The sequence below is a fragment of the Lytechinus pictus genome, chromosome 14 (assembly GCF_037042905.1).
Source record: "Lytechinus pictus isolate F3 Inbred chromosome 14, Lp3.0, whole genome shotgun sequence".
NCBI classification, from domain to species: Eukaryota; Metazoa; Echinodermata; class Echinoidea; order Temnopleuroida; family Toxopneustidae; genus Lytechinus; species Lytechinus pictus.
This window is the reverse complement of record NC_087258.1, coordinates 8064075-8136163: the sequence shown is the minus strand read 5'-3', so window position 1 is coordinate 8136163 and position 72089 is coordinate 8064075. Positions and strand designations below refer to the sequence as shown.

The 72089-nt window shown below is 36.0% G+C and overlaps 4 protein-coding genes across 5 annotated transcripts; 3 read left to right on the top strand and 1 right to left on the bottom strand.

Moving 5' to 3' along the window:
- Positions 1–185: 185 nt before the first annotated feature.
- LOC129275948 (uncharacterized) lies at positions 186–16601 on the top strand. Its single transcript, XM_064109646.1, has 4 exons — positions 186–262; positions 8034–8194; positions 13319–13438; positions 14726–16601. The coding sequence occupies exons 1-4, from the start codon at positions 256–258 to the stop codon at positions 14879–14881; spliced, it is 444 nt and encodes a 147-aa protein (XP_063965716.1). The 5' UTR covers positions 186–255; the 3' UTR covers positions 14882–16601.
- On the top strand, positions 13445–13975 carry LOC135156697 (prostatic spermine-binding protein-like; the record flags this gene model as incomplete). The annotated part of the gene is made up of 1 exon (XM_064109696.1): positions 13445–13975. A coding segment is annotated over one exon (531 nt), but the record flags the coding sequence as incomplete, so codon positions are not given.
- A 4687-nt stretch (positions 16602–21288) lies between the features above and the next one.
- LOC129276298 (sialin-like) lies at positions 21289–41179 on the top strand. 2 transcript variants are annotated; one of them, XM_054912692.2, is made up of 10 exons: positions 21289–21654; positions 31379–31590; positions 32268–32510; positions 33669–33756; positions 34475–34570; positions 34836–34960; positions 35531–35689; positions 37005–37137; positions 37614–37855; positions 38714–41179. In XM_054912692.2, exons 1-10 carry the CDS (start codon positions 21543–21545, stop codon positions 38945–38947), a joined length of 1644 nt encoding a protein of 547 aa, XP_054768667.2. In that variant the 5' UTR covers positions 21289–21542; the 3' UTR covers positions 38948–41179. The 2 variants fall into 2 exon arrangements, with proteins under 2 accessions (XP_054768667.2, XP_063965369.1); XM_064109299.1 differs by lacking the exon at positions 34475–34570.
- LOC129276690 (sialin-like) lies at positions 40377–52214 on the bottom strand. The gene is made up of 10 exons (XM_054913088.2): positions 51288–52214; positions 49029–49237; positions 48629–48871; positions 47222–47309; positions 46568–46663; positions 45999–46123; positions 45156–45308; positions 44489–44621; positions 43739–43980; positions 40377–41909 (listed from the first exon to the last, which is right to left on the bottom strand). Exons 1-10 carry the CDS (start codon positions 51379–51381, stop codon positions 41610–41612), a joined length of 1683 nt encoding a protein of 560 aa, XP_054769063.2. The 5' UTR covers positions 51382–52214; the 3' UTR covers positions 40377–41609.
- Positions 52215–72089: the final 19875 nt, after the last annotated feature.

Genomic DNA, 72089 nt, shown 5'->3' with positions numbered 1-72089 from the left:
TGAAATTGTGCCAGGTTACCCGGGAAGTTAGGAATGGATTTTTATTTTATTTTACTTTCGATGTTCGATATAAGTATTCATGACGACATGAAACCAGGGAAGAATAGTATTACGTAGATGAGGCAAGTGATAGAAATGAACACAAAAATCTATAAATCAGAATGTCTTCAAAATATTTTGATTCACTTTAGAAGATCAATCCGAGAGTGCAGGTGTTCCTTTAGGCAGTTAAAAAAAGATTGTTACATTTTCAGAATGTCCAGTAAGTAGATTCCTTTGAATTCCTAGTTGTCGCTGTTAATCCAAAAGACATAGAATCTAGCGATATTAATTCTGGATCTATATACAGTATTGGTCGTTTTACAGAACCATCATTCTGATAGCTTACTCCTGTTGATATAAATAAGAAGGTTGATATTTTGGAAGGAATTGATTTATGACGATTATTTTTAATATAATTTTTTGAAGGGTTTGTAAAAAAAAGTAATATGATAAACCATTGAGATAATGACCCGTATTCCGAAGTCGGGTTTAACTTAGGCCATGGACATGGTCTAACTCTGTATCAAAATTATGGGAAGCCAAACATGTCATTTTTTGTACATTGTATGCTTGTTTTATTCTTATATTATGATCGATGTGACGTAGACCTTTCAACTTTACCTCTTGGGTTATATAGGTTTTCCCGTCCAATTTCATATAGGAGTGACTTGAATTCATTAGTGTGCATTCAAATTCACGCGGTATCGTTTTCCCGGAGATATCGGTCATTCAAATTTTAAAATCAGACAATGGGATCAAGTTAAGACACTATAATTCATTTATAACCATTCAAATAAATTCAGTTCAGTTCAGTTAAATATAATTTTTTTATTTTCTCAGCATAAAAAGAAATGATATATATATACAATATGTACAGGAATGACAAATAATATCAGAGAAAATGGGAAACTACAGAAAAGTTAATAAAAACTTGTGAGTAGTAGTTCCCAGTACATTGAATGATAATAACATTTATGATCAAGACTATTTCAAATTTGATAATTTCAATATTTGTCATGTGCTTTTGATTTCGTTCTAGGGCAAAGATGTTTGTTAATGGTCTTACAAATTAACGAATGTACTTTTTAATTCTAAATTGTGGGCAATGAAATTTAGGAATCGTGCATTCAATTTCATCAGTGACCGATAGGAGTGCTTGAGCAACCAATTTCGTTTCTGAGAGTTCAAACTAATGATGTGTAACTCGTGTGTGGCATCTGTATGTACATATGTATGAATGTATAAGTGTATGATAAGTGAATGTATAAACATATTTATAATAAAATTAGAATTGTTATGCATTGTGGCTAAATTAGATATTTGTTTAGCTCAAATTTGAATTTCCACATTGTCCTTAGGTTTCATCACAAAAAAATTAATCAGGGACCCGTTGCATAAAACATTTGCCATAACAAAATTCTGGGATTTTGTTTTGCCACAGTTTTTTAATGTGTACATTTCAGTGGCATCAGTTTGTTAGCTAGAGTTTTTATGGCATTTTTTAATGCACCGGGTCCCATGTATGATTTACATTGCGTCTTTTGCAAAGGGTTTTGCGTTTTGTTTACAAAGGTGTTCAGGACAATTCTATATTCTTCCTTTTCAGCTGACAGTGCCGTGTGGGCATTTTCATTACTGTTTAACTTTTTTGTTCTTTTCAACTTTATTACATGTCCCAGGGGCGGATCCAGGACTTCCACTACCCCCCCATTTTTTTAGCCTCTCAAAAGTGGATCCGCCACTGACATGTCCCTTTTTATACATATTTTCAAATTTATTCAATTTCATGGGTCATACTCTGTATGTAAACCATGGTGGATTCGCACTGTAAGAACTGTGGTGTTAAAACTGACACCAGTGGGTTTTAATAGAGGACCACACCCTCTGGTGTTAAAATTACACCCTAGAGATTGAATATAACACCAAAGAGTGTACATGTAACAACCAAAGGTGTTGCAATAACACCTATAGGTGCTAAACTAACACTGTCAATTTAACACCGGTGTAAAATAACTGGTGTGGTCCTCTATGTACACCGGTTAACACCGCAGTTTTCGCTGTGTGGAAGGGTGGCTCCATACCACCAACCAGTGCCTTTATTAAAAACAAAATATTATTCTACATGTAGTACATTTATAACATTATTTCAAATACTACTAACAGGTAAAGTATACCTTTACATGAAATAGAATCGCCGAATAACCAACATATTTTTTAGTGAGTTGCTGCTTAATATCTTAAATTAATTCACTTATCTAAAAAAAAAACTGCTTGCCTGTACGAAAATTCGTTTGACTAATCAGCTGCCACGCCATGCAATATCTGATTTTGAATGCCCATTTTCTAATTTCCATGTACCTACTTAACACATAAATAACATATTTGAAAAAAATGTTGCTAGTATAATGAACTCACATATGGAATAAATTACTTTGAATGCCCATTCCTTAAATTTAATGCTTTTTATTAAAAAAAAATCAGGTTATTCATTTGAAGAATGTTTTGCAGAAATAATGAACCTACATGCGGATAAATGGTTATGCTTGCAAATTTATTGAATTGAATGCCGTTTATCTGAATTCTAGTGACTTGTTTGATAATTATTTTGTGCAGGAAATACATTAAAGTGACAAATATTGAATAGATGACACACAACCAAGGCGATCATGGCTATCGCGAAATTAAAGATGAAGATATGAAATGGAAACAGTACTTTAATTTTGCCACTAAACATTTGGGTGGAGATTTGATATTTTCATGTGACTATATACCAGGTTTATTGAAAGTAACAGCTTCCAAATTTTACATGGACTTATTAGAAGAGTGGGTAAATATAAGACATATTAGAAGTACAGAGTTTGGGAAAGTGGTGATTTTTAATAATAAGCTTATTCGATATAAAGGTAGTTGTATATTTGATAAGATTCTATACGATAAAGAGGTTTATAAATTGCATCATATTTTGGATAATAATGGTAAACTAAAATGTGATACACATTTTCTTAATTTGAATTTAGATGCAAATGATGTTAAAAAGATCAAGCATATATATGCCTGTTTACCCGTTAGTTGGAAGAACAATATCGAAATAAATGCAAAGCATAACTCTGGAATCGATTTAAATTTGGGTAAGAAAACAACTAATTTATTCCTTTAAAATCAAAAGAAATATACGAACAGCTGTTGAATAAAAATGACATTAAACCTTCTATTCTCGACAAAATTAGAACGAATTATGATCTTACCAATAAGGAAGTAGAAAGTATATTTTTAAGACTAAGATATTGCACACTGAATAGTCGATTAAGGGAGTTTCAGTATAAACTTTTGCATAATATTATATACACTAATCACCACCTTTTCCGTTTTGGTCTTGTTTCGACCAATTTATGCTCATTTTGTGAAAAGGAAGAAGAAACGTATGAACATCTATTTTATACTTGTGAATTTTCAAAATCACTTTGGGATATGTGTGCAAGAAGTTTAAATTTTGAAATAAATAAATTTAGTTGGCAGGAAATTCTTTTCGGGAAGCAGGAGAAAAGTAAAGGTAAATATCAGTTAATTAATCATGTTTTGATTTTAGTTAAATATCTTATTTACAAAAACCGAGAATTAAAAAAACCTCCTTCATTGAATGAAATAAAAAATAGTATTAGGGGGGATCAAAGAGAAGAAAAGAATTTAGCAACAAAGAGGGGGACTCTTACAATCCATTTCTCTAAATGGGAAAACTTAACTATTAGACCATTTATTGGAGCCCAGAGCCAGCTCTCCACCGGATAGGGGATGGGGGTGTTTTAGGGAGGGTCGGGGGGATGGGGGTAGGGTCCAGGGCTGGGTTTGTTGTTGAGATTGATTTTATTTGAGTGAAGAGGCCGAGGCAATGGGTTTTTTTTTAAAATATGCTGATGGCTTCAATTCGTTAGGTTTTATTAATGATTTATTTTTGTGTATTTGACACTGAAAAAAAAATTTCAATATGTTGAATTTATTGTAGAAGTTTATTCTTAATCATATTATTATTATCAATGTTATTTATAATTATGTTTTAGAAGATGTCTGATATGATTGTGTTTTATTGTAACATTCAAGAAAAAAAATGATGTTAAATTCATAAGTTGTCAAGGTATTTATCAATTTGTAAAGACATCAAACTTCTATTTGTTATATATATTTTATTTTGTATATGAATTGAAGTTGTCAATAAAAACTACTTAATACAAAAAAAAATGGTCATAACATTAAATTAAATGATTTAAATGTGAAGTTGAGCTGGAAAACCGATATGTAATAACTTAAACTTATAACTTATCTGTACCCTGCTCTGTAAGAATTGTATTACGCTGAAAGTCTTGATAAACACTGTTTTCAGTACCATTGCCAATTTAAGTCCTACCTCGGTCCTACACATCCTGCTTGTCTCTGTTTAAAAACACCTTTATCACCTAAATATTCTTTTAGGTATTTAAGTATTATTTTTTTGACGATTTGTTTTAACCTCGTGTTGCAATATTGAAACCGAGCGCCTTTCTCTCATCTTATTTATAAATCATGCATTCGGAATGTGCCGATTATGAAGTGCTTTAAAATATGATTTATTTTTTAACATGGAGTAACGATTCTTTACTTGATTACAAACAGATCACAGTTGGGGAGCTTGGAAATGGACTGCATGATCGCAATTAACTAGTCAACGAGAAACTATAATCGTCTGATGAAAATTGTAATAGATACAAACACATACATACATGCAAATAAAATTAACGCCGCAATCTTATGTGTCAGAACTTTTACTTCATTAACCTCAATAGATATTATAAAGGTTTAAGTTTATTAACTGACTCAGAGGATTACTTCTTTGAGTGCTACATTTGACGCATATATATATATATATATACAGAGTTAGTCTCATTTTATTCTTTAGAAGGCTAGAATTTTAAGTGCGAGATGGAGCGTCTTAGGTTTTCTCTCGGCACCCTGGCATGCCTGGTAATTACGAGAATACCTGCACTATTTTTTTTAAGTGAGACCTACTATTTCGCATATTGGGTTATCAAAAAGTCTCCTGATTAATTTTAATATCACTACAACTATCATTCATATTACGATATATAATTGTGGCTGTTAATAAAATAAAAATTATGTATTTATTCAGTATTCCACTAGTTAATAATATGCATTTTAGTACTCAATCTTGTGATTTTTTTTGTCCCCATTAACATTGTACATAATAGGGGGATTGGTGGCATTTTGAATATCAAAATACATCAATTATCATATACATGACATAACAAATGATACATTTCGTTAGCAATCATGTTTTCATTTATTACTTCACTCTAAGAATTACTTGCATTTTAGTGCTCAATTTTGTAAAAATGAGTCCATTCATATTGTACATAATAGAGTTAACAAGCGTCTATGGCGGCCATTTTGAATATAAAAAAATTGTCACAAATCATTTTTTACGAGATTATTTCACTCCTGCACCACAATTTTATAGACAATGCACGGGCAATTTTATGATTTTCATGGGTAATTTGCATATTTTGGCGGCCATATTGGATTTTGCCAATTTGCGGAAAATGCTCAAGGTTACACGAGTGGCATCATTCAGATTCGTAATCAGCACCCTCGAATAGACGAGAACCGTCCAAAGAAAAAAAAAGGAAAAAAAAAGAAGATTTAGCCACTTTTCTATGGGGCCTATCCTGGACTGATTGCACTTTTCTTTTACAAAGTGCCTTTTGACGAAAAGCGTGTGAAATAGAATCGAAAGCCTTTTCAAAATCGATTGCTAATAAATAACCTGATTTATTTACATTTGAGGTATGAAATATCATGTCATTAATCAATCTTACAATAACCTACATGGTCAACTGAAACAATGTTACTCAAAATCTCCTTATATTCTTTTAGAAAGTATCTTAGTGAGAATTTTATAATCTACATTGAGAAGTGAAATGGGTCTCTAGTTGCTAATGACTATTGGGTCTTTATCTCCCTGAAGTGTTAGTGTAATTACTGCTTGCCCATGAGAGGGAGATAATTCTTTATCATGTTAATATAGCATACTAACAATAGGCGCATTAATAACCAAATCGCCTACAACATGCCAAAATGTAATGTAAAACTCGACGCTCAGTCCATCATTCCCCGGGGATTTATTAAGTTGCATTTCTCTAAAAATTTCAATACAATCACCTTGGTTTATTTTTCCTTCACAGTGATTGCTTCGATTTTTTGTTAGTTCGGGTAAGCTATTGGGGAAAAAACATAAAATTTATTGTTGCATAATCCTGCCTCTGATTTAGCGTATAACGATGAATAAAACCTTCGAATTTCATTTAAAATACTATTTTCATCACTGATTATATTTTAATTTACCTTAAGTTTTTAATTACACATTTTTTCCCATTAATTAGAATCTGTCAATTGTTAAAAATATGCAGCTTCCTTTTCCCCACTTTCAAACCACGGCGCTCGAGATCTGATTTTTTTTACCGTCATTAACATAATAGTATATATTGTTTTTAATTCATTTCTTTTTCTTGTTAAGATGTCAATTGAACCCCTATTCTTATTACCTGGTCTTTGTTGTAGTTATTCTAATTTACAATTTCTTTTTCTAACCTTGTAATCTTTTCTTTTCTTTCTTTTGCTTTTTTCTTTGAGTACTTCCTAGTAAAACTTCGAATTTCCACTTTGTTATTTGTTATCCGATTTTGATGAAATTTTCAGCATTTTGCTCTGTGAATTTTACTCTATTTATTTAGACATATATATTTTCAGCCCGGACCATCCCTTTAAGTTCAAGATCTTACTACTCTCATTTTAGTGTGTTCGACAAAATGGCTCCATCTTATCGGTCTGAGTTACTTGTAAAATATGAATCTGTTCAAAATCTTAGATCACTTCATAAGGATTTATGTAGCGTACCTGTTGTTAAGACAAAGTTTTATGGCGAACGGGGGTATGCGCACGCAGCGCCGGAACTCTGGAATAGTATCACACTAAATTTAAGGCAAATTGATAGAATTGGGCAATTTAAATCTGCATTGAAAACATATTTATTTAACTGAAAATAATATCATCAAAGCATTTTCAGCAGTTTCCCCTCACCTTTTCTTCTTTTCCTAACGCGCATTGAGACCTTAGAAAGGTGTAATACGCTATACAAAAACTGTTCTATTATTATTACTATTATTATTATTTTACAATTCAACACTTTCTCTTCTAAAATATCTTAAACCACCCAGTAATCCAATTTATTTTGCATAAACGGATTTCCCTGATGATAGGTATATTGCTTCTTGAATATTCATATAACAATAGCGAATGGGCGAGTAGCGTTTAGTGATAGCTCGGCGAGAGACATCGTACCGTTCTGTCATTGGTCAATTCTGAGCTGAATGCCCTCGCACACTCGCATTTTGCTCGACCCATAGAAGTACGTGTATTACTACACACAACCGCTATATCACGCGTGTTTTATGGGGGAAATATTGATTCTGCTCGCGGCAATATCCGAAATCAACTCTTTAAAAGACTGATGCAAAAATACAACTGATGCAAAAATACAACTAAAAAATGTCTATGTTAACCACAATTTTTTATATGATCAAACGAATTGTGGATTCCTTGCCAGTACAACAACGTGAAAAAAAATATGAAGTTGATTTTCTGGCTGTAAATTGGTTAAACATAACAAATTATTGGGCAACTATAGCTGCCAATTGTACGACAGGGAAGCACTTGCTAAAAATCGAGTCTTAGATTTTGATTTAGATTTATCATTTAGATTTTAGTACTTTCAGAACTTTGATTAATATAATGTAGTTCGTAGTTGTGTCTTGTTATTCACCCTATATCTTTAAATTGTTTCCATATTCTTGTTTGTATTCTGTTCAACAAGTGCAATCATTTGGTCTCACATTTCAATGTTTGCAATAATAGTGAAGCATTTTGCAATTTGTCATATTTTACAGCCACGGAAGTAAACATGACAAATGACAGGAAAATGCCCATTACCGGTAATGGATACCCAGTTTCTTCTGGCTACCCTCCACGAAAGAATTACGTCACAACCGGAGTCCCGCCTTCTAATCAATCAGTTGATACCGATAATACCGCACAGCTAGTGGATCACGTGAGTTGGAATATCTTATAATTCCAATCGTCATACATTCCTTAATCTCACTGGTATTAAGGTATTAAGTCATGTTAATGGAATTGCTTGCTATAAGTCACTCAGAAAGGATTTTCTATTCAATGTATCATGTATTCAATGAAAGAGTTCAATATAGCTCTATGAATATACTGTTGCCAAACTGCATAAAATACCCCATATAAAATAATATCTATTGTTTGTCTCTGACGGGATTTCGTGAACAGAGAGGGGCCACTAATAGCAGACCTATTTCATTAATCAAATTCTTCGAATTTTTTCTTCGTTTTTTCACGTATCGGAAAACATGATGATAATGATAATTCCATGGCTTCGACAAGAACTTTATATAAGCGATGAGGATAATGCAAAGGCATGTAGCTGGGAATTTCCAGGATGATACTTGTAGTGACTCAAGATTTCTATTTATATCTAAGTAGCTGTTTGTAATGAACGTGTATATAATATTTGTTATCTAAAGGAACTGTTGCTGGCCTAGCGCCATGAGCGTCTCTGGACGGTGTGCGCGCTAAATGAAATATCACTATTATTATTATTATTATTATTATTATTATTAAGTAATCATTTACATAAATGTGGTACCGTTTGCAACAACACAGAACTCTGTATTCATAATGATCCCCTCCTTCTATCTCATCGTAAGCAAAAGTGATATCAAAATAATTTTCTTTTTATATTCATTTTCGATACATTCCTATGTAATATTCCTTTTGACTTTTTTTTAATTACAATGTTATTTTGATGTATTAGTCCTTTAATAATGATATATTATTGCAGGGCGGATCCAGCCCCAGCCAATAGGGGGGGGGGGGCGAATTTGTTTCACCCATATTTTCCCCGATCGGCCGCTCAATGTTGATTTTTGTTTGTTTCTTTGAAGGGGTTGTCTCAGTGGCGTAATGAGCCAAAAATTTTGAGGGGGTTTGATCACAAAAATCAAAGTTTATGATAGATTTTCACATAACATTTGACAATTTATAGGCATATATTTCACTTATCCCTTTCCTTTTCCCTCCATTTTTTTTTTTTTTTTTGGGGGGGGGGGCAAAACGCCGATGTCCTAACGGTCATTTCTTAGCTTTATTCTTATAAAACAACATAAACAAGTGTAATAATCTCATTATAAGCCCTATTTGAATAGTGCAAGCGCAAAGCGCGAGCTGAAATTTTTTGGAATTTCATGTATTTTGTCCTGAAAATTGAATATTCTGGGCAATGTTTGTGAACCTGAACAAGATGCGTATGTAACTAGATAATCCCGACCTTTCGTTGGAAGAACGCGAACGCTTATTTACGACGTTAGTTGATTTTAGAAGAGACTTTTGGGCCCGTCGTCATGGTCTTAAAACTCTGTCCTGCAATGCAAATTGTGTGACATGATATTTTTTTTCGTTTCGCATCTGGAACGGAAACATTCAATTTGCGTTTCGTGTGCAAAATTCGGGTTGCTACTATGGTAACAGCGATGTATCCGATTTAGGACGACTTTCCAAATCCACATTTGGTTCCTCCCAGAGCTCGAGAGGCCGCCCGGGGCCCCACTTTCATTGAAGAGTGGATACCAGGCGCAACAACGCGTAAAAAGGGAAAGAGTGGGTAAGTACGTTACGTATAGGCCTATGTAACGTTATAAAGGTGTCAAAAACGATGATTAAAATACTGAAAAAAGGAAATATTTCCAATACTTGTAGGGTTTCACAAGCCAAATAATTGTTAAAAGATGCATTTTCATAATCGGGAAAAGACTTGCTTCCCTTGTTTAGGGTACTTTTCGAAACCCCATGGTCGTGCCTGGTATCCACTCATCAATGGAAGTGGTCCCCCCGGAATTTGAATCTAACCCCCATTTCTGGGGAAAGTAAAACATAATACCCTTTACATCGTGTGCTAGAGGCGTATCGTTTGTGTAGAAGGAGTGAACAAAAGAAACAAAAGAAACCCGCATGCAAACGTATTGCATACGCTGTGTACATATGCGAAATGGTTCGGCTAGAGAGGTAATCTGACCCATGGAATCAATTGCCAGAGATCCACCAATAATCCACATTAAATGCAATATCGATTCGATGGACTGTAATGATCTATATCTAAGCCTTAATTTAGAAAGTTTTTCCTCACTCAATATGTACTCGATTTGTTTGAAAAACCACTTTCTTATCCATCTCATATTCTATTTTAGGTCCTGCATTTCGAATATCTCCAGCCATCAGTCGTAATACATGCATGTATGGCGCGCGGGTGTCGCGGGAAAGAATTTTGCAAACGAAAAGCAGATCTGTAGGGCCTGTAACCCCCCTGTAACACAAATCTTAGCATTGAATGTAGAGCAGCTTTCTACGTTTGATTCTATTGACTATCATGTACAATCAATCTTAAAAATCAAGTGTATGATTAAGCGTCAACATTTGTGTTAGGGGACCCTAATATTAGCGTCCGTGATGATTGCGAAAGGTGGCAAATTACTGCGAGCGCGAACCGCGAGCAGAAATTTTTAATATTGGTTCTGGCTTGATCGAGAAAGGACATGTTAAGACCGATTTGCAGTTAGCCATTAAGACGATACATATTTCAACTTTTAGATAATGCGAGCGCGAAGCGCGAGCTGAAAATGTTTTGACATTCCGACCTAAAAAAATTGGCATTCTAAGCACTCTTTGAAATAAGCGGTATAGGTGTAAATGTAAACAATTGATGCGAGCGCGAAGGACAAGCGGAAAAATTGAGATTTCAGACCTAAAAATGGGACACTATTCATTTTTTTTCTAAATCATGTAAAAAGAACTTCCTACATTAATGATGCAAGCGCAAACTGGATAATTTTAGCACGTTTTGAATAAAGATCAAGCTGCATATATCAATAAACATGTGTGCGCGTGTTTTAGAGTTAGATTTAATCTTGGCATTCAGAATACATTTCATTTTTATTGAAATTGAAATGGTTTATTAAGAAAACTTCATCGCAGCCGAAGGCTGAATTGCGAAATTCTGTACAAGGTAAAATATATACAATAATATCATGAAAATCAATAATGCAAGCGCGAAGCGCGAGCGGAAAATATTTGATATTCCGGTATAAAAGGGTGAATTCAAGCACTATCTAAAGCACTGTGTAGGGAAATTGTGAAGTGTATGTGGATAACACTTAATAAATGATGCGAGTGCGAAGCACTAGCTGATAACTTTTATTATTCTGACCTAGGACCTGGACATTCTAGGCCTAAGGACATTTTGTCATCATATGAAAATGATGAATATCTTCCTATTCCTCTCCCTAAACGCGATATGAAACTTTCTGAAAAAATGGACAATTTAGTTATTAGGAATTCATTAAAATTTTATCATCATATTTATAAATTTAATAAGCCTAATTAGTGAGTAAAAATTTGTTGACATTTATGGCCTGAAGACTGGATATTTAAAGCACTTTTGTAATCACGAATAAGATTTATGAGTTGATATATTTTTAGAGGTCAAGTCCACCCCAGCAAAATGTTGATTTGAATAAATAGAGGAAAATCAAACTAGCATAACACTGAAAATTCCATCAAAATCGGATGTAAAATAAGAAAGTTATGGCATTTTAAAGTTTCGCTTATTTCTCACAAAATAGTGATCTGTACAACTCAGTATAATGCAAATGAGTCAGTCGATGATGTTTATCACTCACTATTTCTTTTGTTTTTTTATTGTTTGAATTATACAATATTCCATCTTTTACAGATTTGACAATAGGGACCGGCTCGTCTGAACCATGTAGTATTAAACAATGCTAATTCTACATGTTCAGGGAGGAATTAATCACTGTTTCACTTCTCAATGAAGAGAAAATTAGCATATCATATTTCATATAATAAAATACAAAAGAAATAGTAAGTGGATGACGTCATCAGTCTCCTCATTTGCATACCAACCAGGATGTGCATATAAATGTTTTGTGAAATTAAGCGAAACTTTAAAATGTCATAACTTTCTTATTTTACATCCGATTTTGATGAAATTTTCAGTGTTATGCTTGTTGAATTTTTCTCTTTTTATTCAAATCGTTTTTTGTTGAGGTCGACTTGTCCTTTAACTATTAATGCGAGCGCAAAGCGCGAGACGATTTTTTTTTAAACTGTCGTAAAAGGGCGATTTTAAGTAGTTTGTTATAGAATTAACATATAAAGAATCTTATGGAATAAACAAAGTCAATATGTAGGCCGACTTGGCAAAGCAAATAATGCAAGCACAAAGCGCAAAAAGCTGCAAATGATAATTACACCATAAAACGGACATTTTACAGAGCACTTTAAAAAATTAATTTGTAAATCAATCAAAATAATAAGAGCTCGTTGTCCGAGCTGAAATATGCATTGACTTCAAAACTTGGTATTTTAGCTACATATCAGCCTATTGAGCAAGATATGTATCTTATCGAACAGGCTATGCGAGTGCGAAGCGCGAGCGAAAATTTTATAAAGTGACATGAAATGTATATTTTCAAATCATTTTCCAAGTCTTCCCCTGACCTTATTTTATTCACTCGTCTCCCTCCTCTTATTTTCCTCTTCTTTTGTCCTCCTTCCTTTCCCCTTCTTTTTATTTTTTTCTTTCTTTCCCCTTTTTTCTTTTTTTGTTGCTCCGCCAATAGGGGGGGGGGGGAGGGGCCTGGGGCCCTCGGGCCGCCCCTTGATCCGCCCATGTAATTGTTTGTTGCAACTGTTACCGTAAGTACATTATGTTAACTGAATTCATTTCAATTTCTCTGTGTGATCAATTAGCTAGAGCTTGCTGATATGTGGAATTCACATCATAAATGTGTAGTACACGCTAAAAGAAAGCCATCGTTGCTTAAAAATTCCTGCTATAAAAAATGCCAAAAGTTATTTAAAACCTCAAATTTTCACGGTATTTACCATGATAATGCCATGATTGCCAAAATTGTAACTTTCGTTTACGAAACGGGATCCTATTTTGCTCACCAAATTTTATTTTAAAAAGATTTTTCCATTGCAAAAGAAGAGAAAGAAGTGGTTTTTATGAATGCCAAAACTTATTGCTCCATCATATTTCCCCCATCCCATTTAAAATGTTCCACATAACCAGGGAATGGTCAGACAGGCTCCCTCGCAGCAACCTATTCGAGATTATACTGGATTTGCTGTCATCGTCACAATGATGTTCTGCCTACCATTGGGCATTGTGGGGCTCGTCAAAGCATCTCAGGTAAGTGCTATCAAGGATGATGGTGGTGATGATGAGGAGGAGGAACAAGATTATGACGATGATACTTATGATGAAAAAGATGATGATGATGTTAATAATAATGATGGTGATGATGATGTTGATAATGATGATAATGATGTTGATGATGATGATAATGATGACGATGATGACGATTTTGATGATGATGATAATGATGATGGTGATGACGATGGTGATGTTGATGATAATAATGATGATGGTAATAATAATAATAATGATGTTGATAATGATGACGACGATGATGACGATGTTGATGATGATGATAATGATGATGGTGGTGATGATGATGAAGATGATGCTGATGATGAAGATGATGTTGGTGATGATAATGATGTCGATGATGATGATGGCTATGATGATGATAATAAGGATTATGATGACGATGATGATGATGGTGATGATTATGATGATAATAATAATAATGAGTTCGACAATGATAATAATGACGACGATGATGGTGATGACGACGACGATGATGTCGATGTAGATGATGATGATGATGATGGTGGTGATGGTGGTGATGATGATGATGGTGGTGATGATAATTATGGTGGTGATGGAAATAATGATAATGTATATTAATGATAAATCTAGTAGTAATATAATGGTAATACAAATGACAAAAAAGTACAAATAATAATAGAGGTACATGATGATGATGATTTTAACAGAAATGATAATAGTAGATGTTCATGAATTCATATTTTTTCTCCTTTTATTCAGTCGTTTGTTTCTTTCTTCCTTCATTCCTTCCTTCTTCGTTTTTTCTTTTTTTCCTTTCTTTCTTTCCTTTTTTTTTCTTTCTTTCTTTCTTTCTTTCTTTCTTTCTTTCTTTCTTTCTTTCTTTCTTTCTTTCTTTCTTTCTTTCTTTCTTTCTTTCGTTCGTTCTTTCTTTCATTTTTTTATTTCTTCCTTCCTTCCTTCCTTCTTTTACCGTGTTTCTTCCCTCTTTCCTTGTATCCGGTCTTTATGTTTCTTTGTCTGTCTTTCTATCAGTCTCTTTCGGCGTTTCTTTCATTATTTCTCCCCCCCTTCTTTCTCCCCTCCTTCCTCTCTTATTTATCTGTCTCATCCTTTTTTCCTTCCTCCCCCTTTCCAGGCCTGTCACGATTCATTCATATACATGTCATTTACCGATTACTAAATTCATTCGTGTATCATGAAAAAATCAACTAAATTCATTGATTGATTTATTCAGTATCTTACGTTTGTATTCACTCATTCGTTTATCAAATCACATTACTCTAGGCGAGAAACAAGCTCAGACTAGGAGACAATGAGGGCGCCAGAGAGGCTGCTCAGAGTGCATTCAGATGGTCCTTAAGCGGTCTCATTATTGGATCTATTATTCTGGTGATTGTCATAGTTTCTTATTCAGTTTTGGTCTCAAAATATAGTTTCTAAATATGTTTCATATTAAGATGGCCTCATCTGTCACTCATGTACCTGCTGATATTTGTTTCGCAACCGGTAGGTAAACAATTTTAAAATCAAGGAAATCTTATGTGTTTCATGATATGGACCATGTTTGGATGCCATTGTCTTATACACACCACGGTATAGCCATTCCATTACTGTGAAATAGACATCATTATCTTAAAATCTTTATTGCACACTAAATTATTTTCTCAAGTTTATCATGTTTATAGTGCTTCGGGTTGGCCTTAATTTTCTCCCAGAATTCATTTGAGAGCAAACCAATGAATAATTCCACACTTTATTTTGTTTTGTTCTTCCTAAAATAATAGACAAGTATGAGTGAAAAAGCTTGCCAGCAAAACATTAAGTTAGCTTCAGATTAATATTCATTTTGTTTAGGCCACAACATATTATTTTACAAGTTGCCTCATTTACACATAATTTTATCCATATGAAGCATAAGGATAGTTACACTTACAATTTAACGTTTTCTTTGGGCAACCGACGAGATAATTTTCACAAATGAAGTATAAATTTAAACAAGTTCTTCTTGCTGCTTTCTGTAAGAAATCAATTTAATTTATTTCATTAGATTTGTTCATAATTTATTATGTCTTGGTTAACAGCAGTAAAGTTATAACACAGTCATCTAGATTACTAGAAGGGCAATTACATCATACATCATTATGTCAAATAACTTAGGCCTAGGTTGTTTTTTGTTTTAAGTACCGTTTTTAAAAGAGGAAGTGCCTTTTTTTCCCTGTGCCCCACACACTCAAATTTATACGCACCTCATGGGATAGAATTGGGTGTAGGAAAAAAATGTTCTCATACTGTGACTTGTTCAATTCTGTATTTTTCATTGTTTTACAAATAATTATGGTTTTCCAAGAAGGGAAAATGTCTGTCTGATTTGCAGCTTTGTGTCGACTAGACTGAAAAGCTTACAACATTTTGTAATTTTATGCTAACCGATGTTTGCATAAAACTAATGAATAAAATAAAATAAATAAAGAATGGTAATACGATTCAGGCACGTCTCATAGCAAATTTACATTCAAGGTTTAATATTCAAGGAAAACAATGATTTTATGAGAGAATAAATATTGGTATGTAATAGTTAAATTATAATATTTTGACTTGTTCTTATTGGTGAGTGTTCTTGCATGCATCAGTCGTTTTATATTTTAGCGTTGTGTTGTGTTCTTCAAAAGAACGTTATGACCCATTGTGTGTTCATTAATTGTAGAAGTGCAATCTTCAAATGAAAAAAAAGAGGAAAAAAGAGAAAAAATAGATTTTATTAGGAAATAAATCAGTGCGGTAGAATGTATACTGATGTGTAATTCAGCTCATATAATAATCTTTTCAAATGACTTTTCATATTAGTAATTCACCAATGTTAAAGTGTTAATTGAGTTGTTATGAGAAAACGTTAAAAAACATGTAGATCATCTATTAGATAATATCTTTAATTTTAAGACCAGAATTATGTATAGGCCCACCTGTTACTAGTTAAAAGGAACTTTCAGGAAGAAAAGGCGAGAATGGTGTATGCACTTATAAAAGGGAAACTTCAAAAAGTTCTGCGATTATGTTTTTTCCTCAACCAAGTGACTGTTAATAGAGTTTGTAAAAAGCCTTTTGTTCACAAATTCATCTCTTTTTGCCTTATATCCCCATTAAAAATTGTTTGTTTTATCATCATTTTCCTAAGTGAGGATCTACTGATTCTTTTGTGGTCGTCCCATTTCACCCCATGTGTCCAATTTCACCCCTCTTGATGTCCCATTGCATCCCGGGGTGTAGCATTTTACCCAAAAATTAAGGGTTTAAAAAAATCATTAATTACACAAAGTAGAATATGAAGGGGTGGCAATACATACTTCATTATACGCTATGATCATGGTCTATCTAGCTTGACAACAAATTAAAAAAGTTACAAGGAATCTTTCCTGATTATGCAAAAATTTCCCATTTCTCCTCGGTCTCCCCACACCCTTTATTTTTAATACAATAGCAATGTTGCCAAACTGAAGTTTCTCCCACGGAATTGCATCCAATGTAAACAAAAAGTGAGAGAGAGAGAAAAGACATTTTAACATTGAAGTAGACAATAAAGAACGAGCAAAAGAGATTAATCGCCTCTCCGACATAATAGAAGATCAACGAGTAACAATAATCTTCGCTTATCAACAGAGGATTTTAATAGAGCAATATTCGAGCAGAAACTGTCTGCAGTACTTTGGCGTCCAATAGCTGAGTAATGAAGACACGGATGACCCCATCTGGAAGATAGCACGTGATCAACTAGGATTGGAGATCTCCAAACAAGGTATTAGACACTTTTCGCTTAACGACGGAAACAGACCTCTACGACGCTCGTTGACTTTGGAAGAGACTTTCAGCCCCGTCGAAAAAAAAAAAAAAAAAAAAAAACTGTCCTGCAACGCTATTTGTATGACATGTGAAGATTTTGACGTTCCAACCGCAACGGGGATCATTAGATCTGAGGTTTGTTTGCAAATTATAGTTGCCACTATCGGCATCTCCGACTTGGGACGATTTTTTTGAGCTCCGTGACAGTCGTTGCAGAGCTCGAGAGCGCCTTTGTAATATGCAAGCAACAGTCAATCACATCTAGATAGATTCTTATATTATTGCACTCTGTACAGAACCTATGCCCAAAAGTAAATTATTGATTCTCCCATTAAAACAAGATTTTCATTAAAAAAGGGTCTACAATGGATTCAAGTTCAAGCAAAACAAAAATAGAATCGGATAACATTACCATCTCGGTATAATTTCCTAACAATGTAAGAATAATTTGAAATCTAATCCCCCATTTCGGAAGAAAGTAAAACATAATGCCCACGGGGCATATCCTTCACATAGTGTGCGAGATGGTTTGTCGTTTGTGTAGGAGCCAGCAAAAGAAAAAAACAAAAATCCGGACAGGTTTTCAGACGGATTTTGCTTTGCAGATATCAACGCATGCGAAATAGTTTAAAGCCCCCTCACACCTTACCGAATGTAGGCGGACGAAGGGTGACGAAAGGGAAAAATTAACAAAATTCACGTGAATTCAACGAATTCAAATAACATTTCCGTCAAATCATGCGATCAGTAACTATTGTCAAATTTTATCAACGAGCGGTAAGCGAAGGATAAATATGTCATGCAAAGGATATCGATTTTTCGGTTCACCTCTTTGAGAAAATTGCGGCCGAAGGCGAGCGAAGGGTTGATATAACCCAATAAGACGAAGGAACAGTGAGCAATGGTTTGATATGGCGTGCGATTAGAAACGAAGACGAGGGAATAGATCAGGCAATCTTGTTCGTTGTGTCATCGTGTTGCTTCGTTACGGGTTCTTTCGAGATCGGTCCACTTTGGCAAAAGCGCGAAGAGAGACTATATGCACAACATAAACACACGAACGATAAACGAACGATTACCGCAGACTAAATAAGAGATGCGAATTCAAACAGATGACCAACGATTTTTCAATTCGTCGGGAAATTTTAAACATATTCAAAATTTCCGCACGAATTTGAATAATCGCAGCTGTTAGTTTAGAAGATGTACGAACCCAAACACGAAGGGTGAATATGATTTACTATCAGCTACCATTGAAAACGATTTTTTTTAAAAATACCTCTTGCAAGCCATCGCAAGGCATATTTCAGGCAATTCGGTTAGGTGTGAGGGGGCCTTGGCTGGAGAGGTGAATATGACCCACGGATTTAAATGCCAGCGATCCACCAATAATCCACGTTAGATGCAATATCGATTCAATGGACTGTAATGATATATACCTAAGCCTTAATTCAGTAAGCTTTTTCTCCCTTAATAATTATATGCTCGATTTGTATGAAGTTATGTGGCTAGAGATTAAAAGAACAGTAGTTACAATTTTTTGTTGGTATTTTATATGGAGGCCTTACTCAACAAATACCTTTTTATCTCCCTTGAAGCGAATGTTACGAGAATATCATTTTGGGGTCCGACCACTTGACCGAAGGTCCGCGAGACCGATATAACATGTATATTCATCCACAAAAACCTTGGTCGTGCCTTCGGCACAAAAAGAAAGTTAGAGAATCACCGATTCACGATCAAATTATATGGTAACAACCTGCAGTATGTTGATAAAATGACATATCTTGGGGTTATACGTGACTCAAAACCGACGTGTTGTGAGCGTATAAAACATATAAGCCCTAAGATATCACGTACGATTGGATGTATTCGCCGCATAAAGCACTTAATACCTCATAAAACTCTAGTAACCTTTTATTTTGATTTAGTTTTACAACTTGTTGATTATTGTTGCACTATATGGGGAAACTGTTCAAAAATAAATCTATCCAAACTACAAAAATCACAGAATAGATGTGCGGGATTAACATTAAATAATGATTATAACATACCACAGTGTACACTTTATACAACCCTAAATTGGCAATCCGCTGAACAAAGACTAAAATATCAATACTGTTTATTAGTATTCAAAATGATTAATATAAAAAACCCAAATTATTTAAAATTGCTAATTATCCATTGCACCTTTAAATATTGTACCCGCTAGGCACTAAATACTCTCCTCGTCATTTCATTCCCTAAAACTGACTTCAAAAGAAGATCTTTCTCTTATAAAGCAAGCTCCCTATACATAAAATCCCATTTTCAGTTCAATCCACCAATTCTATTTTCTTTTAAATGAGGTTATATTGGCTGAACCTTAATAACATAAACTCTGTTTTAATATTTATTCCTCCTTTGTTTTTGTTTTTTTAATATTTATTTTATAGATTATAACTTTTGTTTTATTTTATGTTAACTTTCATTTGTATTTATATATATATTATCATGTTTATGTTCTGTTTGTAAAGGTGGAGGGCTCCGTTGTATAGCAGTTTTTATAACTGAACCGGACTACCCTTCACCTTATTTTATCATTTGTTATAAATAAAACATGAATGAATGAATAAATAATAAATAATCGCTATTCACTTTTCCTGAAATTAATGTGATTTTGGGGGATATTTGAAATGCTTTTGGGGGATTTCTCCAGCTTGGACCTGTTCTCAAGAAGAGGAAGCATTGCACTCCAATGGGAGTGGATACGTTAGGTCCATATTCATCATATGAAAGAAAGGAGAGAACAACAAAGAGATTGAGAGACAGAGAGAGGAGAAGGGGGAAGAGAGAGGCAGGGAGAGAGAGACAGAGAGAGAGAGAGGGGGGGGGGCAGAGCGCTGAGAAAGAAAAGGAGGTTTACAGTATAATTTAAAGGTTTATCGATATTTCTTATGATGGGGTGACCATAATTTGCGCACATTTCAAAAAATACTATGAAGTTGATATTTAATCAAAAAATTCTCACACAGTTCACACAAAATTAATTAAAATCATCAATACCAAAACGGAAGGCAAGATCCTAGAGGATTAGTCTCCGGACTTAGAAACAGAGGGTCGTGGGTTCTTTTTCCCAAGCTCTAGGAAAGAAAACAATCAGATAAAGATGAGGTAATTGTATCAGAACTGATGGACTCTTAAATGACTTACCACATTTTACTTACTTGTTTGAAGACCTCTACTTGCAAAATGGCGATTTCTTGATGCTTGTCGAGAAGTTCGGATTTCATTACAACAGACGCACTAAAAGGTAAAAAAAATTGCACATGTTTCGCCTTTTTTTCACAGATAGAGACCTTATCCTAAAGAAAATTACTAAACTGAGTTTTTCTGCTGGTGTTATCAGATTTTCAACATACCAAGTCGATATTATGATATTCGAGAGTGTGGATAAAAAGGTAACGAGCAAAATAAGGTCACACCACCTTACTTTAAATTTTGTATATTTTTTAAATAATGTACAAAAATAATTATTTTGTCACGTGGATACAAGAAGGTAAGCAAAGGTTTATATACTCTTTCTAATGTTCGGCAAATGTCAAACAAACATAGAATTTCCCGGCAAAATTATCGAGGCATTTCATTTCTTTTACCTACTCTTGCACTTCCGTAGAGCGTGGCAACCTTAATTTGAAATTTGATGGGGTGGGGGCATCTGTGACGTAATTTCCTTCTCCCTGTTCACCTCTCGAATCCGGCCCAGACCTCTATTATCTACTCTTCCTCTTTAATACTGGCCTCTTCCCCTCTTTTTAACTTCTGAAAAAGGGGGGTCTGGGTGGTCGCCACTTTGTCAATTAATGGCTCCGCCTCTTTCTCTTGTTCTTTCTTTCATCATCCCCATTTCCGCCTCCCTCCCTCCTTCTCTTATCTTTCTTCATTCAGAAAAAAAAAATCAGATAATATCATATCAGACGAACTTTGGAATGGACAATCTTGTATATAAAGTGACGTCATGATTGCCCTTCTTTGGAAGTAAACACCTTATCGTAGCAATTAATAGTCATGCCAAGTACGAACAATTTTATAGCACGTATTCTATCGTGTGGTCATGTGATGTATTTTGCATCTTCCTAAAACCAAACCTAAATACCTCTAGCACACAACGCAATTATAATCAAGAAAAATGGGATGGTGTTCATGATAGTTTGTGACTCCTAGGATTCATATAGCTCGCTACAGGAACATGCTGCATGACTAACATTCGAAGATCTTCTACCTTAACATGATGGCGCCTAGTCCAGATCCAGCCCCAGACAAGAATTATGCACATGACGCCTTGGACTTGAGCAATACAGAGGAGGAAGAATCGTCACCCCTCCTGCCAGGCAAAAAAAGCAAGTACTAGACAAATTCTTTTCTTCTCCACATGTGCAACAAATAGCGTCAGAATGTTCTAGTCATTATTAGTATTGTCATTATCAGTATCATCTTTTATCATGATTTTGATTATGTGGCTGGTGCATATATATGCTATTAGTGATACAATCAATATAAACCGATAAAGATCATTTTGTCACGCGTAAACATAGTAATCGGGCTTGTTATGATAGAAATAATTAATACTTTATCATTAGAGTACCGAGTGGGGGGGGGGGGAGGGGGTTTGTACTTGACCCTATTTGTGTTGTTTTCCGAAAAGGGGGAGAGCCGCAAAAGCGTAAAGAACAAAATAATTGAATTTTGATCTGATGAATGACCAGAATCAAAGAAATCATCGCCGTCAGAATTGTTGAATGGGTACGACTTCATTGCTAAGCCCAGTGTCAGAATTATGAAGGGGACAGCGTTTTCTTATACAGTGCGTCCCAAAAAAAACTATACACTTTTGAAATGGCTGCCAAATAAAAAATGTATCATTTTGGGGGAAAAGACTTATAGATAAGGAAAGCCTATAACGTCAACTTTCAAATGACACCAAAAAGTTTGAAAACTATTCATGCTTGAGCGAGCACTGCCCACTGAAACAAAGGGTATGAAAATTAGGGTGGGCTGGAATTAGCCTTCCAATTTCTTTCAGGTTTTTTTGTTTGGTACTTGCAAAGTTGATGGTTATTTGGTGAATTAAAGATCAGTTGTGATCAGTTTGTTGTTTGTGACAATTTAATGCGTTATTAAATTGAAATTTAATGCACGAGTGATCATGAATTGGGTGCAGCATTTTGTCTTATCATGTGGATCTCAACAATGTGTTCACGACAGTCAGGAGAAGAGGGGGTAATATGACTTAGGTAGGTGAAGTACGTTGATGGGATAAAGGTCAACAGAACATTTAGCAACCCCTCTCTCTATCTCAACCCCCCCCCCCCCGCTTCTCTCCTCCTGAGAGATTAGTCCTTTGGAACTTGTTAAGCTAAATTAATGAGTGAGATAAGTTTGGGTTTCTTAGGCAAATTTTATGAGTTACTAAATTGAAATTTAATGCATGAGTGAACAGGAATTGTGATTTTATTGTAGCATATTCATCTTGTGAACCTCAGAAGTGTGTTCATGAGAGTCAGAGTAATGTGATGGTACCCGTTACAAGCAAGAGGGCGAGATATGCTTAGACTTGGTTAAAAGGGCATTCCTCTTCTTTTTTTCATTTTACAAATTAAAAGTCATATGTACCCTCCCCTCTCCACCTCCATTTCCCAGCCCCCCCCCCCTCTCTCTATCTCACTTCCTGCATTGTAGCCTATTCAAAACTTAACTGCCAAGTGACTGGTGGCTGATGGTCAGGGTTTTTTTCAATGATTACCAAGAAATTTAATGATTAATGAAATAATTAATTGAAAAAAAGGAATGTTTGATTGATCACCTTGCACATTGAATAAGTTGATTTACTGATAAATTGTTGATTGAATGATTGATAGGAAAAATTTGATGTCCCAATTCAGAATTAATCATAATCAACATTCTGCTCTGGACTCCACGCGTACATGACAATAGCCATCAATCTCTCAACAGGAGGGGAGGGCGGGAAAGAGGGAGGGGGCGGGGGCTGAATGTTCTGTTGACCCTTATTCCATCAACCTACTTCTCTCACTTAAGTCCTATCTCACCCCCTATTCTCCCGACTCCCATGAACACATTGCTGAGATCCACATGATAAATTTGAAATGCTGCCCAAAAGAGATCCAAATGATAAAGTTGAAATGCTGCCCAAAAAGTGTAATTTGTGTTCACTCATGCATTAAAGTTCAATTTAATAATTTATAAAATTTGCTTAAGCAACCAAAACTGGTCATGGTTGATCATTAATTTATCACATCGCCCTTAACTTTGCAAGTTCGAAAGGATTTGCCTCTCAAAAACTTACATAAATTGGAAGGCTAATTCCAGCCCACCCTAATTTTCATACCCTTTGTTTCAGTGGGCAGTGCTCGCTCAAGCATTAATAGTTTTCAAACTTTTTGGTGTCATTTGAAAGTTGACTTTATTGGCTTTCCATATATGTAAGTCTTTTCCCCCAAAATGCTACATTTTGTATTTGGCAGCCATTTCAAAAGTGTATAGTTTTTTTTGGGACGCACTGTAGATACGCCACTGTGATTCTCAAAGAAAGATAAGCTTATTAGTTGCATATCATTCTGAAATAAAGTACCAATCTTATCAACATTTATGGACCACCATTTTATATTCAATGATTCTTGACGAAAATTCGAATCTAATGGGAATAAGATGTATCTCAAACTTTAAATCATTTTCTTTGATTTTGATCCTTATTTAGTATTGTGTCCTTTACAAAGCATGTGTGCTATGATATGCAATTTCATTTCATCTGACAATGAATTCAAACTTTAAAACTAAACACTTAGAGATCCTCATAAATGATACACATGTTTGATGACTAATACATGCTAGTGCAAAGATCAAGTCGTTGGAATTCTACAGTGCGTATCAAAAAAGTTTACACTTAGACAAAATCTTGTAAAATTATACATTTCTAATATCCTGAAGATTTTTCCACATTTCAACATTGGTACAGATTCATTTAAGCAATTGACGATATAAATGTCGAAAAATATTTCTGTTTGAGTGAGCACCACTTACTTTTGAAAAGTAAGTGAAAAAATTATTTGCGCAGAATTTTGAAAGTTATGAGAATAAAAGTAGACCTTAATCATGAAGAACAGGGGACCCCCCGATAGTCCGCGGGTCCGTTAGTCCGCGGGTCCGATAGTCCGCAGGTCCGATGGTCCGCTGGTCCGTTAGTCCGCGGGTCCGATATAGTCCGCAAAGTGTGTAAAATTATGGTCAGAATATTGAGATAAATATCATCGAGAGGTCAAAAGGTCAAATGATACGAGACCATGGGGTTCTATCAGGCGCGGACCCATGCCCTTCCCCCCGGAAATTTACCCTTCTGACAATTACCCCGGATAATTACCCCTTGTACGGAGCCTTTAAAATGCCATCGACTCGACGACATGGCGAGATACTTTATCTTGCCATGTCAACTTAATAAGCTTATTACGTCGACATGGCGATATATTTTATCTTGCCAAGTCGATATGTCGACTTGCCGAAATATGAAGTGAACAAGTCCCGGCGAGAATCCAAATATTTAGCCATGTTGACTTATAACTTGTTGTAAGTCGACTTGGCAAGATAAATCTCGCCATGTTGACATATAAAGTCGACTTGGCAAGATAACGTATCTCGCCATGTCGACATAATAAGCTTATTAAGTCGACAAGGCAAGATAAAGTATGTCGTCAAGTCGATGGCATTTTAAGGCTCCCTACTAGGGGAACTTGTCTAGAGGGTAAATTGGGGGGGGGGGGAAATGTTTTCCTTGAAGTGCCCAGGACCAAAATCCAGTTGAAACCAATAAGAGCAAAACCAATTGAAACCAGTTGGCCAACTGGTTTCAATAGAGAAATTGGAACAACTGATTCCAATTGAAACCAGTTGCCAATTGGTTCCAGTTAAAACCAATTGGGCAACTGTTTCAATTGGTTCCAATATCCCTATTAAAACCAGTTGAATCCAATTGGAGCACCCCAACAAAAAGTTGATTTGAATAAAAAGAGAAAAATCCAACAACAAAAAGTTGATTTGAATAAAAAGAGAAAAATCCAACAAGCATTACAAATTAGTTAGAATTTGCACTAGCTATTGCTCATGCCAACATAGAAGCTGTGTTATAATGTCTATTAATACCAATGTAAAGGGCATTGATGAAACAGACTTTCATATGTATATATTTATATGAAAGATCTTCAAATATATGTATTTGTATTTGATGTAATTTTGTAACAGTTAGTGGTGTACTAATTAGCTTATAATCTGTTTTAATTATAATCTAAAACAATTATGAACATGGTTTTCACTGCTAAGCATTCTAAACACTTATCTGAAACAAGTATGGTACTTGAAATGGAAAATACTTAAATAGATACATTGTAAATGATGATGAATCACGTAAAACATTAATCTGTGCACACTGGCAGATAATGTGCAAATTAACTGGTTTCAATTGGAACCAGTTGGGTAACTGGAAAATTTCCAATTGGATACCAATTGGATGTCATTTCCAGTTACCCAACTGGATCCAGTTAGGATTTCCAGTTACCCAATTGGTAATTCTAGTTTTATTTTCAGTTACCCAACTGGTTCCAATTAGAATTAATTTCCAGTTAATCACCTTTCCAGTTAGAAGTCATCTCCAGTTACCCAATTGGTTCCAGTTACCCAACTGGTTTCAGTTAGGATTTCCAGTTGCCCAACGCGGCCGACAGGTTCCAGTTAGGATTTCCAGTTGCCAAACTGGTTTCAACTGGAAATTGTTATATTCCAGTTAAAACCAATTGAAACTAGTTGAAACCAATTGAAACCAGTTGGAAATCCAACTGGTTTCAATTGGATTTTGGTCCTGGGTAGTCCAGGGGGGTGGGCAGTCAAATGTATTGCGCTGTGCACATGCGTGACCAAATTATTTCCAAACACCCCCTAAACGAGTTTTCTCTGTGTGCAAAATAACCCCCTAAACAAGTTTTCAGTGGGCTTTATTTACACTTTGGCCCCTAAATAAGTTGTCGCCAGAATGTGACCCCGGGGAAAAAGCTTAGTGAAAACATACCCTAAAAATGTTTGACCCCGCGATTTACTATTAATGACCAACCTTTCAAAACCACCCTTTTTGGGGAAAATTTGTGTTTTTGATACCCTTATTAAACGCGTTAATTTTTTGGTCACGCATGTGTACAGCAATATATTTGACAAACCCCCCCCCCCCTTCCCGGGGAAGTACTTGTCAGGGGCGATTGTATTTTGGGTTATTATTAAGGGAACCCATGGTCTGGTATCATTTGACCTTTTGACCTCTCGATGGCATTTCATCTCACTATATCCTGATCATAATTTTACACACACCGCGGACTAACGGACTCGCGGACTATCGGACCCGCGGACTATCGGGCTGTAACCGATAAACACATGGGCCCGTATTCTGATAGCGTGGTTTAACTTAACCCTAGTCTAAGTGTGGTAATAAACTGCCATATTTAAACCTAGGTTTAAATTTCGTATTCCGATAGCAAGGTTTAAGTTAACCCTGGTCTAAGTGTGGTAATAAATCCTCAAAAAGTTAAACTCGCGCAGGGGGTAGTTTAAGCCTGGTTTAAATCCAACAAATCATGGCCAACAATTTTTTAGAATTTATGCCTATATTGCATTTCGAGCTACTTCCTTAGTTTTTAACAGATTCTCATGAAATTTGGAACACACTTTGGTCTCAAGGTAAGGAGGTGTAAGAATTGTTTTTCCCTTTTTCGGAAATTGTGTTGCCATGGTAACAGTATATTATGGTTCAAAATTTTGCCGTTTAAAATACTTAATCAGTTTTCTACCAATTCTCAAGAAAGTTGGCTAACACATTGATTTTGAGGTAAAGATGTGCAAGACTCATTTTTGCATGTGTCGGAAATTGTGTTGCCATGGTAACGGTATAGTATGACAAAAACTAAGCATAAATCTTGCTGTTCCAACTACTTCCTCAGTTTTTAACCAATTCTCGTGAAATTTGGCACATACATTAGTCTTAATGTGAAGATGTGCAAAACATATTCTATGCCTAAAGTATATAAAAAATCGCGTTGCCATGGTAACATATCAAATATCGAAAATTAGGTGAAAAACTTGTGGTTTTAATTACTTTATAATTTTCAAACCATTTCTCATGATATTTGGCACAGACATAAGTCTTGAGGTGAAGATTTGCAAGACACATTTTTGCATGTGTTGGAAATTGTGTTGCCATGGAAACGGTATATTATGGCAAAAACTATGTAAAAATCTTGCAATTCCAACTACTTCCTAAGTTTTAACCAATTCTCATGAAATGTGGTACAAACATTAGTCTTGATGTGAAGATGTGCAAAAAATATTTTATGTCTTTATAAAAAAAAAAATGTTGCCATGGTAACAAATCAAATATAAAAAATTAGATGAAAATCTTGTGATTTACTACTTTATCAGTTTCCAACTTCTTCAAAAATTCTCTTAAAAATTTGGCACATACATTAATGTTGAGGTGAAGATGTCTGACATATTTTTGCCTGTATCAGAATCGTGTTGCCATGGTAACAACATATTATATAACGAAAATAAGGTGAAAATTTGGTAGTTCGAACTCCTTCATTAATTAGTTTTCATTTTTCAACCAATTCTTATAAAAGTTGGCTCACACATTGGTTTTGAGGTATAGATCTGCAAGACATATATTTGGGTGTATCAGAAATCGTGTTGCCATGGTAACAACATATTACATAATGAAATTAGGTGAAAATCTTGCGGTTTGAACTCCTTCATTTTATGACATAGGCCTACGCTCATTTTGAGGTAAAATAATCTGCAAGACACATTTTCTCATTCATCAAAATATGTGTTTGTATGGTAACTACACACACCAAAATAAGATTAAGACAATAGTCAATGCTAACTGTTGTTTGGCTACATAGAGAACTACATGTAGCTGTAGGCTTAGTTCTAGTTTTAAGGGGGGTGCTAGACCTCTAGATCTCGAACTAAAGTCCCTAGCTTTAGATCTAGGCCTAGATCTAGATTCTTTAGATCTAGTAATAATCCGTTAGATCTCTAGCCTACTTCTTTTGTCATGCCTAAGGTTAGATGAGTAGATCTACTGTAGACTAGCCTACATTTACTATTTTTCGATTTAGAATCTAAATTGAGAGTCTACAAATCTCTAGATCTAGACTTATTACATGTAGACCTAGATTGATACAGATCTAGTTCTAGATCTAGATAGGGTCTAAGTTATTTAGTCTAGAACTAGGCCAGCGTTAGAGATTCTAGATCATACAGTAAGTCAGTAGACTAGATAGCACAGACTAACGTAAGGCCTAGATCTAAATTCTTACATAAATCTAGGCCTGGCCTAGTCTAGTCAAGACTAAGCTGTTGTTGGTCTAGGTTTAGGCCTGTTTTTTAGTCCTGGATCTGGAAACCTAAACAAGTCCCCAAAAATATTTAAATAAAATAAAAACTCTTCAAAGAAACAGATATGGACCTAAAACAGGAGTAGAGAGATGTCATTTAGCCAGGCCTAGTTACTTGGCAAGCAATGGCAATGCATAGCGATAGTCAGATCTAACACTGTAGACAGGAATAACCGTCGTTTCTGGGGATTTATTGAAAAAATTCTGACATTTTATTGTCATATCACATTGCCATGGTGAGAGAGGCCAACGGCAACGTCGACTGTCATACTCATCATAGACTCAGCGGAACAATACAGAGACTGAAGCTTTTTGTCTAAGACAAATCAGATCTATTCTACTAGTCTAGTAGATTCTAACTAAGAATAAGGTTAGAATATAGATCTATATCTATCCCTGTCCCAAGGCTAAGCCAGCCTAATTCCTGAATGATGTTCCAGGCCTAGACCAATACTATAAATATGTATAATGTAGCTTCAGTCTCGGTTGCTCCACTAGACTACGGTTTGCTTCAGGAAAGTAAAAAAAGTCAAAACAATGTTCAATTCTCCTCCAAACAATTGGGCCTAAGCTAGATCTAACTATACTAGCCTAGGCCTAATGTTAGACCCAAGACTACTCTCAAAAGTTACAAAAATTTCCCCTTACATAAAGTTAGAATAAAGATGTCGACCTCTTAACTTATTGTTTTAGATCTATAGGACTAGAGTCTAGACTCTAGTCTAGAGTGGGTGAGGTGAATCTATTCAATTTAGATTTTGACAAACATGAAAAGCAATCAATGGGACTGATACACACAAAACTATGCAGGTCACTCGGTTTGGGATTGAAATGTTTTAGTAATTAAAAAATATAAAGATAATCTGAATGAAAATTTCTTACCATATATGGGTGATGAATGCTTTTCTTTCACTACAATAGTTGTAATTAGTTTCCATAAAATCCAAATTTTTAAGAAAAAACAACTTTAGTGACATTTTTTCAACTTTGTTGCAGTCATCCCTGCAGCACTAATTTACCAAAAAGGTGCTAGTCTTGGTTAAAAGAGGATTATTATTTCCAAAAAGAATTTAAACCCGGGTTTAACCCAGGTTTAGTTAAACCTGGCTATCAGAATACCAAAATAATTAAACTACACTTAGACCAGAGGTGAGGTTTAGAGGAGGTTTAGTTAAACCAGGGTTAACTTTAGACTAGGGTTAAGTTAAACCTGCTATCAGAATACGGGCCATGGAATTTAGCTAGTAAAATTGATTTGAAGATATATTTTACCTTTTTAACTTGTTTCCTTGCCCAAAATACTTCGAAGAGCGCATTGCGCCTCAACCCACTCCCCCACACACCGAGGCCATCGTGACGATATTTGCTTTACACTGAGCTGTGATTTACATGGAATGGCTTAGGCTTGATTTTCATTTTGTTAATCATTGTCAAGCTTGGAAAAAATGTAGAGAAACAAGTACTAAATGAAAAATGAAATGTAAACCCACTTTAAATGATAAAAACTTATTGAAAAAGTGCTGGAGATGTCTAATATAAACATTTCTTCAGATTCAGTTATGTCCTCAGATCCAGCTGGCACAAAAAGCGTAAAGGTTGTGCTTACTAAGTATTGAAATGTCAATTTTGGTGGCAAATTTGTTACAAAATGCTTGAATGTATCCGTTTAATTTCAATTGACTAAATTAGCAAGGGAAGTGTATGAGAAATATTTCGCACGGAAAGTTTGATTTCGCCCTTTCCCCTTGACACAGCGTGAAAACGAGCATTTCTACGCAAACAGATTTCTGCGAGCTTTACAAAAATTGACAGTGCTCACTTAAGTTCTTCCTGACGAAATGCATGCAAACTATTTCGATATTCATTGATTTTTAAAGTCTATGCTAGGGAAATCTGGTTTTATCTTTCTGAACAAACACTGAATGGATTTCGACCCGGTTTATTTGATTTTCTTGAACGTCCTTGTTTGCAAAAACAACTATCTGATAATGAAGCGAAGGAACAAAAGGTCATATTAATGCTAAATCTGTGATACATTCCACAATAAAAGTTCTAATTGAGTGTTTAGCGGTCGTAAATCATTTCTTTAGTATCAGCCATTATTTGAATGACCGGAGTGAGCATGGTGAGGAAAAATGACACGTCAGCACTTTTTTGTTGTTGACACGGCAGAGCAGGGAAAGATAGATTTATTTTATCTACACAAGAATATAAATGTTGTACCCTGTTTTGAAGAAAAATAGAAAAATTTTACAAAGCATTTTCAATGGCGCGTATGCCTTTTTCAAAGTCAGAAGGGTTAAATTAATTATTATCACAATGATTTTGCTAAACAATGATATCCTACATTGTTTTTGCCTTTCGTTTCGGAGATTCATTGAATCTTTCAAGCATCCATTTACTTATTTTCATGGAAATCAACTACTTTTCATTCAATTGTTTTGTCAAATTGTTCATCAACAAATCACAAGATAAAAAAACACATAACAAGATTTAAATAAGAAAAAACAATATACAAGAAGCATGAGTACAATAAGGCCAATTGTATACTGGAATGGATATCGATAATTATAATTATTAATATTACAATTTCATAATTTTTCTTACCTTGTCCTAGAGCCTGGTAGCCCGTTGTGCTCTTGCCGTTACACTCTGAGCTACATAGCTTTTATGGGTATCACATGTGCGTTTATTAATCGGGTCAACATTAGTGTTGCTATGACGGCGATGGCAAACAGCACTTACAGTGCGACCTATGACCCCGTGAACTCCACTGCTGAACTTTGCCCTGAGAGGTCAGGTTTCAATGAGTCGGATGATACCTTGGTGGTAAGAATCTTCAAAGTTCATCAGAAAAGAGAGCAAAGGCGATGGGTGTCAGAAACATGGATGGTGTGAAAGATGGATAGATAGATAAAGAATGAGAGTAGGGTTTATGGTTGGGGAGACATTTGGTGATTTCAAGTAGGGTGTTGAAATCTGGTGTTGGTGTTGTGACAACAACAACATATTAGCCACAACACCGTTCTTGAAAATTAATGATGCCGGTGTTGGAATTGACCTCGGAAAATAATGACGTACTTCCGGCAGTTCGTGTTAAGAGATGGTGTTGAATGTCGTCTGCTGTACCGAGTAGCCGAGCTCCGTGTTACTGTGTCGTGTATTTATAGTGTTTAACACCATTCCACTGTCCCTGCATCTCTCTATTTTTCTTTATTCAAAGGGAAGTGTGTAATAAGGGTGGGGATGCGTGTACGTATGTACGTGTGAGAGCATACCGAAAGCATCGTCAGATGCAAAATTGTAACTATTCACGAAAAATCAATACATGACAAAGAAAAAGTCAAGGCAGGTTAATAAGATTGAAATGATAGATGAAATTTCCAATACATTTCAGATGATTTAACTGTTAACAACGTGTTATAAATGCGAAATTTCGTCTTATAGTAATACACTTTTGAGGCATGTGTGGTGAGTAAATTTATTTCATCTGAATTCCAACCTAGGAAGGCGATTTTCCATGGGATTCACACACACAAGAGCAGATCCTAGCCGCTTTCTACTATGGCTTCCCAATACTGCAGGTCCCGTCAGGGTTACTGGCCGACCGATACCCCCAGTGTACCACCATTATCATCGGCTTTGGGTACCTTACTTCAGCCGTGACATCTTTATTCATTCCTCTAGCTGCTTATGGAGGTGGCGTTCCAGCTATCATGGCGCTGCGAGTCATGTCAGGTTTGGCGGAGGTGGGTAATTTTCGTTTCTTTCATTTTATCGGAGATCAGTCGCTCATGATTAATTATTTGATGTTGTTTGAGGGCAGGAATTTAACTTAAACTGAGACCTCTAATAGTTGTTACAAATATAGATGTGGGATTATGATGGTTTGGTTGTCTGAATGTCTTTTTTCAAGACATGGCACCAACCAAATGCTCTAATTGTAATTATTTATCTTACATTTCCTAATACGAAGGTTCTTAATGTCATAAATGTAACAGTACCACTTATTTATGTTAAATCGTATGTTTCACACTGGCATAAAAAATTATACTGTATACAAATACCTCCCTTCTTATTTACTGCATATCGAACTGAGAAAGCATTGTCTATTTTTTTATTCAATATCATGAATATGTTTCATCTTGTTATGGACAAACCATCTGAAATTAGACTCTGGACATACATCTAAGCACAAGAACGTGATTTACTCATATTTTAGGGAATAGTGTTATTATGTCACACAGTACCCAGTTCGTCAGCATAGTATAAAGGTTCGTGTAGTTGATTACACTATTTTATCACTGTGACACTATTACAAAATACGGGGTTTTAACACATTTCAAACCTCACCGTGATTTGCGCTCTATGTGTAACGCACGTATCTAACTATGTAATAAACATGACGAGCACTTACATGTAATAAGAGCCTATATTAAAAACAATGACTAAATTCAAATTAAAAATACCTCGATTTTATTTGCAGTTTTACGAAAATCTTATTATTATATTAATATAATCTAATGTTTAAACACACATAATCTATATATTGGATACCCTTTTTAATTTGGGTAGATTGTTTTAACGTTGTAATAAACATTCACCACAGTGTGTCGAGTGTATTTCTTTGTTCAGTAATGTGGTAAAACTCATGATCTGAATCGCAATGCTACGATTTCTCATCAATATACAACACACTCGGGTAAATATGTATCACTAAGTCTTCACAGAAACGTGTATGTTAAAGTGAAAACAAAAATTGGTGCAGTTTGAACATACAAAAACCAGACGACAAGGAAAAAAAATGCATTGAGGAAAATCTGATATATTCAATAAGATAGCATGGATGTACATGAAATAACTGAGTTGTACTTTTAATTCACCCAAATTAATTTTATGTCATCCAGAGTGGGACTTATCCATGCCTTTATTCGCTGATGTCACGCTGGGCCCCAAAAGCTGACAGGAGCACATTACTTGCTATCGTATTTTCTGGTAATTAAACAGCTGAAGCTATTCTGATGCGAGGTTTGAAAAATTGAATAATATTATAATCATTATTGCTCTTTGATATTGCTGGCAACAAGCGTTCAAGCGTTTATGTTGGCGTAAAGAATTTAAAACAGTATTTTTGTTAACAGTTCAAATTAGTGTTGATGTAGGGATTGACTGGTGAGGGGTCAGTGGTGGATCGTGTGGGGGGGTGTTAGGGGTTTAGACCCCCACCCTCGGGCTCCCTAAAATAATTTTTAAAAGAGTGTAGGATCAAACTCCAACACCCCTTCCCTTTATACAACAGTCGCATAAGCAGAACAGTGGCGGATTTCAATAAAAAAATCGTGAAAGTTCAGTTTAGAAACATAAAAAGTAGCAAAATTAAGTGTTTCTTTAAATCATTGTGAGACCTAAATTCGAGACAATGTTAGATTACAAGCTCCCACTACATGTCTTGAGAACCTTCACTGCTCCCACTACAGGTCTTCAGAACCTCCACTAGAAATTAAAGTGATTGGACGCGCATTTGTAGCACTGTACTCGCAAGATCTTGTTACCATTGGATAATTTTCGTATTTATGAAAAACAAAATAGGTGTATGTTTTCTTGATAATGAATGAAGTAAATGCTATATTCGATTCGGTCTGAAATTCAGATAAAGATAATAGGTTTTGCCTGTTTCACGTCTTTCGTTTCTCATTCTTAACTCTTTTCACAGGATCGTCGGTCGGGCAAATCATTGCTCAGCCGATATCTGGCGTACTCTCATCATCAGACTTCCTCGGTGGCTGGCCATCCACATTTTATCTTTTTGGTAATTAAAGGAAAATATGAAACCTATCCAACAAAACGCACATAAACAAACCACTACACACTCTCAAATTTATTTTGACAATTTACCCTCATTGAACTCATGTGTCATTTACACTTTCATAGAAATATTCCCCCAAAACATTTGGCACAGACAAGCCGCCCCACTTTCTGAAAAATATTAATTTTGACAATTCAACGCTCATTTAACTCATTATCGTGCACCAACGTTTTCATACCTTCATTTGTTTTTATTTGCTATTTTATAGGTACTTTTGGAGTAATATGGTATATCCTTTGGGTACTACTCGCGTATCATTCACCCCTAGCACATCCTAGGATATCGAAGGAGGAGAGAGATTACATCGTGAATGATCTCAAACTTTCCAAAGCGGTATGAACAATAAAAATTGTATTTATGATGTTGGAAATATGTCTCTCCATTTGGGTCAATCTGGATTTTCATGATTTTAGGGATCCGGTTCGCATAAAGGTATAAATTTGTGTGCTAATACAACATTACACAAAAGGGCACCATTAGTAGTATCGCTGATATAATACAAAATATTAAATCATATTTCCACAATAATAACGAGATAATTATAAGAAAATTACAACTTGCAAAGTTTAAGAGAACATTTTGTTTGATTTGACAATAATGATAATGATGATATTGAAAGTATGAAATGACAATGATGACATGATAATAGTGATTTCAATCAGAAATTAATGAGTATATTAGTAATGAATATATCAATAATTAAGATTATTATTACAATTGGTGTTATTATCGTTACTGTTTTCATCTTTTTTACTGTGATTATCAACATTATTGAATACAAAGCTATCCATCAATTCACTAAGTTTTAAAGTCCTAATAAATTAGCAGTGATGACAACGACATTATAACTGGGTGGTAATGAAATCCAACTAACCGTAAAGCATATCTTCACCTTTTCTTCAGCCACCGACGAGACGGAAGTACCCTTGGAAAGATTTTTTTACGTCATTGCCCCTCTTAGCTGTCTGTGTCGCCGATTTTGCCTTGCTTTGGGTCCTTTATTCACTTACTTCAAATCTTCCAATATTCTTGAACGAGGCTCTACGATTTGACATCTCTCAGGTTCGTATCAAACCAGGGTAGGCCTTACATCAATACCGATATCATACGCAATAGTTAAAGGTACTTTGGTTTACTTGAAGTTCGAATATGTTAAACTGGACATGTAGTGAAGTTTGTCAGACGCCGGTTTACAAAGAGCTGCAAGCCCAAGAGGTGGATAGTGCCATGGAACCGCCAGAGGTGGTATGTCCATGACATTACCGCCGTTTAATGTCGAGACTAATATAATCAAACTCTAACATGCCTAAGGTACAACATGCTGCTATGGGTTCGTTATTATAGACATATAACCAAATGGGACCGATATTTCATGAAGAAAACACCAATAACTTCTGATCGATAGAAGGCATTGTCGCACATCGGTGTGTTCTAAACCAACCAACTAACATGAATGACTAACCGAATTAACAACAATACTGCTTTATAAAAGGTCGGGTGACTGGTGTCTAGTGAATAGGCGATCTTAAGCCGGCTTATGTGTAGGCGCACAACTGCAGGCCTCAGACCTCAGATCATGTTTATCAGATGGATGATAGGGAATTTTAACAACATTTCAGCAGACGCTTTCTATAACGCAGAGGATCTTTTGTCAAAACCGTTCATAACAAAGCAGCCTTTTACGAAAATCCGTGAATCAACACAGCATAGTCGTCCTGGACTGTGTTATTGTCCGGTTCGAATCTTAAGACGATGTGCTGTCCCGGTCCCACAACTTTCTACCATGACCTCTAACCTGTCCATTGTGATTTGAGTGGCATTTTCAATAGATTCTGAACGTTGCAGAAAGCGTCTGCGAAGTAGACGCTAAAATAGGCTATTGATCTCTACATAGGCGGCTTCAGACAACTTTCGGCGTTTATGTATCACCACCCGGATTGCAGGCGTCGAGAAACGGCTTCAAACCCTACGCATGCTATCAGGGCGAAACTGCTGTTCCAGCCCACCAGTTTCATACACAAAGACCAGACAGTTATTCTTTGTCATTTAACGGGCATTTCCAAATACATTTACCGAAATATGTCGCTGAGCGAAACTCTTTAGTGGGTCTTTTTGATCGGTCTTCTATTACTGAACCCTTTTCTCAGCTATGGTCCTGGGCCTTTGACCGTAATGAAGTCTACTTCTTCGAAGGGATGAAATTTTCAACATGGGAACTAGATATTAAATATCAAGGAGGAAACTTCCGCTTTTAGTAGAGACGCGTAATATTTAGTTTCGAGTATTCAGCTTATACTTGTGCGACTGTATGAATGCAAACGACTTTTAGTGACAAGTGCATAATCGTTGTTGTTTATTTTTCCATTTTTGTTAACAGTCAGGTATCCTATCGTCGGTGCCATATATTGCTTTGTTATTCTGTATCATGGGCGGTGGAGTGATGGCCGATTTTCTCATGGCACACACAAGATTAAGCCTTACTGCTGTCAGAAAAATCATGACTACGCTCGGTGAGAATCAGAAACGGAAACGGAAAGTAATATTTCATAACAAATCATAATATATTTCGGTTGCTTTTGTGTTACCATATTTCTACTGACTTTCACAAATTTCCTAACTGTAATTGCTATCCATTGTTAATGGTCGTTTTTGTACACGAGACCCACAAAACATAGACCCACTTGCCCCCTTATTATACAATGTTAAAATATCAACATCCTTTTCATCTTCTGGCTCACTTGTTACGTAAAGTCCGCCTTATTCGATTCTTAGAACAGTTTATATTTTTAGAAAAAAAAGTATTTCCGACATTACTATTTATTGTTTTGTCATTGATGGGTCACAGCTTTGTCCGGTGTAGGTTATATAGGTTTGTAAAGATAAACAAAAATGCCTAAAAACTTAACATTTCATGATATTAGGTATCAAATATCCTTACGTTTTTTTTAATTGTTTTAATATTTCTTCCCCTCTTTTCATTATAAAGGACTCGTTCCATCAGGATTTTTTCTAGTTTTATCGGGGTCAGTCGGATGTAATGAAACTCTAGTAATAACATTCATCTCACTTGGACTGGCAACCACGGGAATCGCATATTCGGGATCATCCCTCACGATGATGGAGTTTGCTACCCCCTATGCTGGAATGGTCGTGGCCATAGCAAATACAGTTGCCACCATACCGGGATTCGTGGCGCCAATCGTCGTTGCAATTTTCACAGAAAACCAAGTAAGTACCAAGTGCAGAAATAATATTTTCACGTATTTTTATTAGTAATTGAGTTTGGAATTAGCCATTACGTAATAATCAATGAAAAAGTTTCATACAGAAGTAATTTTATTGTTCTATTCTATTAATTTGTTAAGTGATAAACAAATATGATGTGGTAGACTCCCACACTGCAAGAACCCCGGTGTTGATTTAACACCAGCCCGGAATCTATACATGTCCACACCAGAGAAGTGTTAAACAACACCGGTTTTGGTATTAGTCTACACCAGATAGGTGTTTATACAACACCAAATAGTATTAAAAAAGCATCGGTTTGATTTCAAACTGGTGTTGTTTCAATATTTCTCTGGTGTGGACATATATAGATTCCGGGCTGGTGTTAAATCAGCACCGGAGTTTTTGCAGTGCACGTTTTCGAAAATGTGTATGCCTACAGAAGTTAAGAACAAGATCGATTGTTGAAAATTTGTTTTCATTCATTTGAATGTCCATTTTATTTACAACCGCATGTGCGCGCAGTGTCACACCCACACACTCTCACACACAACACACACACACCCCCACATACCCTCTCACACACAGCAGGGAAGTCTTAAAATCGTTGCACTACCTTGTTTAGGAGCGTCAGGCCTTTAGCCAATAACGTTTGCTTACACTTATTTCAAATGTGCAAACACACGGTCTTCCTCTTAATTTATCGTAGGCATATGCATTATTAGAATACTTTGTGTTCATTTCAATGCAGGTGTTCCTGGTCTAAATTTGAAGTACTTTGAAATGCAAATTTATCTTAATGAGAGATTTTTGTAGGTCTCAAGATACTACTGAATAGTTTGGGTTTTTGTTGTATTGCAGGCCGACTTGGCAGGATGGAGACAATTTTTCTGGATATCATTTGGGATCTCCATGTCTGCCTGGGTAATCTTCATGATCTTTGGAACCTCTGAGCTTCAGTCCTGGGCCAAACTAGACACAAAGGATGATGGCACTGATTCACCTAAGGGAGCCGGAGAGGAAAAATACAAAACGTCGATTCTGAATGGAACTCAGAGGAAAGTCTCAATAGATCGCAAATTTGGCGATGAGTAGGAGAACATATGCTACAGTTACACCAACGAAACAAACAACCAAAGGACAGATGATAATTGTGTCATTGGTAATAAGGTAGTAGAGTTTTTTGGTTTTCTTGGGAAAACCTCCTTTAATGAAGGGAAGCGATGGCGAAAATAGAGCTACAATTTTCTCAACCGTTGTCTTTATAGTAGACTGAGCCATGTAGACAATTTAAGTTTGATTACAAATATCATTTGTGACCATCCCAAAACCAACAATTCGCCCCAAATGAATGTTCAAATTTAATTCATTTTGGAAAAGCACATACGCTTTTATAGAATGTATAATTTGTCAGAATTGATCAATAATAACGTACGTAAACACTTGATTGAATGAATCATTACGTATAAATACATTCTCCCCAAACCCATGACAAAAAATGAAATAGGCAAAATATCCCCCGATATTTAGCCAGACTCATGTTTGTGGAAATATTGGAACCATACCAACTTCTCGATGCGTTTGAGGATTGATTATGAAGATTGGATATAAAGACGAATTGAATACGATGCAATATATAGAAATTTAAGAATGAATGTGTATAAATACAAATAAATCTGTATTTAATTTTCAGGCTGATGATAAGGTTTAAACCTTAAAACATGTTACGTTTATTAAAATGTTATGCTCTTTTTATTATTTTTGTCTTCAAGTTGACATCGTGTCATTCTTTTGAAAATTCAATTATGACATATCAATTGGCTTCTTTATTGAATTAGTTTATTTATAACATGTTTGTGTACTCTAGCCAAATTTGTCTTTTGGAAGTAAATCAAATATTGATTTTAACTGCATTATATACCATCATCTTTTTTTTTAATGGTAATTGGTAGTTAATCAGATTACTGAATATCCTGATTAAAACAGAGTCAACCGATAGATCGATGTGAATATGATGATAAACTTAACATTGTGGAATTGAAGATAAAAAAATAAATAAATAAACGGATACCGCTCGATGGTAAGAGGGGAATTGGAAAAGACGGGAAGAGACGGTCAGCGAAAGGAAGCCAGTTCAAGAGTGCGAGTGGATGACGGTTTGTGCACGCCTGGTTATGGGTATATACCATGTATACTGTATGTAAGAGTAGGAGTCATGTTGCGTATGGGGGGGGGAGTGTAAAGCCACGTATTCTGTTACGAAATCAAATATTTTGTAGCAAAAACACCCTGCAATTCTTATTTTGTTACAAAATCAATCGACGAAAATGATTTTGTCACAAAATCGATCGACGGGAATGAATTTGTTACAAAATCGATCGACGAAAATGATTTTGTTTCAAAATCAATTGAGAGGAATGATTTCATTTCAAGGAAAAATCCAATCTGTTACCAAAAAATTATAAAGAAATGTCTTAATGGGATTAATTCACAGACCATTTACGAATGCAACGGACAATCAATATCTCTCACTGCTCATTTATTCATTTATTTCCATTCAATTTTCGATAAAACTTATATCCAAAGTAAAAAAAAAAAAAGGATAAATATGACAGCAGGGAAATAAAAAGAGCTTTATAAACATGATAAAACACTGTCACCTGTCGACGACGCATTACTCGCCATTTGTTTGGTATTTTATTACAAGAGTTTTTTGTTCAAATTATTTCAATTTTCCTAAATGTTGTAGAACGTGTTAAGAACCATGGGCCGGCATGTTGCAATCTAAAGGTCAAGTCCACAACAGAAAATTCAAACTGGCATAACGCTGAAAATTTCATCAAAATCGGATGTAAAAAAGAAAGTTATGACATTTTAAAGTTTCGCTTATTTTTCACAAAACAGTGATATACAAATAAGACATTCCATGATGTCCCTCACTCACTATTTCTTTATTTTTGTATTGTTTGAATTACACAATATATTTTTTTTGCAAATTTGACAATAGGGACCAACTTGACTGAACCAAATAGGCCTGGTATTAAACAATGGTAATTCCACATGTTTAGGGAGGAATTAATCGTTGTTTTACTTGACAATGAGGAGAAAATCAGAATATTTCATATAATAAAATACAAAAGAAATGGTGAGTGGATCACGTCATAAGTCTCCTCATTTGTATACCGACCAGGATGTGCATGTAACTCTTTTGTGAAACTTAGCGAAACGTCAAAATGTCAACTTTCTTAGTTTACTTCCGATTTTGATGAAATTTATGCTTGTTGGATTTTTCTCTTGTTATGCAAATAAACTTTTTGTCGGGGTGAACTTGTCTTAATAAAGAGTTTTTCTTATTCTCGAATATATGAAAATTATAAATGAAATTCAACTGCATTCACGCCATTCATTCCAATATTTTCAGTGTGAAACATTTCATCCAATCATCTTGAATAACCATATGACATAATGATTGTATTTGTATCTGATTAAACATTGATTAAAGGGGAATTTATTAATTGATATGGGGGTAATTCCCCAACATAAAAGTTATTAAAATCAGTAGCAAATGGAATTGAGCAATGGGCTTATGTGAACCGAATGAATCATGAATAAAGTCCATTTAGATCAATTGCGACCAATCGACAGTCACTAGCTATGAAGAATAGCTCAAACGGAACCAAGAACTTGAAGATGCCTTTTTTTTCTATATTTTTTTAATCTTTCAAATAGGTTGGCCGACCCAAAGATTGCTGATCCATCAGCAATTGGGATACATTAACTTTTCTTTTTCATGAAGTGAGTTGTCGCCGTGGTCAAGGTTGCCGTTGTTGCTGATGTTGCCGACCTTGTTGCAATTGCCATTGCTGAAGACATCGCCATTACTGCAGGTGTTGTGGATTCCTCCATACTTGCCATTAGAAGAGTCGATATTTCCTCCCTTGACTTCTTGCGCCCAAGGTTGAAGCTCCGAAGTCCCAAAGATTGTGAAGATTAACCAGGCCAAAACGGTTAATCCAAATGTTATCCAGAAAAATGACCTCCATCCACTCATATCAGCCTGCAAGATATAAAGAAGTTTTCAATAAAGGTAACGGATAAATAATACCAAAGTAAAATCGGCAGTTGCAAGCATTCTCAAAATCACCGGAAAAAAGCTGATTTTGATCATGTTGATGGAACCAGATGCCACTGGATAAAACCTGAATTTATTTGAAGTGACTTTATTTGTTCTTTGTTACGAATATCGACGATTGTTATTTGTAATATATTATCATATTTGACAAATAATCAACGAAGGAGCTTGGGATCTGTTTGCAAATGGTAAGATCGGTCTACGTGAACGTATTCATACATTAATGCATGTATTAAAAAACATCAACTCAAATTGCAAGATCCTGACGTAGTTCAATGTACATGTACTCAGAGACTGTTAATTTTAGTTGGCGTTCCATAATATTATTACGCACAGTCCTGTTCTGTATATATAGTAAATACCATATTTTAAAATTCGATGCGGTGATGCGCAGCGTCCCTTATGAGTGTCTGCCACATAAGTGGACTAGGTGTAAATATGATTCAAGTTGTTTAATGCTCAAATTTAACAGTATGACGATGATTTTGTGCAACATTGTGAACACACCGTGGGACAATGTGTTCTCTTCAGCATGGGTCGCCATATACAGTGCGTCCCCAAAAAAACTATACACTTTTGAAATGGCTGCCAAATAAAAAATATAGCATGTTGGGAAAAAAGACTTACATATATGGAAAGCCAATAAAGTCAACTTTCAAATGACACCAAAAAAGTTGGAAAACTGTTTATGCTTGAGCAAGCACTGCCCACTGAAACAAAGGGTATGAAAATTAGGGTGGGCTGGAATTAGCCTTCCAATTTATGTCAGTTTTTAAGAGGCAAATCCTTTCGAACTTGTAAAGTTAAGGGCGTTGTGATAAATTAATGATCAACCGTGACCAGTTTTGGTTGCTTATGCAAATTTTATGAATTATTAAATTGAACTTTAATGCATGAGTGAACACAAATTACACTTTTTGGGAAGCATTTCAACTTTATCATTTGGATCTCTGTTTGGGCAGCATTTCAACTTTATCATGTGGATCTCAGCAATGTGTTCATGGGAGTCGGGAGAATAGGGGGTGAGATAGGACTTAAAGGGATGGTCCGGTCTGAAAATATTTATATCTTAATACATAGAGTAGAATTCACTGAGCAAAATGCAGAAAATTTCATCAAAATCGGATAACAAATAATAAAGTTATTGAAGTTTAAAGTTTAGCAATATTTTGTGAAAACAGTCATGAATATTCATTAGGTGGGCTGATGATGTCACATCCCCACTTTCCGTGGGCAGTGCTCGCTCAAGCATGAATAGTTTTCCAACTTTTTGGTGTCACTTGAAAGTTGACTGTATTGGCTTTCCATATCTATAAGTCTTTTCCCCCAAAGTGCTATATTTTTTATTAGGCAGCCATTTCAAGTGTATAGTTTTTTTTGGGAAGCACTGTATAGAGATAAGACCAAGTACGAGGTACGTAAGAGGCGTAATTCCTATCATAACTGATTTTAAATTTTCTGAGGAAGAAATATGAAAACCAAGTAAAACTATACGTCCGATATTGGTACTACAATAATATTTAGCCATAACAAACTATGGTTACTCGACTTGCATTATTGACAATATTCCAGTGTTTGAATAGTAAAAGTGCCAAGGCCGGGGTAATGGTATGCAGTGTGTAGAAAGATTGTATTAAGTGGTAAAAATGCTGCATAATTATCATCATTTAATGAAAATCTACTGAAAGGTAGTTATCTACGATTGAGTTGCTGACTGCGGGTCAGCATGTAGAACAGTTTGGGAAAGGTTTTACCTGATTTTCGGTGAATACAGCTACGACAAGTGGTGCAACGAAGCCTGGAATGGTCGCAACCGAGTTTGCTATGGCAACACACATTCCAGCATAGGGGGTAGCAAACTCCATCATTGTGAGGGACGCCCCTGAGTAAGCAAATCCAGTCATCCCCAACGCCAACGAAATAAAGGTGATAACTAATCCAGCATTGCATCCAACATAACTAGAGAGGACAAGAAAGGCTCCTGCGGGCAGAAGACCTGCATAATAGATATTATCAAAAACATTTAGAAATCAGGCGTGCTTTTGGAATTGTTTGGATAAATTGCGATCCTGTTTGAGAATGGGCCGACTAACATGGATCAACATAGATAAAAAAATATTGGTGTAAGCAAAACATCTTGCATTAATTTCTTAATCTGGAGAAAATTATTAGAATCACATCTTTAGTATTGAAAAAAAAAAAACCTGAACAAGTAGCCACTGTCATTAAAAGATGGACAACATTCTCCCCCACAAAACCATGAGGAAGAGGGAAGAAATATTTTTCAAGAACCTGGTGCTTAGGGTATGTATCTCACCCCAATCATGTACATAGAATCATTATTAAAAATGTTGTAATGAAAAAATACTTTAGAGCACTCTGGGATGCTCGGAGCAAGATTACTTTCTTTAAGGTCATTTTCGAAATCCGCGGACGAGTATGGTGTCCACCTTGTAATGACAGTGCCCCAAGAAGTAGACATATACTTGTCATTTTGTTCTTACCAAGTGTGGTCATGATTTTCCGCACGGTAGTTAGATTTAAGGGGGTATTGTTTAGAATAAAGTCTGCCACAGAACCCCCGATCATGATTAAGATGACGAAAGTAATATGCGGCATTGAAGAAAGTATTCCAACCTGTGGTAAAACACAAAAGAAGGAGATGAATATAATAGGCTTAACTCCTACAGTATACGATATTTGACGATGAAAATACGTGCTAAATTGACACGACTGTATTTTCAAGTTGTCATGGTGTATTGTGAACTTTAAACAATGACGTCAATATATGTATTGTCAAAAGGTAATCAATACAAATTAATTTTAAGATGGCATTCAATTGCTGACCAGGGACCAATCAGAATTGATCTTCCATATTTTCAATTCATCGCAAACTGGTCGTTTATAAAAAAAAAAAATGCATTCCGTAGAATACTTTCATCGCGAACTAGTCGATAAGATATTAACTGACAGTTGGGTCAATGTCATTCGACATCATGAACAGGAATTTCCAAGCTTTGAAGTCTCATACCATCTTTATTGTGATAACTCTTACATGTATTACAAGGATAGATCACGAATAATAAGGTAAATAAAAATGTAAATGCATATGAGTTTGTAAACTGCAATAGCTTAATAAAAATTGGTAGGACAAAGAAAAAACATACAAACCTGAGTGATATCAAACCGAAGAGCCTCTTTTAAGAATATGGGAAGGTTTGAAGTAAGTGAGAAGTAGATCCAAAGGAGTGCGAAATCGGTGGCACAAACAGCATAGAGGGGTAATGAGGTAGCAAAGTTCTTCCATGGGTACTTCTTAGGGGGCTAGAGAACGAATACAATATTCACTGTTTAACTTTTACATTAAACATACAAAGGTCTCTCGAGATCAAGGGATGTTACAAATGAAGATCCACCAAATTGATACACGCTGCGAAAGGAATTTCATTGATCGTATACTACTATACTACTACTACTATACTTCTACTACTAATTCCACTGCTAATACTACTACTACTACTAATATCAATTCTACACTACTACTACTACTACTACTACATCTTCTTCTACTACTACTACCACTACTACAACTACTACTACTACTTCTACTACTACTACTACTACTAATATCAATTCTACAACAACTACTACTACTACTACTACTTCTTCTTCTACTACTACTACTACTACTACTACTACTACTACTACTACTACTACTAATGCTACTACTTTAACTACTACGTATACTACTACCATACTACTACTACTTTAACTACTACGTATACTACTACCACACTGCTACAACTATAACTATAACTACTACACATACTAATATTTCTACTACTACTTCTAAAATCACTGGTTTTGCTACTGCGAAAGGTACATGTATAATGATTCCACTATATCTAGTTAAGATATTTATAAAAATTATCCATATCGCAATTTTACTATGAATTTTAAAAAATAAAAATATAATATTGCTTAGAGAAATAACTAGTTATAATGTAGACATACCGTATTTTGGTATTTAAGCTCAGCGATGATATAATCTTTCTCGTCTTGTGATATCCTGGGATGTGTCGAAGGGGAGGAATATACAAGTAAAACCCAAGGAATGCACCATATGATCCCTATTGTACCTACAAAGTTATGATGATAATGATAATAAAAAAGAGGCTACACCCATAATGAAAATGAGAATGTCCATGATATTGATGATGATAACAAAAATACGAAAAAAAAATCACATTATTACCTAATATGATATATATGATATATATATCATATTAATACTATTCTATATGAATTTTAACATTAGAAAAATGTGACAATGATAAGAATAACAATAATAATGCTGATGTTCCGATTGAAATATATTTTATGATTATAATCATTATCATCTTTATTGCTATCATTATGATTAATATTCTGGCTGATTACGATTATTATTATTTATAATTACTGCTATTTCTATTACTATTATTATCATTACTTTTATTATCATTATTATTGATAATATTATAATTACTATCATGGCTATAAAACTCTGACAAATGTAAAAAGTAACGGTAAATTGTCCTTACCGAACAGATAAAAAGTTGATGGCCAGCCACCAAGGATATCCGAGTCGCAAAGAACGCCAGAAATCGGCTGGGCAATAATTTGGCCAGCCGACGAACCTAGTAGTGATTATATTGGGGAATGAAATAAGACATTCGAATTTGGACAACAAAATGGAAGTGTACCGTGTGCGGGTGTGGGTGTGTGTGCATGTGATAAGGAGGATACGTGGGTTACCATTTTATTTGCCTTTGCACCACTATTTATCATGCCTTATACAAAAGTGAATGTGTGCGTTTACAAGTTCGCAGTTGTGTGTGTGAGTTTATAATTACCTATTTCTGTGGGAGGGTGTGTGGGTGTGTGAGTGAGTGTGCGTGTTAATGGGAGTTAAAGGATGGGGTATGGTGTATGTGTGAGAGGGGGGTTCTGATGAGAATATGTGGGAGGGTTAGGTATAATGGGATAAAGCTCCCAATGTAACAAAAAAAGACGTTTGTAGACCAAAGAGTTTATATACATGTATATCACGAATGAATAATTTCATTTTGTTCTTTTCATTTAAAGAATTGCGCAATGAATACTACAGATTAAGGGATATAATGTAACCCAACTCTTGTTTTTCTATTGCTGATATCCATTTTGTCTTATGTGAAAATAAGTGAATGGATTCTTACCAGCAAAGGCGATTGAAATCTGCCTGCTCCTGTCTGCAGGTGGCGTCCATCTTGACAGAAGCGAATAAAGACAAGGATAGGTGACACTCTGTAAAAACAATTTAATTATACCTTATCAGGATGTATCTTGAATTCCACACGATTTATTAATTATTGAGAAAGAAAAATGATTTGCATTACCATGGACAATGAGTATATCAAAATTTATTGCCAATAGCTTGTTTTAAGTGATAGATGAAAGGCGTTGTTTATAATCATGAATATTCTAATAGTTACACTTTTTGTGATTTCTAGATAATGTGAATATGGGCCGCGGAATGGTTTCGAACGTGGGCGCGCGCGCGCGCGCGCGTGTGTGTGTGTGTGTGTGTGTGTGAGGGTGTGGGTGTGTGTGGGTCCTTAGCTAAAAGTGGGGGCTGAACATGCGTGAAGCCATAATTCGATGATCGATGTTCACTGTCGTATTTTCTGAATAATTCATACCCGTTTTCCCTCTTATTTCTATCCTCGTCCTTTTTTATTCCCGTCGTGCCGTGTATGTTGGATTGTGTGTGTAAGGCGGATCCCCGTACAAGTTATCGCTTTTCATGCTTTCGGGGCCTTACGCCTTCTTCTGTAAACAAGCCATAGGACCTTGTACATATTTGCATTCTTTCTAGACAAATTGATTTTGTATGAATTCATGTTAAAACAAAAAATTGAAATAGAAAAAAAATATTTACATAAATGAATGAATGATGTTTTGCCAGCCTTTCATATCCCCTCTTCAAACTTTGAGATCAGAAGGAACGTATTAAGGTTTATAATTGTATTCATTTTACAAAATCTGCGTTTTTAATTCTGATTGATTCAAAGGTTTTTTTACTACCAAAAATTTAAGAAAATCATCATGAACATCAACAAGTAATTAATTAGTTTGTTTTGAAATTAAGTAATTGTTGGTAAATGTTGTATTGTCCGTAAATTGTCAAATGAATATTTAAAAGTACATCATTATACGATATGTTTGTATACGACTGCCAGAAGAAAATGGAACAACGAAAATAAAATGTAACTAAAGGGGCATTTGAAACATTTAAAAATCTTGCAATTATTACACGTAATATTAGTAAACTGTCTTCGATGACTTTCAAAGTCCAGAATATTTGTTTGGAGCCATCAGATTTTACAAGGAGCACTGCACATCGTGATAATAAATCACATTGACGTAGATTGTACGAAACATGTGAAGGAAAAGAGGTGAAGATTAATAAGAATGAACCCATGCCGTCTTATATCATAATTTTTCGAGAAATCATGAATTTCTTAATATATTCTTAAATCATTTTAATATGATATATTTTTTCCCAAAATGAGGTAATTAAAGTTTCAATTTTGATATAAGAACGTCAGAAACATCACACTCACCTCTGCAACACCTGCAATGACACGCAATGCGATAATTGCAGATGCACCAATGTTGTAAGCAGCTAGAGGGATCAATAAATTACTTGCAGATGATATGAGGAACGCTACGCAGAGTATCTTGGTTGTTGATCGCGGGTACTTGTCGGCCACTAGGCCAGCCGGAATCTGGAATAGGGGCAGGCCATAATAGAATCCCGCCAGGATTAGCTCTTGGGTGTGTGCGTCCCAGGGAAATTCACCCTCCTATAAACAACCAAAAACAACAACAATCATTATAGACCAACTATAGCAATACAAACGTATATAGCAATAAACAATCAGATGGATTATAAGTTCGAGTTGATAATCTATTATCATTTATTTTATCCCTAAACAACTAAGTCCAGTGATGCTTCCCTACCTTTTCTTCACCCAAACTTTCATTCGACCGTGCAGGGCAGATTTCAGCCGATGAGTTTACACCTACGTCATAGGTCGAACTGTAAGTACTGTTGGCCATCGCCGTCAATGCAACGCTTAGGTTTACACGATTTAAGTAAGCACATGCCAATGCAAAGAAAGACATATAGCTTACAATGTAACGGCAAGAGCATATCGTGTTGGCGGGTCCTGTTAAAAAAGGGGAAAAAACAGAAACGACCGGTAATTAAAGTAAGAGTCTTTGACAGGAAACACCCATAAACATGTAAACAGAAATCTTACATATAGAGAGTTTTCGTATTCACGACGCAGCCACTCTCTACAACGCACCAATTTCTTTGATAATGCAAGTCAAATCACAATGGAAAGCTGAGAAGCTTTTGTCGAAAGTTGGTACGCGGGACGGACAGCAGATCATCCTAAGTTTTTTGACCGGACGAACAATTACAAATACGTTGTTGTCCAGAGTCACGAAACGAAGCTGCTGTTCTGGTCCACCAATTTTCAACAAAAGTCTCTCAGCTCTCCATTGTCATTGTGATTTGACTTGCATTTTTAAAGGAATTGGAGCGTTGTAGAGAGCGGCCGCGTCGTAATTGCGAAAAGTCTCTATTGTTTCAACTTTACAACCACCGCGACAAGAGTGACTAGCACCCGTCTCTGTGCCGGGCATGCGCACAGATGAGATGTGGTTTTGAACTTTCCAGACGTATCGAGGTATTAAAGGTGATAATTTTGCATTACTGGAAAGAACACAGAACTTCCCAGAAAGAGTCCAACAGTGGGTTCCACAGTGTGTGCACAGTGTGGAACACAGCGTGAAATTACCTTCACACTGTTAGATTTGAGCATTTCAACAAAGCGAATCGCATATTCACATAGTCGACCATGTGAACACGCTGCCAACTGTCACACTGTCGAGGTGTGAAAATATGGGCATTTTAACAGTGTGAAATAATATCTTCACAAAGTCCACAGTTTTCTTTCCAGTGGGGTAGGCACTAATGATTATTCTACACATTGCCAGATGAAAGGGAAGTGCATTCAAGTTTTCTAATTTTCAAATAGTAATGTCACGTGACCGTTGTCCATGCATTGACTATGTGAAAAACACTTTGGTCATCTTACATATTCGTTACTTGAATTCAAGTTTCCACATTCATAATGTAAAATGTCAGTTGTAAAAGGATAGGAAGGAGAACGGACAGAACTTCATAGAAGAATGGATTATCAGCGAGTGAAGTTCACGACTGTTGAGTCAATAACAAATGACAAGGTATCGTTTATTCATGCTGGCCCAATCAATTGGTCAATATTTACAGTGTTACTGATGGATCTGGTTTTTCCCCTGTTTGACTGTTGAAAATGAACTCAACCCCTTTTTCTAAGGTAACATTTAGTGTGTTTTTTTCGAGTATGTGCAATCAGCTTATGGCTTTAAAAGGCTATGTCCACTGGTTCGAACCGGAATAGACAGGACGGTTTAGAAATAAATAAAAACATATCATCGCTTTCAGGCTATAACAGTTTTGTTCCAATGGTGTCAAATGAAGATAAAAGTCACAAGCAAATGGAATAAGAAGCAGGCGGAAAAAAAATGGTGTTTAATCCCCGACACAGCATTCATGCTCTTTGACAAGGCATTTATGTACACTTCAAAAAAAAAAAATCAAATCGATGAAAATGTTGAGGTCAGCAGCTGTTCCATGATATAAGAGTAGGAGAATGCAAGGGGGGAGGGGGCAAAAAGGCCCCGCTTTATTCCATTAATATTCTGACGAGCCAAGATAATAAAATCATCCCTTCAGTCCGCAACTGTTTTTTTCTGAATCAGCCACGGATAGATATATACATATTTTTTATTTAAATGATAAGTCTTCATACTCAACGTATGTATTAATGAGGTGGGCGGAGGGCCGTATATGTACAGCTACAAAACAGTTGATTACCAACTCAACACCCCCTACAGGGGACGAGGAACGGTTTACAAAGTGGGGGGGGGGAGGCTGAGCCAAAAGTGGGGGGCTGACCATGCAAAAAATCACAATCCTATGGTCATTTTTAAGTTTTTTGTACACGGTTTTGGAAAAAAGTGGGGGCTGTAGCCCCCAGCCCCCCCCCCCCCCTCCCTCCGCTTTCGCAGCCCCTGCCCTATGAATAATAATAATAAAAAAAACCGTGCAGATGTACCTATTAAACAGATTTTTGACGAACTTCCTTTCATGTTTTCTTTACTTACTTGGTACCGTTGTAAGCAGTGAGCCTAATTCTTCATTCCGTTGGTTCTTCTCTTGGAGAATGACTGGAGATTCTTCGTCTAGACTTGATATCATTTTTTTAATTTAATATTAACAAATACTACAGAAAAACAACGACTAAAAGTAAGCGTTCGGCTGTCTTCAAGGATCTGTGCACAAGAAATGTGATTATAGCAGTCATCTCAAGTCGTTTTATAGGGTGCGTTTTCATTTTTGATATCTTCTGTGAGGTACAGCTCGTAATATTTGCCGATCCTCTCTCTCTCGATTGTCATTTAATGTTTGATTTGGGACATTTTTGTTCCTATCAGTCGGTATATGGATTCGCATCGGTAGCATGATATTATAAATCAAATCAATAATTCAAATAGACGCGTTTTGTTCAATGTCACCATCTCACCTGCGACTCCAGACCGATCAGAGGTAATCCGTTATTACCAATGGCTTATCATCGGTCGGTTTGGAGTCGGTTTCATTGGTGTGACTGTAGCATAAGACCGAGTTTCAAGTTCATGGCATCCACTGCCAGCCAGCCACACCTCCAAGTAAATATGCGATCACGTGACACACATTGACCGAAGTTCATCATGTGCTTGAAAAGAGAACGACATTGTAAGACCATGCGTATCATGATGCGGTCATGATGTAGCTTGAATCTGTAGTTGCATAGCGAGGCTTGTTACAACCGATAATGTCGCACCAACGCATAATTGCCACCTTTCGCAATCCTCACGGACGCTAATATTAGGGTCCCCTTACACAAAAGTTAACGCTTAATCATACACTTGATTTTTAAGATTGATTGTACATTACAGTCAATAGAATCAAACGTAGAAAACTGCTCTACAATCAATGCTAAGCTTTGTGTTACAGGGGGGTTACAGGCCTTCCATATCTGCTTTTCGTGTGCAAAATTCTTTCCTGCGACACCCGCACCATACATGCATGTACATTACGACTGATGGCTGGAGATATTCGAAATGCAGGACCTAAAATAGATCATGACATGGATAAGAAAGTGGTTTTTCAAACAAATCGAGTACATATTGAGTGAGGAAAAATTTACTGAATTAAGGCTTAGATATAGAACATTACAGTCCATCGAATCGATATTGCATTTAATGTGGATTATTGGTGGATCTCTGGCAATTGATTCCAAGGGTCAAATCACCTCTCCAGCCGAAGCCATTTCGCATGCGTTGATTATATACACATCATGTATACGTGCGATGTTTTATCTTTTGTTAACTCCTACACAAACGATATGCCTCTAGTACACAATGTAATGGGCATTATGCTTTACTTTCCCTAGAAATGGGGTATTAGATTCGAATTCCCGGAGGGACCACTTCCATTGATGAGTGGATACCAGGCACGACCATGCGGTTTCGAAAAGCACCATAAACGAAGGGAAGAAAGGCTTTTACAGATTATGAAAATGCATCTCTATACAAGTATTGAAAACATATCCTCCTTTTGCAGTATTTTAAACTTCGTTTTTGACACCCTTATAACGTTACATAGGCCTATACGTAACGTACTTGCCCACTCTTTCCCTGTTTACGCGTGGTCGCGCCTGGTATCCACTCTTCAGTGGAAGTCGGCCCCCAAGGCGGCCTCTCGAGCTCTGTGAGGAACCAAATGTGGCTTTGGAAAGTCGTCCTAAATCGGATATATCGCTGTTACCATAGTAGCAACCAGAATTTTGCACACGAAACACAGATTGAATGTTTCCGTTCCAGATACGAAACGAAAAAATATATCATGTCACACAATTTGCATTGCATGACAGAGTTTTACGACCATGACGACGGGCCCAAAAGTCTCTTCCAAAATCAACTACCGTCGCAAATAAGCGTTCGCGTTCTCCAACGAAAGGTCGGGAATGTCGCACCAACGCATAATGTCGCAGATTGCGACAGTCCCGACCTTTCGTTGGAAGAGGCGCGATTTCTGATTCCGGTGACCCGGATTTGATTCCTAATTGGTGCGTTAGTGCCCCTTGGCAAGGCATACTAGCCATTATGCCTCCCAGGTCCCTTGGACAGGACCTTAAGCCGTCGGTCCTCTGGTTGCTTGCTTACAAGCATTCATGCTTTCTTAGCAACCAGGTAAAAAATCACCATGTACTATATGGGCTAAAATTTTCGCTCACGCTTCGTGCTCGCATCCACATCCACTTCAGAATTTTCATGCATAGTGCTTGAAAAAGTGTTTAAATTTACTCCTTTTCGGACTGGAATATGAAGTATTTTTAGCTCGCGCTTCGCTCTCGCTTTATGTTTTTATGCTTTTTCAGTTCTGATTTGCTTTGCAAAGTGTACATCGATAATTATGACTATTATTGTTGTAGCTGTGGCGCTAAAACCATAAATGAATACGAGGCATAGGTCTCAACTGAAGTTGTCTTTGTTTAATTGGTTTTGCTTTCATGTCGTTCAACTCCGTGAAAACTGCATGACAAAGATAGAAATTGCGAAAATAAGAAGCACATTTACAAATGAAACTAGTCTCAAACTGTGCATCCATGCTTCAAAACAGTTTCCAAAATAAGCAATATATATGATGAATAGATCACAACCCCATAATCTTGGCTAATTAGACCCAACGTACTGCATGCTCGGTAATAATCATATGCTCATTTGTCATGCAAGTCATAAACCTCATACGTTAAAGAAGAATCATATTAGAACGATACCATAATGGTGATACTTTAAGAAAATGATAACACATTGTCCCACCTATCCTATGCCCTTTCATGTAAGTCGTGAGTACAAATCCCTGTTAGGCAATCTTCGTATTTGTCTAAATTATCTTGAATCTACTTATTCTTCAAAATCCTTTCATATCTGTGGTCAGTAATAAACCTATCTTTCTTACATAATTGTACGTCTCACACCGTATCTTAGATTACTAGTGCATTTCATCTTGTACATTTCATAACACAACTATGAAATTCCTACTCGTACATTACATGTATTTGCGTACGTGTCATCTCCTACAATCATTTGTTTTATAATGTAAAGGATTATAAAGATTAAGAAGGATATATCTTTTTTAATCTTTATAATCATTTACATAACACTTATTAATTGAAAGCAATCATTAAATCATATATTATACTGACCTCTGTGCCCTTTCGTTACAACGAATCCCTTTATATTAGCAATTTCAAGAAATTAAAAGGCAATCAACAATTCAATCTTGCCGGTGTCAACGTATCATCGATCATCTGCCGCATGAGGGCGACAAATCATTAAACAAGTCGAGGTCATCAATAATTGTTTTTACTATTACGAAGTTATATTTATGCATGTGTGTAAAATTAGGTTATGAAACTAAGTTTTGGGACTGGCCTCACATACAAGCATTGCTTATTTTCGGCAGCCCCTCCGTTTTACTCTAAAAGACAAAAAAAATCATTTAAGGCCGCTTAATGTTAATAGAATGTGTTTATCAAATCTATATATAGGCCTTATTATGTTTTATAAGATGTTATGTTTTGTTATATTCTTTATTTTTATGATATATTCACTATATACAACATTGTGAAACGGAAAACAGAAAATAAAATGAAATGATTAAAACATGTATTCAAAATGCCTGAATTCTAGGTCTAAATCTAAAAAAAAAACGCGCACTCAAGTTTATTGAGATACGCAGCTTGTTCTATATATTTATAACGTGCTTGAATTATCCAGTTTCAGATCAGAATATAAAAAAACTTCTGCTCGCATTATTAACATTAATGTAGGAAGATACCTAGTTACCCATCCATTTTACGATTTACAAAACATTAAAAGAGTGTCCCGTTCTTAGATCCGAAATCTATTTTTTCGGATCGCGCTGCCGTCAATTGTTTAGTTATGTAACTCGAGTCCTAAAGAAAATACCGGTGATTGGACCTATTGGTGATTGGACCCATGGCAACGATACCAAATGATTGTTAGCCGAAATGGGTTTAGACAAAGTGATAGCGAACCAACTGAAGTTAGACCAAATGGAACATGGACGAAATGAGAGTAGACCAAGTGGTTATTAGACCAATGACTATTAGGCCAAAAGGTAATAGACGTAATGATATTGGACAAAGTGGATATTGGACCAATTGAAAAAAAACCAATTAGACTAAATGATAATAAACAAAACGGCTATTAGACCAACTGGCTATTAGACGAGATGGTAATTAGACGAAATGGTTATTGGACTATGTTGATAGTTGACTAACTAATGGTTTATGAAATGATATCAGACCATGCGATAGTGGGGAAAAAGGCAGTAGACAAAATGGCAATAAACCGATAAATATCCATACAAAGAGTAATTCTGATTTCCAAATCACTTAATTCTCTTTCTCGTGTCTCAAAATACTTAGTGAAAGCATATCTTATATCTCATCTGTAACTCGAGTCCTGAAGAAAATACCGCTGCGACATTATGCGTTGCGACATGTGACGTTATGCGTTAGAAATTTGCTGCGACATTATGCGTTGCGACATGTGACGTTATGCGTTGACTGCGACATTATGCGTCGGACGCTCTTGGCATAATGTCGCAATCTGCGACATTATGCGTTGGTGCGACATTATCGGTTGTAACAAGGCTTAACCAAACCAAATGATTGACCAATGAATAATACAGTCTGTAATGCTTCACACCCACGTCCACACCCATGCACAACCACGAATCATCATACTCGGATCATAATGCGCGTACGTGTATACCAAAGTCCATCCAAGCCACTTCCAGCTTCTAATGATAATACTGATAATAATAATAATAATAATGATAATAATAATGATAATAATAATAATAATAATAATGATACTACTACTACTACTACAACTACTACTACTACACTACTACTAATAATAATAATGATACTAACAATAACACTAATAATAATAATAATAATAATTGTAATCATCCTTATATACATTATCGGAACCATGTCTCTATGCTCTTTACATATATATATTTTTTATGATTATTTAAACATCACATTTAAATTCAGTATTTTTCCAAATCATAAATAATATTATAAGAACAAATAATATACAGACAAACAAACAAGAAAATACTAAAATATATCAATGGAACATCAGCGAAAGTTACAATTAGAGTTGACACATCAATGTACATGTAAATGGGGTTTATTGAAATGCCCCTGCGTGAACTAAAGAGACATGGTATGAAGTATTACTCAGAATAAGCGAATAATGTTATTTCGTCACGTTTGGGGTTCGCATATTATCATATTATCATGACGTTGAGTTTATGAATCATAAATAATCCACACAAAGACATAATTTTATTGATTACTTATCAGACAGATAAGTGTGATTTATGATAAGAAATAGAAATATATTGCGTCTTGTTATATTGATATAAGATTTGCTGACACAACATTTTCCAATAATGACCTCGGCTGTGATATTGCTCGATGTATGCCGATGAATATATTAAAGGTATTGTTTAACTTTGTGAGCAGCCGATTTAAAAAATTCTTAAACCAAGATAAAACGTGTGTACATGTGCATGTATTAGAACTAATAAACCCTGAAAACAACCATTATTGAGAATGAAAAGCTAAAACTACAAGGCAAACCCCTATTTTGTAAATAGGCGTCTTATAGACGCCTAAATAGTACACATAAGTGTATGGGATGAAATTGAGATGTTTTTTTCGGTCACTTTATATTTCAATTTTTGAAGCACTAAATAATTATTTTCGAACGCAATTTTTTCTGGGCTTCACTTTTGTAACATATCACAGACACAGGTGACAAGTGTGACCTTCTAGCTCACATTTTTTTTAAGTCAAACCAATGTTAACCAATCACTTTAAACTTGTTTAAACTATCGCCCACTATCATGACTAAGCACTTTATGATTATCAGGCATAACTTTGTCAAAAAATTGTATGAAAATTTTCAGACAGAAAATTGAAGGTGATGATAATCCATAGACAAGTAATCCTACAATAATACTTAAGAACAAGATAGGAAATGAACGTCTCATTATATTTTTCCTGCATAAAAGGGGCAATTTTAACCTTGCCCAAACTAACTAATATGACTTAAATGTAGAAGGAAATGTGGATTAAGACTAAATTTGTAAAGTGTCTGAGGGCTATCCGTTGCCAAATATTTACTCGGATTTTACACGAAGCGGGAAGCATATACATTTTATCCATGTGATATTTAACAATTGCCAACTGGAAAATAGTGTGTTGTTCCGGGGGAAGTCGAATAAGTTTTTCATTGAAAAACAATCATCTGATACAGGACCCGCGTTTCACAACTGGTCAATCACACACCCACACCCACGCATGAGCCCAAATCACACTGCAGGTCATGCACATAATTCCAGATTCGAACGTGAAATGTTTAATTACCTTCATTTTCTAAATATTCATTAAACGAAAATCCATTCCATTACATTCGGTATTTATTTAAATTCAGCATATATTATTAAAAAAACATGATTTAGAACAAAGTTATATATATTAAGAATCAAGAAAAAAAAATCACAACATCAATGGAGTATTGAATAACACAACAGAAGTAATAGCAAAATTGGAGTTTGTACATAGTCATGACATTAATAAAAAAAAAAATAGGAATTGAAATAAAAGACGACAAAAGGAGCACGGGATGACTTATTCGAACATTAAAGGAAATAATGATATTTCGTCACGTTAGGGGTTCCCATTTATTATGACGTTGAGTCGATAAATACTACACACGAAGCAAAAAAAATTATTGATTACTTCGGTAAATTAAAAAAGTCACTATCAAGCAGATGTGTGATTTATGACAACAAAATGAAAATATACTGCGTCTTGTGATATTGAGATAAGATTTCCTGACACAACGTTTTTACAATAGAGCCTTGGTTTTTGATATTGCTTGTTGTGCGCCTTCCGAATGTAAATTTGTATTTCAAGACTGATTGATTAAAAGTAATTAGATTCACGTGCTCCACCATGACGAAGCACTTTTTGATTCTCAGCCTGACCTTTAAAATTATGATACACTGTAAACAAAATATTGGGTAAAATTTTAACCAGCACGAGGTTAATTATGTGTCCAACCGATTTAGGGCAATATTTAACCCAATGAGGGAAGCATATTGTCCAGTGAAGTTAAAAAAATAGCAGCAATCACTTTAGAATGGGCAAAATTTTCATCGCTGGATAAATAAAAATACCCAAAATAAATGTCCAATGTTGGTTGAACAAATAATTACACTACATAGAGCATTTTAGCCAATATTTTTTAGAGTGTAGATGTATATATCATAGCCAAAGAATCCGAAATAATACTTTAGACAAAGAGAGGAAAATGACATGTTAATGTATTTTCACTGCATAAAAATGACAATTAATAGATGATTTGTGGGTTTTCTATGGCCAAATATTGGCTTGATTTCTACAAGAATTTACACATTTGACCAGATTGCATCAAGCAAGTGTTTCGAAAGCTGAGTAAGCTTCTACTGTGGAAAGGAATATACCACGTATGTTTTGACAAAGTTTTTAGCTGTAAATCAGCTTTCATTAGCTGAATTAATTTTAGCGTTACAATTTTCTTTAAAAATCCATTGAAATTTATTTGGGAACATGGCCAAAAGTGATATGATTATTAAATAATTGCAATACTATTCATCACTGGCAGATCCAAAGCCCGTGCCCCCCCCCCCCCTTTGAGAAAAAAAATAAAAATTTGTAATGTAAAAATGCCGTCATAACAAAAAAAAACAGAAGTCCCCCCCCCCCTTTTGAAAGTGAAGATTTTTTTTTTGCTTGAATTTCTTTTTTCAGGCACGAAATATCGTTATTTTTTTGTTAAAGACCCTTTTTTTTTGCTTGTAAAATTTTTCCTCGGAAAAATGTGCCCATGCACCCCCTTTAGAAAATCCTGGATCCGCCCTTGCTGTTTATGTATGCGCGCAGCAAAGAGATCTTATTCACTAAATTGAATGATACTATGTAATGATGCTAATGTTAGTTGAATATAAAACTCTCAGATCCATTCTTCAGGGTTATTACCGTTGAAGTATTGCCTGTTAATTGATCTTCATGTGAACAGGCGTTTCAGTGAATATTCGGGTGAGTATGATGTTAAAACTACACGCAAATACATAACAAGTGGAATGCCTCTGGCCGTCTCACCTGCATCACGCGATTCAATATAGCAGCAGTGCTGATTTTGAAAACTACTATAACTCGCACAAGATGTTCAGTGATACTTGGTTACTCTTATTTCCACGTTTTATGAACTAGACCAATACACTTATAGAGATATGATGGCAATTCAACAAATACCCCCAACGTGGCCAAAGTTCTTTGACCTTACATGACCTTTGACCTTGATCATGTGACCTGAAACTCGCACAGGATGTTCAGTGATACTTGATTACTATTATGTCCAAGTTTTATGAACTAGACCAACACACTTTCAAATTTATGGCTGTAATTCAACAAATACCCCAATTTGGCCAAAGTTCATTGACCCTAAATGACCTTTGACCTTGATCATGTGACCTGAAACTTGCACAGGATGTTCAGTAATACTTGATTACTATTATGTCCAAGTTTCATGAATCAGATCCATAAACTTTCAAAGTTATGATGGTAATTCAACAGATACCCCCAATTCGGCCAAAGTTCATTGACCCTAAATGACCTTTGACCTTGGTCATGTGATGTGAAACTCATGCAGGATGTTCAGTGATACTTGATTAACCTTATGTATAAGTTTCATGAACTAGGTCCATATATTTTCTAAGTTATGATGACATTTCAAAAACTTAACCTTAGGTTAAGATTTTGATGTTGATTCCCCCAACATGGTCTAAGTTCATTGACCCTAAATGACCTTTGACCTTGGTCATGTGACATGAAACTCAGGCAGGATGTTCAGTAATACTTGATCAACCTTATGGCCTAGTTTCATGAACTAGGTCCATATACTTTCTAAGTTATGCTGTCATTTCAAAAACTTAACCTCAGGTTAAGATTTGGTGTTGACGCCGCCGTCGCCGTCGCCGCCGCCGTCGCCGCCGCCGCTGCCGTCGCCGTCGCCGCCACCGCCGCCGTCGCCGTCGGAAAAGCGGCGCCTATAGTCTCACTCTGCTATGCAGGTGAGACAAAAATGGGATATTCATTTGGGGCGTCTGGTGCACACCTATGATAAGAAAATTGTCAAGCACGGGTAATTTGTACCAAGCAAATACGTTTGGCATTAGTTCCTCCAAGGAATGGGTTTCATCTGGTGCCTGTTTGATCAAATGCCACCCCAAAAATACAACAAAGGGTCCTTCTTTGATGAATGCAAATATTCAAAACTCATGGTAAGCGAGACTACATAAAAAGAAAACTGCATGTTAAGTTAAACATGGAAAAATAATGAGCAGGCACGGAGTACTAAGACATAACAAACAAATAAAGCAAGGAACACACAGAAATTGTATTTCTCTGATATATAAATAGCAAATTCAGCGAGATCCAGAAAATAATGAAGAGTATAACACGCACACATACACAAACCCCCCAAAAGCCTTTAAAACATGTTGTAGGCCTTCAATTTTGTCTTACTGAGACACTGTTTACCTATTCAATGCAGTAGCAAGAACATATGAAATCATTTATAGTGTATATCGCAAAATATTTTTTCATCTTTTTAAATACAAACGCTAATTTTGTGATAGATTTTGACAATCTATTTAAAAAATGATATATCATTTTCCCCCTTTCCCTTTCCTTTTTCCCTTGTGCAACAAATTTAAATATTATTATTGTATTATTGTCCAGCTTACGCAGACCTAAAAAGACAAGCCATATTTTCCGTGGGCTCAAAATACAAAATCACAGTTTAGTTACTCTAAAACGACAAAATATGAAAGAGTGTGAACATAGAATGAATCTTAATATTAAAATATGAATTAATTCTCATTCATATTTTGATATACAAATGTTTATTAAAATTTGATAACTTATTATGTACAGTTAAATCATGTGATCCTTACTTCTGCCTGTCCGAAATGCATCGCGCGCTGATGAATTACCCGTGTGTGCCCTTTATACTTTTTTTTTTAATATACACGTAGGTGGTCAGTTGAATAACGCCATCTTCGACAACATCATATGGAGGCAGATAAGTATTAAAGTGAAAACCAAGTTAGATGGATCAGTCATGTATGTAATGTATCGTGATTATGATGACAATGATAAAAGTGATGATCAGAATGATAATGTCGGCAATTATGATACAAGTATTAATATTCATGATGACACATTGTAATATTAACAATAGCAAAAACAATAGTAAATTTTAGATTTAGATTTTATTCATTTTCCGTTCACAAAGCACAACAAAATCAAAGTAACGATACATAGTCAAATTCAAAGTACAATATCAATCGTTATGATGCATAAGAATTAGAAGGTATAAACAATGAGAACTAATGCAAACTAAAGTAACTATGACTAATAACTATATAAAACAGAACGGAGGGGCTTGCCAAGAAAATCAAAGCTTGTATATGGGAGGCAAGCCCTTGTAAGAGGCAACATTACAAAACTATAGTATAAAAGAGAGACGGAAGACAGCTTAAAAGGAATCTATACAAAATATCGAAGGTAACAACGAAAGAGTGACACAAATTAGTATAAATGATAATAGTAATAATAAAAAAAATAATAATATGGTTACAACAATTGTGATAATGAGGGCAGGCGCGCCGGAACACTTTTAGTTTTAGGGGGGGGGGGGCAAAATCCCGAAGGGGGCACAATATTTTTGACAGCGATCGATACCGAAGCGATCGAGCGGGAGAGGGTGTGGGACCCCACACGGTAAGGACTTTGTGTAAAAATGGAATATAAAAGTTGCGTTTCTAAGAGCATTCAAAAATAAATTTCTTGAGAATTAAACATAGAATTCACTACGAAAGACTATACTCATAATTTATGAGAACCTATGAAATCTACGCGCAAAACGATCGCTTCGGAATGTGGCTTCATGTCTGATCAATTAAATTACAAATTACGCTTATATTGACTCAAAATACCAGAAATTACATTTTTAATGCAATATCCTTTCAGAAACATTTATTTATGTACATTTACATACACGGATGACGCGAGAGAGCACAATCATCATAAGTTTCAAGTAATTCCAGTCAGAACAAGGAGTGTATTAAACAGAAGAACCGTAACAACAGAAACAAAATAAATTCTAATGAATGTCTTTTCAAATTCAAAATGTCATACTTTTCTGACTTGGCAGACGTCGATAACCACTTAAATCCCCATTCTATGCAAATCATTTCTGGATTCAGCATTGGAGATAGTCCCTGATCATCCATGCATAGGCAATACGTTTCATATTTTGTAACTGGAGGAAAAAGAAATATGACAAGCTAAATTGTCTATACAATTTAAAACTTTTCTGAAAATCATTAAAGTTCAAAACATTACTCGATTTATGTGTTTCCTTTTGCATGTTTTGTATGGCTGGATGGGAAGCACTTTTGGATGACTCCTTAAAAATCTTCTCTTTTCTCATATCAAATTCCAGAAAATATTCATTTGTAAATAATCATGAACTGATTAACAAACTACCGCAGTTCATAATGTACATTATGTAACATTATTTAGAAGAAAACAATTACATTCCAATAGCGGATGTGGTTGACGGTACACCATGTGGAATTTTCGAAAAAGTGGATAGAGGAAGAAGTGAAATTGATAGGGGAGCAAGTGGACAGTAGATAGTCAAGTATTTTTTTGTTTAAATGAGCGTAGTCCTGAAAAAGACAGTAAACCAGAAAAGGGTGAAGAGTTGAAGAGGCTTGAGTAGTTGATAGATGAGTACTCCTGCTCTGCACTCCATTCGCCGACCAACCGCGTAGCCAGGATTTCATTTTGGAGGGGGCGGTAAATGCACGCGAAGCGTGCCAACACTTACAGACGCGCGAAGCGCGCTCCCTAGGGGGTGGGTGCAGGGAGGGGGAGTTTCCCCCTCCCTTACGAAGCGCGGAGCTTTTGGTGTTTCATAAATCAAAATGAAAAGGAGCCGTCTCTCTTGTCGTCAGCTCCAATTCAGATGACTATATTCTGATTTTGAACATTGATTTCAAAAGTGATTGTGAACGCACTAAAAGGGTTAATGGAGGAAATTGAAATAACAATTACCCCGCGCGAAGCGCGGAAGCTAAAGCGTTTTATCAATTGTTTTTTAAGAAAAGGGTCCCGGGAAAAGGGAATCAAGTTAGTTATATCATGTATATTGAATTCCCGTGGAAAGTTTGATTACAAACAATCTAGCGACAGTGCATATTTTTAACTCGCAAAACAGAGAAGAAGAAGGGTGCCGGGAGGAAGACATTCCTCCACGCGCAGAGCAATGAAACTCTGAAATTTCTAAGGGCGGACGTTACGTCAAATGCAGATATCTCCAATACCCCCATCGGCTCTTTTGATTTTCTAAGATTATTGAACTTCATTACAAGGAAAATAGAGCGCAAAAAGTTGAAGCTTCTGTGATTTATTGAAATTATATTTAAAAAAATAATAATTTCTTTGACTCATCCTAAAGCGCTCGCATTTGAATAATTAAGAAACTTAAGTGTCTTTCAAAATTTCAAACTGAGGGCGCAAAACAAGACAGGAGATGAAATGTGCAGGGAAATGACATGAAGTTTCATCGAATTTGATAAAAATATTGTACTTTTTTATTTAATACGACACGAATTTTATACCTTCCTCTTTTTCAATTAGGAACCTGTTTACCCCAAAATTATGAATGTTTATTAACAAGCTAAAGCGGGAGAAGTTGCCTATATGGGGGTGACGGCAACATTTGATATAAAGATTTTACCCGCCCGGAGCCGACCCGACCAGAAGTGCGGAATGTTGCGTGATCAATTTGAAGAAAAAAAAAGACAACTTCATATAATTCGGCCTAATCTTACTCTAATTCCATGCCCTAATGTATACATAAAGTTTAAGTAGCAAGGAACGCACTAGCCCTATAACCGAGGTGGAAAGACAGGGTTAAAGAAAGGGTGAGGGAAACAAAGGAGAACTGCAATATTGTCATTTGACCGCGCGAAGCGCGGAAGCAAAATTCATATATATAAATTTAGAGCGAGAGTGAAGGAGTTTCGTTAAGGTACTAATTCTTTTGAGAGAAAAATAAAGAATAAAAAGAAAAACCCACAAAGCTACCTTTCTTCCCCTTCCTCCCTTCGCTTTCCTTTTCTCCTCTCTTTTTCCCCTTCTTTTTTTTCTTTTTGGGGACGTTTTGGGGGGGGCGACCGCCCCCACCGCCCCCCCCCCCTGGCTACGCGCCTGTCGCCGACTCAAGCTAGCATCTTCTCATTTATCCAATAATCCTACTACTCAAGCATCTTTAACTCTTTAACCTTTTCTGTTTTACAGTCATTTAAAGAACTACACACATTTTCAAGAAATATTACTCTAGGACCTACTCTCACTCTTCCAATTTCTCGCCTCGAGATGTTATGGTTTGTGGGCTTGACAGCTATGACTAAGACCCCTGTTACATCTGAGAGATTCCCTACCTCGGGCCGGCCCGGGGCCTACCTCGGGTCGGAAAGAAATCAGATGTAAACATCCCAAACCTACCTCGGGCCACCTTTTAGCGAACCTACCCGAGACCACATCCAGAGGTAGTCTCGGGTAGGTATCGGGCCGGCCCCGGTCCACCGATTCGTAGATGTAAACGCACACAAGCTTTCGAACCTATCTCGGTCCGTTCGCCAGCTGTCAAATTACGTCATAGCGCGCGCTATCCCTTCCCCAGCCCCGTCGTTCTTCGAATGTTTTGCGGCATGCGACATGTGAATTGTGATTGATAAAGTCTTTGATTTGAGTGGAAAGAAGGAAGCATTTTAAACGTATCCTTTGCCGAAGAAATTGCTTCCCGAATCAGGGAATACACATTAATATTCTTCATAATGTATTCGAGGGTCTGTACTTTTCGGGGTTTTAAATATCTAGAAATAACAACTAACGGACGCTATCCGATCGTAACCAAAAGGCGAGCTAGCAGCTGACGAGTGTAACGAAATGTAAACAACTTCAATTAGCGCACGCAAATTATTCAGAGCCTAGATCGAGAGCGCCCTTTGGTGTCAGCGATTGGATACTGCTCGAAACCGTACCGATAGGGGAGGGAATGAACGCTGTGATGTAAACAGACCACATTTCGGACTCGGTCCGTTCGCGAAGCTAATCCACCAATAATCCAGTCAAGGTTGCAAGTGGACTCGGTCGGGTCTCGGGTAGGAAACTTTCAGATGATGTTGCTCGAGTAACTAGCGTTCACGCGCGTTAGTGATATCGGGTCCGGTCTGAGCGTTTCTGGGCAACCGCGCGTTTGTTAGCTGACACAGCCAGCATGCATTGGTGAACCACTTTCAATTTGCCATTCGCTTTTAGTCTGAAATGTATTCATTAAAAGGTTAAACGTTATCACACTGTAATAAGATGGAAAAGGGGCTTATCAAAGGTATGTTTCACAGAGGGACATGTTCGTCAAAAGACGCGAGGCTTACTATGATATGTAATTGCCCCGTCAGGGGCGAAATTTTTTCATTTTTGACAATGGAAATGAGAATTTTTAGGCAGAAAAGTGCCTTCATCGTTTACTTTTGTCCTTAAATATTTTATACTTTTTCTACTTTCAGGGGGGCACACTGGGGGGGGGGGGGGGGCAAAATCTCGTTTTGCCCCCAAAAATTGTATTTTGGGGGGGGGGGCAAGTGCCCCCCCCCGCTTCCGGCGCCCTTGAATGAGGGAGAAACAGAGAGGCAAATGAAGGGAGAGAGGAGGGGTGCAGGTACAGTTGGAGGTGCAAAGAGGAGCATGGCAGGTGCGGGAACAGGTCGGCAGGCAAGTTGTATCCTGGAAGGTTAAAAAAAGTGATGCTTTGGGATTCTTTAAAGTCGTTGGGCAAGGAATTCCAATATACGGGACCAGAAAAGAAAAAATATTTTTTTGCAAGTAAAGTTCGGGTTGGAGGTAGGTGATAAGAGTTTCGTTGTCTTGTAGGATAATCGTGTACAGAGGAGTTTTTGCAGAACATAATTGAAAAAATAGTAATGAAAATAAACCACATATAAAGTCATGAGAGCTCCATAAAACGCAGCATAATTACCTCCGTTTCATAGAAATTTCCAAGAATTGAATATATTCTAATATTGATTGAAAATAATAAACCTTTTAGAAAACACCTACTCGAAAGGAATTTTTAGGCATGAACTTCAACTATAATGATTACAGTGCTCAATTGAAAATTTGCTGAAGGAGAAAACCTATAAACATGATAAATGATACTTGAATAGACGGCAATCTTGACGTTTAAAACTCCATTAAATTTGTTAAAATCCACTCACGAACTAGCTCATCACAATTTGCGTGGATTTCATCTGCTTATTTTCAAACATCCATTATTTTCTAATTTTTTGTCCATTTTCGTTCAAACTTTTCACAATCATACCTCATACATAAAATTATGAGGCCCTATACATCTTGAAGCCAAATCAGTATTATTGGCTTTCACACAAATAATTTTATGCACAAATCTGGATGTTGTTTACTTTATAGAGTTGCCTCATTAGCATATTTTGCTTCAAAAGGTACATTTAAAAAGCCTGTTACCTCACGTCCAGTATCATCCAGTTATATCTCGAGGTAAAGGTCGCTTACACCCCCATTCGAAACTCAAAGGAATATTGCAGATGACAAGAATAATGGGATATGCAAGATATTCCACGGGATGTTTTGAGAGAAACCAAATAACAGATGTACAAAAAGGGTATTTCATGAGAGAGTATATAGTTTCTCGAAAGGAAAAGATGATATCATATATCATCATTTCAACACCCTTTCATGACATCCCACAAAAATGTTTGATACAGTTCATAACTTCAGCTATGGCTAAGAAATATCCCACCACTCGTACAACACGTAGCCTCTTCCTGACACCCCAGATACATACCTTGCTCTCTTGTATTCTGAATTTGTTCTGTTATCCACCACCCACTAAATCCTTCAACTAAGTCTGTGTTTTTGTCAATTACTTTCTTTTTTAACGTGACTGATAAAAAAACATAAATGGCTATTATATAGTAAGCAATCTTAGAACTGTGCAGTGTGGCATGTGCCTTAATCCACGCTGTATGGAGGAAGTTACAATGGAGAGGTTCGAGGTTCAAGCCCTGGTCACGTCTTCAGATGGTGACGTTAAATGTGGCCCCAGATGTATATAATCAAATCTGATTGATACGTCTGCAAAGCAACACCACCACACACACCCACCCACCCAGACCGACGCACAATTGGCCGGGGCCAAACCAAAGATTCCGGTTAATTTTCGTTATGATCAGTTTAAAGACGACACTTTGAAGAATACTTCTGTAAAATATTTCATTACGGAATGTGCATTTAGGTTGTTCAACATCTACTTAAATCGTAAAATGTGACATTTTTGCAAATTTCGTCGCCGCGATGACCAAGCTGAAAAACAAGTCATTTCACTGAAGGTGTTTCATGTATGAATCTGAAATGGCTACCACATAATTCTGATATATTTCCATTTTTATGTGAAAGGGTTAAAAGCAGATAAAAGACACCTTCCATGTGGTTTATAGGATCATTATTCTACGAATATAGCTGATTTTACTTAGTCTACAAATGTAGACCCACATCTGCAGTGTGTGTACCTCAGCTGATTCAACGAGTCTGCATAGCAGACTAGGTCTACTGAGGCTGCAGATGGCTCGCTTCGCTCGCCCTTTCAGGCTGGTTTGCTTCGCAAACCAGCAGATCCCACCTCACGAGTCATTCAGAGTCTGCATAGCAGACTAAATTTTACTTGACACATCACGATCATTTTATAGCGCCTAGTCATTGTAACGCACCGTGTGGAGGCGTACATAGCCATTCATTTTTTTCACGGCGGGGTCGATTCCCCCATCGATTCAAGTTCATGAAAACAACCGCGTAGCCAGGATTTAATTTTAGAGGGGGCGGTAAGTGCACGCGAAGCGTGCCAGCGCTTACAGAGCGCGCGAAGCGCGCTCCCTAGGGGGGAGGGTGCAAGTTTTTGATATCTCATCAAAGTCAAATCAAAAGAAGGCGTTTCTTGCGTATGTAGTACCCTTATCAACTCGAATATTGACTTGCTCTGATTAAAAAATAGTTTTCTAAAGAAATTATTAGCGCCCGAAAAATGGGAAAAGGTTGAAGAATTTGAAGAAAAAAAAAATCCTCTTTCCGCGCGAAGCGCGGAAGCTTAAAACGTTTCATAAAAATAGAGAACAGAAATGATAGGCCTACAATTGTGCCTACCTTGGTCATATCAGATTTGATTGTAAAAAGTTTAAATTTCTCAAAACAGAATAGAAGACGGGTATATAAAGAAAAAAAATAGGCCCTATTCCTTCCCGCGAATTGACGCTCTGAATATTAGAAATTTCTCTGAAACTTTAACCTCTTCTAATTTTGATATTTCTTAGAGAAGAAAAACGAGCTCAAATGTGAAAGGGATGGCGCAAGCTAGAAGAGGGACTTTTCCTTTCCCATAAGTACGGAAAACTCTGTAATTTATTTTGGAAGAAAAAAAATTGTGTAATTTCGCTCATATTGAGCGCTTCCTTTTGTTTAAGAAACTTCAGTGATAATCAAAATGTAAAATCAATGGCGCAAAACAAGATAGGAGGTGGATGTGCAGCGATATAGACTTTTGCATATATCACGGCACGAATTTAAAGCCTCCCCTTTGAGCAGATACTTTATCAGAAATTACTTGCTGAAAAGCGGAAGAAAATAGCATTTGGGGATTCGGGGAGTGATGGTAATGTTTACCCGCTCCGAACAGAATAGCCAAAATTTTGCATCAATGCAATATGAAAAAAAATACCTTCATACTCTTTACTCCTATGCATACTTTATAACTTCTGGCAAGAAAATACGATTCCCACAGCCGGGAAGGGTAAAAACGGAGAAGAAAAAAGGTGTTAGAAACCAAAGGGAATGGCATTTTTTATAGTTTTCCCGCGCGGAGCGCGGAAGCAAAATTTTGTATGGAGAGAGATGAACGTCTCGTTTAGGTTTTTATTCTCTTGACGAAAAAAAAGAAGGGGGGGGGGGGGGAAACAAAGCTATATCGCCCCCTGGCTATGCGCCTGCATGAAAATGACATGAAGTTCCGTGCATAAAGTTGATAAAAGTAAGGTTGATAGCCCATACAAGGGCTGATCTATAACCCCTCTTTCAAAGATAAGTGACTTGTAGAATCGGCTTTAAGATTCTCCTGAGTGACATATTCGTGGTGTGATATGTTATCTGCGTTTCGACCTTAGTCTACATGTTAATACTAATATATTTTAAGGTATTTTTTTCATTTAATGATCTTTTTGAGATCATATAATTATATCAAATAATCATAATTAAGAATTTCATACGTACTTTTCAAACATGTGAGAAGCAAAGACCTAAGTTCTGCCAGATTAATCTTAAAGTAACATTTAACACTATAGTCCACAAATCGTTCAGTGTTCGATTCATAGGTTTTAAGAAGCCAATGAAATTTTATTATCAAGGTGACTTCAAATTGGCTCGAAATTATGTCCAGTCGATACTACGCTCAAAATTGCCCCTGAGCAAAATATTTTAGTATAAATATAACGTGGAATATAATTTGGGTGCACTTCGAGCTCATTCTGGCCCATGTGCGACCATCCCCCTGAAACTCCCCCTGAATATCTAAATTATTATTTTTCCACCTATTTACGAGCCAAATCAGTGAACGAATATTTGAACTCTAACCCCATTTTCCCAGAAAACAGTGCACCATGTAAAAGCTACGTGTCGCCGCAAAAGACACATTCTTGGGCCCATTAATGTGAAGGATGCATATTAATGTCATATATCAACGATGGCCTTTCATTTTTATAGGGCTTGATATAAATATTCCAAAGCGCACGTAGTTATACCACAGCCTTTGCACTGCAACCAGGGCAAGCGTTCAAATAATTTCGCCCTACCACCTGACCACTATCACCATAACGACAACCGAAGGTAATGTCATATTTTTCTCGTTAAAAAATGCAATGCAAGACTAACCAACCAAACTATTTCTCAATATCATCTAATCCGTTATTACCCCGTATTTTTTAGACTAAGAGGATATACTTACATTCTTTGATCAAACCTAGGTGTACCCCGCATCTGTCACGTAAATAGGAGCGCGCGATTTTTTCATGGGCAGTAGCAGTCGTTTACATCCATGTTGTAATTGAAAATAAGCCCAATAATTACGATGAACATGTATACACCAAAGAGATATCCTTGTTTCTTTACATGAAGCTAGTTTACAGCATTTTTGTCTCTTAATGAACAAAAAAAAAAAAATTGGCAAGATCTTTGGAAGGACATTTCTTTCAACGCGATAAAGTTTCTGTCCTTTGTTTTGTCTTTATTTGATTTAACCGTACATAGGAATCCAAACATATTCAGATTATCTTTAATATTAATATTGTTATTTTCAATCTCGGGAATTTGTAAGTTTAAAATACTATATATTGACAACATATTTTGATTAACGAGCAACATATTGTTTTATAATAAAAGAATGTCAAACGAAGAAAGCAGTCTCACCAATTAACCTACGTATGAAGTGTACATTTCTATAAAAAATAACAGGAATAAAAGTGGACACAATATAAAACCCTGGGGTACACCTTTTGAAATTACACACTCATCACAAAAGAAAACGACACTATTCCAATATTTTTTTTTTTTTTCGACCAGATACATGTACCGGTAAGTACATGTATATTGGCAATCGTCATGATGATCTATTTTGTAAATGTTAAGTTCACATTTTATATGGCATAATTAATTCACAATTCAATTAAAATGATTTGTGGTTCATCATGCGGAAATTCATGATGACTATTTGGTTTGTGGATTGAAAGAGAAACGCAAAATGAAAAAGACTAGAACATGTAGAAAGGGAAAGGTTTTCGTTTCATCCTACAAACCCCGAATCCCAGCTCTGTCCAAAGTTGGTGAACTCAAAACAGTTTTTTACATTATCCGTTCCACAATAAGGGCTTTGACTATCATCCTTAAACTATAGTCATAGCTTTTTGTGTATTTTCTTTGCAATCTTCGTATTTTTCAGACAACCATGACAATGGTTTTATCAAAACGATCGTATTGCATAATATAACATGATCATAGGAAGATCAGGATTTAGTTTAGGTGTATATGGTAATAGTCCAGGATAGAAGGGGTCGAACCTTGTTTTTTTTATATATACAATGTTTTTTTATGGTTTCTTGTCAATTCGAGGGTGCTGATTCCGAATCTGAATGATGCCACTCGTGTAACCTTGAGCATTTTCTGCAAATTGGCAAAATCCAATATGGCCGCCAAAATATTCAAATTACCCATGAAAATCATAAAATTGTCCACACATTGGCTTTAAAGTACATGCAATTGTGCTGCCGGAGTAAAATAATACCTGAAAAAATGATTTTTGTCAAAATATTTATTTTCTTGATATCAAAATGGCCGCCATCATAGACCCCTGTACAATATGAATGGGGAAAATTAATTTTTACAAAATTGAGCACTGGAATGCAAGTAATTATGATCTATGAGTGAAGCAATGTCTGTAAACATGATTGCTAACGATATATATCATTTGTTATGTCAGTTATGTGATAAATCCTGTATT

What these genes read in the sequence shown, in the direction of transcription:
- LOC129275948 (XM_064109646.1), top strand. An exon ending in CCGCACAGCTAGTGGATCAC is followed by an intron (nt 8,195 to 13,318) that starts GTGAGTTGGAAT and finishes CCACATAACCAG; the next exon opens with GGAATGGTCAGACAGGCTCC. An exon ending in GGCTCGTCAAAGCATCTCAG is followed by an intron (nt 13,439 to 14,725) that starts GTAAGTGCTATC and finishes ACATTACTCTAG; the next exon opens with GCGAGAAACAAGCTCAGACT.
- LOC129276298 (XM_054912692.2), top strand. Translation starts at nt 21,543, where the DNA reads ATGATGGCGCCTAGTCCAGATCCAGCCCCAGACAAGAATTATGCACAT. An exon ending in TCATGTCAGGTTTGGCGGAG is followed by an intron (nt 32,511 to 33,668) that starts GTGGGTAATTTT and finishes TATGTCATCCAG; the next exon opens with AGTGGGACTTATCCATGCCT. An exon ending in ATCCACATTTTATCTTTTTG is followed by an intron (nt 34,571 to 34,835) that starts GTAATTAAAGGA and finishes GCTATTTTATAG; the next exon opens with GTACTTTTGGAGTAATATGG.
- LOC129276690 (XM_054913088.2), bottom strand. Translation starts at nt 51,381, where the DNA reads ATGATATCAAGTCTAGACGAAGAATCTCCAGTCATTCTCCAAGAGAAG. An exon ending in ACTGCTTACAACGGTACCAA is followed by an intron (nt 49,238 to 51,287) that starts GTAAGTAAAGAA and finishes CTTTTTTAACAG; the next exon opens with GACCCGCCAACACGATATGC. An exon ending in AGCTTAAATACCAAAATACG is followed by an intron (nt 45,309 to 45,998) that starts GTATGTCTACAT and finishes TTCGTTCTCTAG; the next exon opens with CCCCCTAAGAAGTACCCATG.